Source organism: Heloderma suspectum, chromosome 1 (genome assembly GCF_057233095.1).
Source record: "Heloderma suspectum isolate Gila_16-S chromosome 1, 16-S_ref, whole genome shotgun sequence".
NCBI classification, from domain to species: Eukaryota; Metazoa; Chordata; class Lepidosauria; order Squamata; family Helodermatidae; genus Heloderma; species Heloderma suspectum.
This window is the reverse complement of record NC_139458.1, coordinates 134046722-134118022: the sequence shown is the minus strand read 5'-3', so window position 1 is coordinate 134118022 and position 71301 is coordinate 134046722. Positions and strand designations below refer to the sequence as shown.

Genomic DNA, 71301 nt, shown 5'->3' with positions numbered 1-71301 from the left:
TAGGAAGAGGTCTTAGAGCCTAGCCCTGTAAGGTCACGCCCCACAACCCCAATGACCAATAGGGACATCCTTGCCCCCAGAAAAACAGCCTTTTATCATGCCCAGACACGTTTTCTGCACAGACAACGTGGTGCGGCCAAGCACCCTTCCAGGGCCATCTGCTGTTCCTCCACTGGCTGCAGAATGTGACCCCCGAAAACGGCATATCAGTACCAGTTCTGATGACTCTGCTTTTCCACCACCTAAACTTCTACGCGAGGAGGAGGCCGAGGTTTCCCAAATGTGGCAGAACATGTTGGAGGCCATTTTGCTAGAGAACCTTGTAGCACAGGTAAGATCTCAATGTTTCTATCTATGTGTATGGATGGATGGTTGGAGGGGATATTCTGTGGTGGTTTCCGACATTTGCAAAAGGGTTGCAGGCAGGATACAGCTTCATAATAGAGTGTTCCGTTTTCCAGGACCCCTGTGTGAATAATGTTGGTGCAGGAGGCCTTGGAAAAGCTGTTGAAATTAAAGCAGAGGGGCCATTGCCAGTGGCATTATGGAAGGTGGCCTCAACAGGAAACTTTCAGATACAGGTACGTGTGATTATTTGTAGCATCGCTGTTAAAGACATGCTGTGTGTGTTTAGGAGACACCAAAGTATTTTCTTAATTTCTTTTTAGGGTTGTGCTGATCTGTCATCCTGAAAAGTATTCTAGGCCTGGAAGCAGATGAAACAAGCTTCAGCTCACCCAGGAAGTGCCGCAGAGCAATGCAGTGCATTGTGAGAACCACGGTTTTTGGAATTCTGAAGCACTGCTTAATTGCATATCTACATGATACATGTATTGGATGTATAATCCAAGCACCAGGACAATCCTCACATGAATGCTTATCTTGACCAAAGAGTGTCATCCCTAGAAAGCTGAGAATTGTATGTGGGAAAATATGTTTTAAAAGTATACTGTATTTTATTACTCTAATCGGATACAGTTTTAACTGCCTCGTGCTAACACAAGAGTGTGCCGATAAAGTTTTAATTTTGGTGACTAAAATTGGTCGTTCAAACAAAGCCCTGAAACAACTGGATAAAACCTTGAAAAACACCGATCATGTATTTTTAAATCATGTAATGAAAGTGATTAGAAACAGGTCCTATAAATATTTTCTTACATCTGTAAAGCAAAACTCTGAATAAAATGGCTCATTTGAAAACTGCTGCATTTTTTGTTTTGTCAGAATCGTTTTTGAAAGAATCATTAAACATAGAAATCACAAGGGCTGCAAGTAAAACCTTCAGGAGTTTTTAAAAAGTCAAATATTCCTTAAGCGCCACTTTGATTTTCTAAAAAATACCCTAGCTAGGCCCCCCCCAAAAACTATGATCACCCTTGTAAAGTGACTTTTGAGATGAAGAAGACACAGATCTTCGTCAGGGGCGGGGGCGGCAGCCGATCTTTCGACCGGCTGCCGCCGCCGCCATTCCAATAAAACTAAAAAAAAACGCCCCCGTGATAGGCTACGTGACAATTAACGTAGCCTATCACGGCTAGATTTGCAAAGTCAGCCGTGATAGGATACGTAAATCGTCACGTAGCCTATCACGGGTGACTTAAAAAAAAAAAGAAAAGCGCGTACGGCTAATGGCGGCCCCCATAGGGAGCCGCCATTCGCGTTCCTTATTTGGTCGCTGTAGTCTACGTAAATGTTTACGTAGACTACAGCGACCAAATAAGGAACGCGAATGGCGGCTCCCTATGGGGGCCGCCATTTGCGTACGCGCTTTTTTTTTTAAAGTCACCCGTGATAGGCTACGTGACGATTTATGTATCCTATCACGGCTGACTTTGCAGATCTAGCCGTGATAGGCTACGTTAATCGTCACGTAGCCTATCACGGGGGCGTTTTTTTTTTTTAACTTTTAATTTCGCGGCCGGGCAAGGCGAAGCGCCTCCTCCCTGGCCTGAATTTCGGCCGGGCGAGGCGGGAAGCCTCCCCCCCTGGCCTGAACTTCGCGGGGAGAGCAGCGAAATGCCTCCCCCCCACCGCGAAAAGCTGCGAGACCAGGTAAGTGACTTTCGTGCACCCCTACACCCTAGACACATTTAAAAATGCTGCTAGGTTTCCCAAAAACTATGCTCACCCCTGTAAATGACTTTGTAGCATTAATTCCCATTTTTGAGATGGGTCCTGAAACCGCAATACATGCTTTGGGTAGGGTGTTGCTAAACTAAATTTTAGGACTCAGCTTTTTATCACTAGCTTCCATTACAGGTCAGAGGGCTGGTCCCAAAAAGGCTCATGCCACATGTCTCCAGATGGGGGTAGATTACATGGGCCCTGAAACCACATTACGTGTTTTTTGGGTAGGGTGTTTCTAAATTTCAGTGTTGGGAAAACAACCAGTGTTCTAATCTAATCTTTACACATTTATATGTAGGGGAAATCTATTCCCTCCTTTTCTTTTCTTTTTAAATTATTATTATTATATTTTTGTCAGAATTGTTTTTGAAAGAATCATTAAACATAGAGAACACAAGGGCTGCAAGTAAAACCTTCAAGAGTCTTTAAAAAAAAAAGAAGTAAAACATTCCTTACGTGCCACTTGGATTTTGTAAAAATCCTACATGGCCTGCCCTTTAGAAGAGAGCGGGTGGTGGTGGTGGTAATGGTCTAGTCCTCTCACATTTGATGTTAGCAGCTTGGTAAAAAAGCATTAATGCAAACATCTGATATTGGAGAGAAAAAAAAATCTCAATAACTGTCTTTAAAATGATGGATACATAGGTATCCATTTTTAAAAAATAAACATGATGGGGTGGTAGGGGACACCCCCGACTTTGTGCATTTATATGTAGGGGAAAACTATTCCCATTATTATTATTATTATTATTATTATTATTTTATTTTATTTTTGTCAGAATCGTTTTTGAAAGAATCAACTTCTATCACTAGTTTCCATTACAGGGTAGAGGGGGTGGGCCCCAAAATGTCTCATGCCGCTTGTCTCCAGATGGGGGGGGGTAGATTACAGGGGACCTGAAACCCCATTACGTGTTTTTGAGTAGGGTGGTACTAACTTTTAGTGATGGGTTGGAGGCCAACCTCGGGGGCGGGGGGATCCTTAGCTTTATCCAATCACAGTACCAGAATTCACACAATAGGACTAGCGCTGATAAAAAGAGCCCGCACTTCTCTGTGTCTTTACACCCCCCAAACCTGAAGGGAAGGACCTGGAAGCCTGCCTACATGTGAGTATATGAGTATATTTCCTTCTGCCAGCTAATGTAGATGGGTGCAGATAAACTAAAATAAAATGCAATACAGTTTATGCTTCTTTTCCCAATTTACCCCCGCAGAAAAGCTGAAACACCCTTCAGTATTCTAAAAGAGGCGCAGTATGCCTGCAGGCAAGTTCATTCTATCTATCTATCTATCTATCTATCTATCTATCATCTATCTATCTATCTATCTATCTATCTATCTATCTATCTATCTATCTATCTCCCCCTTTCTGGGGTTGTTATATTGTAAAAAAAAAAAAGGCTCTTTCTCTAAAACTGGTCTGTCTTTTTTTTCTTTCTTATCCATAGAGCAGTCCCCAAAAGCAGTCTTGATGTCACAGGTCTATCAAGAAGGCATGTATTTTCTAGTTAATTTGTATGTTTTAAGGGGGGGGGGCTTGTGTGTGTGTGTGTGTGGGGGGAACCACCTGCTGCTATCCGCCTGCTGCTATTGGTAAAAATGAATCTGCATGACCAGGGAGCGCCAGTAGGTGGCGATGCAGGATCACAAATAGGTCTCTTTAGGGACCTTTGAAAGTCACTGACCTTTTCGAAGGGTGACATTCGCGTTGGGGGAGAGGTGCTCCGTCCCTCCCCCCCAAATTCTCTCCGGCCGGCTCCGCTCTGCCGAGATTCCGCAGAGCTGCTGGCCGGGGCCACCCACAGCCGGACATCTGGCTGCTGCTGGGCAGCCTGCAGGGATGCAAATGGCAGCTGCTATAGCCGCCGCCATTTGCGTTCCCGTTTTTTTGCCATAATAGCCTACGTAAATATTTACGTAGGCTAAAACAGCAAAAAAGAAGGGAATGCAAATGGTGGCTGCCATAGCCGCTGCCATTTGTGTCCGCTGTTTTTTTTTTTGCCGTGATAGGCTACGTAAATACTTACGTAGCCTATCACGACCTCCGCAGGGACGCAAATGGCATCCCTGTGTTAGCCGTGATAAATAATTACATAGCCTATCACGGCTATAATGAGGAAGTGAATGGCGGCTGCAGACACGGCCGCCATTCGCAAGTCAGCACGGACGGCAGCAGGTAAGTGCTCCGTTTTGCGCGCCTTTCGTGGGGTGGGGGGGCGGGGGGCTTCATTCCGCCACGGATTTTGGGGGGCCGAATGCACTGGCATTCAGCCTCACCGAGATCCATGGCAGAATTCTCTGACATCCCTACTTACTACTGATAGGTTAACCATTTTTAATTTTTATTTTTTATACTTTCAAAATTTATATTTTCATTCAGAGCTGTTGCTGCAATTTCTATGCATAGAACAACAGCCATTTTAGGGAAAAATAGTGCATGCAAGCAGCTTTGATTTTTGTCTTCATATTGTAGGAATGTGTAGGAATCCAGGCGTCTCTGTCTTCAAACGTCCTTACAAATCCTTTTTCCTGCAATAAATAGAAAATAGTAGCTTTATCATGCCCTATTTTTTATGGAAGGTAAAGCATTACAGGGGGGTCTTGTTTTTAATACAAGAGCAGTATAGCTTCTTTATCATCTTAGAACCCACACCCAACCGTGATATCCCCCCCGCCCCATAATAAATATTAAGAGAACACACATCGGTAGCAAGGGATATGGATCTCAGTGTGGTGGGGGGTTTCAAACTTACCCATCCATCATGATCCATGATCCAATTTGCTTTGGTGTTTATGACATAGGCAGTGATAAAATTAGCAAGTTCTTCTATATTCTGTCTTGTTAGAGCCCCATCGTGTGTCTGTAGCTTCTGTACAATTATACCTCCAAACAGAAAAATGGTTAAAATCTGCCCCCAGTTGATTTTTCCATCAGCAAACTCAGACTGCATCACCACAGTAAAAGTGTTGAATGCATCAGCCAGACTATGAATTTGGAGATCAAGGATGAGGGGGGTTAACTGCTGTTCAATATCGTCTTGAACTGTAGAAAGTGTTTTTTGCAAAATTAAGAGCGTTTTGCATTTTGCTATTTTATGGGGTATTTGTCCACAAGCTGTGCTTAAATAAGCATGAACTAGCATAGCCGTTTCCCCCTCCATTCTTCTCAAGGGGTCTGCTAGAAATGGTCAAAAGGCTCTCACACCATACGTAGTGCGGGGGGCGGAGCAAAAGCTTGAGGCAAGACTCTACATGCCTTTGAGTGATCAAACGAGCACCTTCTCCTTGTTTACTATCTCATGAAATCACACACCTGACAGAGATGCACCAAAATAAAGTCAAACGATAAAGAACTGGGGTGGGGGTATTTTTAATGTAAAAACAACAACAACATGCTGTTTCTGAAAGTACTGGCTATGTGTATAATGTTTTATTTTATATATATATATTTTTACAGAAGACTTTATGGCCAGCCATCCTTTTAGCAAGAAAAGGCCCAGGACAGCACTCACACCGGCATCTGGTAGCGCAGATAAAACAGAATTGTTCTAATAATTGTCATGTGGTTTTTAAGGTTTCCTGTAAAGCTGAAAGCAGTGTGTGTGTGTTTTCTTTTTTAGAAACCACAACCAGTATTCAGGAGGCTGCTGTGATTAACCCCCCAAAGAAGGCCGCAAGAAAAACCAAGCACATAGACTCACCGCCTTCTGATAATAAAATAGGTAAAAAGTTAATGTTGGTAAGGGATTGGGGGGGGGTCATATCGAAAGTAGGAATCTACTAAAGCGGTTATTGCTTTTTGCAGTGACGCCTGTTAGAGCTCCTTTTAAAAAACTAGGGATGTACGAAACACTTACCTGGTTTCGTCCAGGGACATCCGCGGTGGGGGGGAGGCGCTCCGTCCCTTCCCCCGGAATCCTGCCCGGCTGGCTCCGCTCTGCGGCGGCACTGTGGAGCTGCCGACCAGGGCCATCCGCAGCCAGAGTTCCAGCCACGGACGGGCTGCTGCGGACGCAAATGGTGGCCGCCGTACCGGCCGCCATTTGCATCCAGCGAAGCTGCTGTGATAGGCTATGTAAGTATTTATGTAGCCTATCACGTAGGCTATCACGAGGAAAAAAAGGAGAACGCAAATAGCGTTCCCCTCGCCGTAATAGCTTACGTAAATATTTACATAGGCTAAAACGGGGGGGGGGGGAGGAACGAAAATGGCGGCCACTACGCTCTTTGCGTTCCCCTTTTTTTTGTCCATAATAACTTACATAAATATTTACGTAGGCTAAAACGGCTAAAAATAGGGACTCAAATGGCGGCCGCCGTAGCCGCCGTAGCCGCCGCCATTTGCGTACTCTGTTTTTTGGGGGGCTTGCCGTGATAGGCTACATAAATACTTACTGTCAGGGTGGACACTGAGCCCATAGAATCCCAGAGTAGTTCTGATTCTGAGGAAGAGCAGTTGCTCCTGGGAGAGGAGCGTGCTCCTCTTTCCCAGGGCCCACAGCTGACGGAGATTCCTCCCACCCGCATTCCTAGCTTAGATAGCAGTCCAGGGAGTGACAGAGCGCGGATAGCAGACTTGGTGGACGCGCGACGCCGACGCAGAGAGCGGTGCCAAATGGAGGGTGCAGAAAGGAGGCGTAGTGCCCGGTTGGCGCGCAAACAACGGCTGCGCCCAGAGGATCCAAGGGAAAAGGGGAGGGACTCTCCCTGGTCCTTAAGTTCAGGGGTCTGCCAGTAATTCCCTTTCAAACGGGGACCAACTGTTCCAACTTAGGGCATAGGTACTGTGCTACTCAGATCTAGTTGCAAATAGAGTTGTTAAGTTGTAAAAGAAGAATAAAGCTTTGAAAGGAATCCCTTTGTCTGTGTCTGGACTTAGCTACTGGATTAGACTGAGAGAGGCCTCCAAGGAGCCCTTGACAGCTTGGTCCCCGTTCCTCTTTTTTTTTCTCTCTCTCCTCTCTCTCTCTTCTCCTATTGCCTTATGGAGGGTGCCGGGGACCCAGCGGTGCAAGCTCTGGCGCAAGAGAACCAGATGCTCCATGATCAGATGGCTCAACTGACGGCTGCCGTGCAAAATCTATAGGCTGTGGTTCAACCCCCCCCACCCCCGATTCCCCCATGCCGCAAGTGCCCGGTGGCGTTGCCAGAGAAGTTTTCTGGTGAGAAAGGACTTTTTCAGATTTTCAGGGCCCAATCAGAGCTGTACATCCGTCTTAAGCCTGAGGATTTCCAGACGGAACAGGTTCGTGTGGGTTTCATCATTAACCTACTGTCAGGCATGGCAGCTAAATGGGCTTCGGTGCTCCTGCTCGCTAATGACCCCCTGCTCAGGGACTATCAAGGTTTCATGACAGCCATGGCACGTTTTTTCGGTGACCCCCTGCGCACACAGACGGCTTCTTGGGAGATTCGCCGCCTCTGGCAGGGCAAGGACTCAGTTTCCATCTACTCGACAACCTTTCACTTGCTGATGCAGGATTTACAGTGGAATGATGCCGCGCTAGTGGCTCAGTTTTTGGATGGTTTGAATGACGAGATCTTGGATGAGTTGGCGTGCACGCCCAGCCTGCCTACTTTGGAGGACCTCATCCAGAACTGCCTTCAGATGGATAGTCAGCTGGAGGGGCGCTGGCAGACCTGGCGGGGTGCCAGGGGCCGGGATTTCCCTCCTCCCATTCCCCCATGTTTCCTGCCTCCTCCCCCACCCCCTGCTCCGGCGCTGGGGGTGGAGGAGACCCCGATGCAGCTGGGAGCTACCTGAGCCTCGCTGCCGCCAGAGGAGTTTGAGCGCCAGCGTGCTGAGCGCCGATGTTTTCGATGTGGAAAGTTGGGGCATTTTGCCAAGACCTGCCGAATGAAATCCACAGCTCTGCTGCCTCCTCCTCCTCTCCTTCCCCCTCCTCCTCGTCCCCAGGCCTGACTAGACTGCCCCCAAGCTTGTTGGGGGCCTCCAGTGTGGGGGTCAGTTCCCCACCGGGTGGGTGCCTTCCCCAACCCCCCCACCCTCCCATCTGCTCTTGCATGTTCACCTCCACTCCTCTCAGTGGGGTGGGGTGGAGGCCCTAGCTTTAGTGGACTCGGGGGCTATGACCAGTTTCATGGATGAGACCTTCGCCCTCTTCCACAAGATTTCTACCCTGCCCCTTCCTGCCCCCTTGGCAGTGGAGACCATTGATGGGTGTCCTCTCTCTTCGGGCGCGGTGACCTGTATTACTCACTCTGCGCACCCAGTCCCACGTTGAGCAGATTCAGTTTCACTTAGCCAAGGTTCCCTTATACCCAGTCGTGCTGGGTGTTTCCTGGCTCTCTAAGCACAACTAGGGATATACGAAAGTCACTTACCTTTTTGAAGGGTGACATTCGTGGTGGGGGGGAGGCGCTTCAGTTCTCCCCCCGAAGTTCAGGCGACGGGGGGGAGGCGCCCCTCCCCGCCCGGCTGAAATTCAGGCCGGGGGGGAGGCGCCCCGTCCCTCGCTGCCAAAATTCTGGCCAGGGTGGAGCGCCCTGTCTCCCCGGCTGCGAAAGTTCTTCTTCCGGGAAGAGCGAGGAAGTAAAAAAAAACCAACGTGATAGGCTATGTAAAGATTTACATAGCCTATCACAGCTAGATTTTTCAGTCAGCCGTGATAGGCTACGTAAATCCTTACGTAGCCTATCACGGCTGACTTTGGGGGGGGGAAAAGCGAGTATGCAAATGGCGGCGCCCATGCCATGGGCGCCACCATTTGCGTTTCTTATTTGGGCAGGGGTAGTCTACGTAAATATTTACGTAGACTACGGCGAAAATAAGGGCAACGCTATTTGCGTTACCCTTATTTTCGCCGTAGTCTGCGTAAATACTAACCATCACAACGTGATTGTAAATATTACGTTGTGATTGCTTACATATTTCCTCCGTAGGGGGGAATCCCCCCGTTGCTTCCGCCGTACTCTCGCCATTGTGGATTGCCTTGGCCAGAACTTTCCCACTATTTTCGTAATTATTTATGTTTTTTTTTTCGTTGCTGCCCGAAATATGTTTCCTGCCTTCTGTGCGCTCCCCTGCTGTCTTGTTTTCTCGGACAGGGACAAGGACTGTGATTTTATTAATTTCTGTGTATTTGTGCTTGATGATCCTCGCGTTTACTGGTCTTGTTAACCTAACCGCCTCACAATAAAAAAAAAATGGCGCTGCAGCTCTGCTTCCGCAAAATCTGTCGTCAACTTTCTGCTAACTTCCTGAATGTCGTCTGCATTCGTGCTTGCGTCTGCGTGGGGATTTGTGGGTGGAGTTCTGTTGTGTGGTGGTGCTGGTGTGTTAGTGGTGGTGCTTAGTGGATTTCCTGTTGTTTGTGCATTGTGGTGGTTTTGTCTGGTCTCTGTGTGTGTGTGTGTGTGTGTGTGTAGTTGTGCATTGTGGTGTTTTTGTCCGGTTTGGTCTGTGTGTGTGTAGTTAAGTGGTGGTTGTGCGTGGCTGTCTTGGTGTGTGTGTGTTTGTGTGCAAAATGGCTGCACCAGTGCGTGGCAGGAGGTGGGACCATGAGGAGAACAAGGCCCTCCTCATCAACATTAAGAGCAGCCAGCAAGGCGGTGGCAGTGCTGTTTGGCAGCTCCTCCTGCCGCAATGAACTTTATTGGGCCCAGATAAAGAGGAGGATGAAGCGAGCGGGCCACCATCGCACAGTTGGACAACTGAGGTCCAAATGGAAGGCACTCAGGCAGTCCTTCGTCAGAGAGGGGATTGCTGCTGCCCAGAGGAGGGCACCGCTGTCCAACCGCCCCGCCTACTACTGGCGCACCCACAGAGTGTGGGTCAAGGCAGGCAAGCCCCCATTTTTGCAGAGGTATATGCCTGGTAAGTTATAGTTATCCCATCCCATCATCAAGCTCAACTAAATATGAAGACAAGGATGTGTACCGAAAATGAAGCTATCTCTTTGTGGTCTCTCTCATGGAGAAACAAACAAATCCTGACATTTAGCCTGCAATCCTATGCTTGCTGAACTTGGACAGAAAAAGGTCCCATCATCTTCCGGCCACTTTGGCTGGTTGAAGAAGGGATGCTGGGAACTGTGTTGTTTTTCCCTGTACAACCACATGCACAGGATTATGCGGGCCTGGCTACAACTCATATTACACACTGACACACTGTCCATTTCCAGGGAAATGCTGCTGCTGCCAGTCTCTGCAGTGCACACAGGGGGACTGGCACCAGCCCAGCAGCAACAGGGCCAGCCTCTCGGTGTCGTCTCCCTTCTTCATGTAGTGATTGCTGAATTTTTGCACCCCACCCACACCACCTTTCTACCAAGACATTGGCACTGAAGTCAACTCATGAGCAAGTGTTCATCTGAGAGCTTGGAGATCTGCGTATAGTCCACTCAGCCATGGAAGCTCGCTGGGTGACTTTGGCCCAGTCAGAAAGCCCCAGCCTACCTCAGTGTTGTTGTTGTGAGCATTAAATGGAGAGGAAGAGGCTAATGTGAGCCGCCTTGGGTTCCTTGCGCTAGGAAAGAAGGTGGCACTTATGCAATGCATCAATAGAATAAACAGATACCATGGCATTGGAAATGTAGAAATGGGGTGACTAGAAGTGCAATCCTGTGCATGTTTACAGAAGTCCAACAGTCCCATTCACACCAAAACTGTCAGTACTGTATAATCTGCCTCCCTAATTATCCCGTCATCATTAGACCTTGTGGTGGGAGGACAGAATCAGTGGTTCTTATGGTAGTGGGGATGGTGATAGACAGATCAATCAGAGACTGTGGTTTTGTTCACTCACCATATATATAAATGCATTCATTCTGTTACTGTGACATCCCACAGCTGCGCATCGTGCCTTGCTGACGGAGGAGACACTGAGGGCCGCGAAGAGGGAGAGGACAGAGGAGGAGGAAGAGGAAGAGGAAGAGGAAGAGGAAGAGGAGGAGGAGGAGGAGGAAGAGGAGGAGGAGGAGGAAGAGCCAGCAGCAAGAGGAGCAGCATCTGTGGAAGGCCAGCCTTCTTCCACAGATCAAGCCCCTCCTCTTGTGCTCCTGATGCATCTGATGAGAGACGTCCGGATGCTCAGGAGGACCTGTAAGTAGTGCTACAGAATGGCACCTGACCTGAGCTAACAACTCTGCCTGCAAGATGCATATTACCATTGTGCTTTATTCTTCTCTTTCTACACACAGGTAGGGATGGGCGAAAGTCCCTTACCTGTCCTCGAAGCTTGCTTCGTTGTGGGGGGGAGGCGCTTCGCTTCTCCCCCCGAAGTTCATGCAAGGGGGGGGAGGTGCCCCGCCCCGCCTCGCCCGACTGAAATTCAGGCCAGGGGGGAGGCGCCCCATCCCTCGCCGGCGAAATTCAGGCCGGGGAGAAGCGCCCCGTCTACCCGGCCGCAAAAAAAAAGTAAAAAAACCCCCCAAAACACACCCCCGTGATAGGCTACGTAATGATTTACGTAGCCTATCACGGCTAGATTTGCGAAGTCAGCCGTGATAGGCTACGTAAATCGTCACGTAGCCTATCACGGGTGACTTTGAAAAAAAAAAAGCGCGTACGCAAATGGCGGCCCCCATAGGGCGCCACCATTTGCGTTCCTTATTTGCGTTCCTTATTTTTTTTTTTAAAAAAAAAGATTTACGTAGACTACGCCGAAAATAAGGGCAACGCTATTTGCGTGAGGTCTTTGGAAGATGAGGCAAAGAAGGCGGTACTGTTCTTTTTGGATGGTTGTGGCTTCCCGTTGCTATCTTTGGGCACAAGAAGCGGATGATGCACCTCCATGTGTCGCCTCTGCATGTGAGGTATTATAAAGAGCAGCGACTCTGCATGTGAGGTATTATAAAGCTCTGCCACATATCGCCAGTGCTTTGGGCTCTGCCCAGGCCAGACAGGGACTGCTTGTTTGGACAAAGTTCTGAGGGACACCTCAGTGTGACCACACTCACAAATTATATCATTCTGCCTCATTGTCCCTCAGAACTCTGGCTCACATTAGCAGCAATGTCATCATCCCAGGGGTCCTCCTCGTCACTTGATGACTGCTCCACTCTGCTGACAGCTGGTGGTGGGGGGGGAGGTGCTCCTTGGGAATCCATCCCCTGTTGGAGCGTATGAAGGCGAGGGTGGAGACATGTTGTGGTGTGAGTCTGCTTCGGTAGGTGGTGACAATGTTGCCAGTGGTGGAGAAAAGCCTTTCAGAGGCCACACTCGAGGGAGGACAAGATATATGCCAAATGGTGACTTTGGTCAGCTGTGGCCAAACGCCACGTTTTGTATCCCAGTATAGGAGAGGATCACTCTCTGGGCTGATCTGTGCTCCCAAGAAACTCTCTCTGGAATAAGCTTCCAGTTCCTGGATAGCCACATCATAGGCTGATCCTTTCCTGGCTGCTTTGGCACATTCCCCCTGCCTGCGCCCACTTACACCAAGCTCCACTGCCACTGAGGAGTAAAAGCTGAACTTGAGACAAGATGCCCCTGTGTCTGACTCTGTTTGTTGTGTTGGTGGTGCAGCTGCTGTGGCGTCATCATCGCCCCTCCTGCTGGTGATGGTGCTACTGCTGCAGATATTATCTTCAGGGGAGGTAGTAGTCCTACTAGCCTCACTCTTCCCCAGCTCCTTCTCATCCAGCCCATAGGGATGGGGGAGAATTTCTCCCTGAAACTTCGGGGGGCTGAGTGCCAACGCATTCGGTCCTCTGAAGGTTCGGGGAGAAATTCTCCCCCCCGCCCCCCCCCTGGGATGGGACTTACCTTCTACGAATGTCGCTCCCGGCGGTGGGTCCCGGCGGCGGTTCGGCAGGTCTTCGTCGGGGGCGGGGGCGGCAGCCAGTCATTCGACCGGCTGCTGCCGCCGCCATTACAAGAAAAGTAAAAAAAAACAACCGCCCCTGTGATAGGCTACGTAACGATTAACGTAGCCTATCACAGCTAGATTTGCAAAGTCAGCCGTGATAGGCTACGTTAATCATCAAGTAGCCTATCACGGGTGACTTTGAAAAAAAAAAGCGCGTACGCAAATGGCGGCCCCCATAGGGAGCCGCCATTCGCGTTCCTTATTTGGTCCCTGTAGTCTACGTAAATATTTACGTAGACTACGGCGAAAATAAGGGCAATGCTATTTGCGTTGCCCTTATTTTTGCTGTAGTCTACGTAAATCTTTACGTAGACTACAGGGACCAAATAAGGAACGCGAATGGCGGCTCCCTATGGGGGCCGCCATTTGCGTACGCGCTTTTTTTTTTTCCCCAAAGTCACCCGTGATAGGCTACTTGACGATTAATGTAGCCTATCACGGCTGACTTTGCAGATCTAGCCATGATAGGCTACGTAAATCGTTACGTAGCCTATCACGGGGCTTTTTTTTTTTACTTTTCTTTTGAAGTTCGCGGCTGGGGAGATGGGGTGCTTCTCCCCGGCCTGAATTTCGGCCGAGCGAGGCGGGAAGCCTCCCCCCTGGCCTGAATTTCGGCCGGGCGAGGCTGGGAAGACACCCCCCCCTCGCATGAACTTCAGGGGGAGAAGCGAAGCGCCTCCCCCCCACCGCGAAAAAAGCTGCGGGACAAGGTAAGTCCCTTTTGTACATCCCTACCAGCCCATCTCTCTGGCTGCAGCAGCACTCCATGACTTTCTCTGTCAAATAGGTTTTTACACTTTGGAAGTCAGGGTTCTGGTTTGGCAGAACTGCCCTTGTTGTGCTATCCCGGAATTGTGGTTCAAGGAATGCAGCAGCAACGTATTTCATGTCCCACCTCATCGAAGTGATGTGTTTGTTGGTTTCCAGCTCCTGCAGAAGGAATTCTGCAAGCCTAACTGCAGGATTGGGGACTTGACTGCCTCCAGCACTGCTGCGCTCACAAAGCTCAGCATGGTGTTTTCTCAGCACCCCCTCTATGATCCTCAGCACAGGTAGCACTTGGCCCAGTGTGGCATAGTCTGCACTCAGTACCGCTGTGCATTCATCGAAAATTTTTAAAATGTCCACCAGGTCTTGCATCCAGATGTGGTGTGACAAAAAATTTGGAGTGGTGTTGTTTCTCAGTGATGTAGTCATTTATAGCTGGTCTCTGCTCACAGAGTCTCTGAAGCATATGCAATGTGCTGTTCCAGCGTGTGCACACATCCAAAATGAATTTGTGTTCTGGAAGGCCATGGCTACGTTGGATGGCGCCGATTGCCTCCATTGCTGAGCAGGACTGCCTGAAGTGGGTGCAAATGGATCGGGCCACCTTAAGTAGCTTGCCTATTTTAGGAGATGCGTTGCTCAATCCGGAACGCACCACAAGGTTCAAACAGTGTGCAATGCACTGAACGTGGTTTAGCTGTGCGATGCAGGCTGCTTTTAGGTAGTTTGAGGCATTGTCTGTTGCTACACAGCCCACTGTAAGATTTAAGGGGGCCAACCAGGACTGAACAACACCACTGATGATACTGCTGATGTTTTCCGCTGTGTGTTTCCCTGAGAGCATTGTGAGGGACAATGTCGCTGTTCTACGAGTCAGTCGGCTGCTCGCACTGATGGATACCCAGTGCGCGGTGACACACAGATAAGACTTTGCTTGGTTACTTGTCCATGTGTCACTCGTTGAATGTACACTTCCTCCAACTGCACATTTCAAATCCTGTTGGAGCACCCATCTGATTGCAGAAGCCAGGGCTGGAATGGCTATGCCACTAATGTCGTGACGAGAGGGGACATCCCACCGAGGGCACAATCTCTTCATGAAGTGCACAAAGTCTTCATCTTCCACCAGGGAGAAGGGAAGCATACATTTTGCAATGACCACTGTCAGGTCCTGATTCAACCTTCGTGCCTGGACGCTGTCAGAGGGGAATTTCTGTGTCAGCATGAGGCATTTCTCCAGTGACGCCTGCCTCTTAGCGAAGCTGCCTTCTATGCCCTTCTCACCCAGACTACTTTGCGTGAGGTCTTTGGAAGATGAGGCAAAGAAGGCGGTACTGTTCTTTTTGGATGGTTGTGGCTTCCCGTTGCTATCTTTGGGCACAAGAAGCGGATGATGCACCTCCATGTGTTGCCTCATGGCAGACATGCCCACTCGTGCACAGCCCCCTTCTTTTCCTAGCCACACACGGCTTCTACAAATATCGCAAATCACGACATAGCCGTCGTTCTCTGCATATTTGAAGAAGCGCCACACATAGGAGCTCACCCTGCCACCATCATTTCTTCTTTGGGGAATGGGGGTATCGGTTCCAGATGAGGTGGCATTGGGAGCTGCACGTTTCTGCTCATCTGTGGATGGTGTTGTTGTTGATGTTGTTGATGGCGCTGACCAGTGCTTAGCAGGGGATGTTTGTTCCTGAGGTTTGGGATTGCTCCCAAAGAACCCAGAAGGCTGGAAGTGGAGAACAGAGTCAGACTGGAGTACCATGTAACATTTAAATAATATGAAATCGTTCACAGCAATGAATATGAATGAATGTAAAACAGTCGTGTATGTTTTGTCATGTTGAAGAAGAAGATCCCTTCCCCAAATGGTCCCCTCCAAAGGTTTTGGACTTCAACTCCCATCAGGCCCAGCCGGCATGACCAATGGTCAATAATGCTGGGAGTTGTAGCCCAAAACATCTGGAAGGCTGCAGGTTGCAGAAGGCTAATGTAGGGACTATTCAGATATTCGAAGATATTTATTTGTATCCAGATATTTACAAGCACCTGTGATGACAGAGTCTTACCAGATTCATCCTTTGGAATGAGGTAGATATCTTGACTTTCATTCTGCCGCTGTAGAGTCTCCTTGGGAACATTTTCATCTGCTTTGGGTTTGGAGACACTGCCCTTCCGTTCACCATCCATGAACTTTCTTCCTCTTCCTCTGGAGTTGTGGCCGGCTGTGCCTGTGCCACTTTCTGTAGCGGAAATTGGTGGTGTGTGCTGCTTACGGGTGCGGGGTGGACTGGGGCTGGGGCTGCTGTCGCTGCTGGTCACACCTTGGGCTTCCTCCGCTTCCAGCTCATTCTTAAAATACTGCTGAAATGCAACCTCAGCAGTGTATGTTCTCACGGGGTATCCATGCCTCTTTTGAGTGCTGGATTGACCACGGGTTCCTTTTTTCCCCCATGTTCATGTCTCTGGGCAGAAGGAGACATAAATGCATGTGGCAAAGCTGAAATCATGTGAACAGCCTACAGTCGCAGATATAGTACAGTGTAGAAGTAGTTACCCACCAATCCAGCCATTCAATGCTAACTAAATAGGGGCATATTGTACAGCAGATTAGGCTGAAAAGCCCAGAATGGAGGATGTAGTCCATCCATGCGGCCTGAAAAACACAAGCCTACAGTACACACAGGATGCTGGAGGATGGAGTCCTTCCCAGGCCTGGCAGACTAACAATGGCTGCTGGAGGATGCCTTCCCTCCCACCCAGCTCCCCCCGCCCCAACCCACTCAGAAATACATAGGCACATGGATTAATCCTGGAAAGCCCAGGAGGATGGGGGATGGAGTCCTTGCAGACTAACAATGGCTGCTGGAGGTTACCTTCCCTCCCACCCAGTTCCCCCCGCCCCAACCCACTCAGAAATACATAGGCACATGGATTAATCCTGGAAAGCCCAGGAGGATGGGGGATGGAGCCCTTCCCGGGCCCGGCAGACTAATAAAGGCTGCTGGAGGGAGGATGCCTTCCCACCCAGTTCCCCCTGCTCCTCCAACCCACCCCAAAATCACTAAGCATAGGGGCACATTCAGGTAAAGTAAACATACCTTCACTGTAATAAAGGTTGAACTGCAGTGCCATAGAACAGGGGGATGCAGAAACACACTCCTTGCAGCTGCTGGGACGGACACTCTGTCTGCAGCAGTGGCGCATCTGTTCTAGTCTGGACTCTGGAGTCTGGACTAGAGCAACTGAGGCTGCTGGACATACACTGCCATCCTATGAAGGCGGGAATCCACGGGATAAATGGTCCCTCCCCTCAATGACGTTATCTTCCTGGTGGGGTGGGGGGGTGGCCTGGAGAGATCTCGCTCACCTGACCTCACCTGACCTGAACCTGACCTCACCTTCACACACAGACAATAAAACAAAAGATGAGGCTATGCGCAGTTCGTGACTCAGCCTCAGGCAGGCTACGTGCACTTCGTGACCCCGTCCCTCCCAGTGAAAGAAAGCCGCGTCGTAGCAGGAAACTGCATATTTATTAAATAGTTTCCTAAAATCCCTTTCGCCATCTTTCATCCCAATTTGCAAAGTTTCCTTCGTAAATACCTTCATAAAATTTTCGGCAGAGGAAAAAAAAAAGTACCACGTGAGCTCTGGTTTGAGTAGACCGGGGCGCCCTGTCCTGGGGGGGGGGGGTGTCGGTGGGCCGAATGTGTTTGAATTCGGTCCCATTTGACTTTCGAGTGGATTTCTCTAACATCCCTACAAAAAACTCTCCACTTTTATCCTCTCTCAACTCAAGTAGATAGCCAGCCAGTGCTCTCCAGGTAGGTTGTGGGGGTGGGTATTGACTACTAACCCCACAGGCCTTTGGTGTACCCTCCCACTGGGAAGCATGTCACAAGGAAACATGCCGCAGAAAATCTTTCTGGTGTAGGAGCTTGAAGATAGCACACAAGTTAGCTGCACGCTGTCCATGTTACATATAGTCAAAAAGGACATTTCTCCTGTGATTTATTTCTATCACATTGTCAAAAACACCATAAACAATCATGTTGACCGTGGCGGCCAGGGCTTTAGCAAAACGGGATTCTGCTCTCAGGTTCCCAGTTTTAATCAAAGAATAGTGATCTCCGCATTCTTGGTCTGGCGTCAGGTCGAATGCAAAAAGTGTGTAACTGTTCGCATACTCCTCACGGTTAATTAAAAGGGCCCTATCTTTCATATGTTTGCCGGCTGTTTGTACCAGACTCATGTACTCTCTTACACAATTTCCATCTTCAAAATTGGGTTGGAGTGGCTTCGTGGGGATTTGCTCTCCATCCAGGTAAAGAGCTGCGAAATTAATATCATAATGCTGAAAATTAAATGGATTTTTATTGAAAGCTCCGCTGAAGGAATCATTATCCACTAGGCCTATAATGACCTGTTTAGGCAGTTGCCCCCAAAGCAGGTTTTCCTGATTGGCAATGCGGCTTCCTCTTGGAATGCTAAACACTTTCATACTCACACGATCCATGGGGTATTTGGCGTTGGCTGTCAACAGAGCCTCTACATGGCCTAAGTGAACGCCAGGGGCCACCCTCACTTTTTTCACAAAAAGGGAGGCTGACAAAACTTGCAGTCTGTAACGTCTTGCTGCGCTTTCTGTCATTAAGCAGAAAACATCTTTGCTGCGTGTAAGTTTAATTTTCACATCAACTCCATTTAACAGCAGTTTTTCCTGAAAAAACAGATCAGTGTGAAGATGTCCCAATAGCTCTATTTTTCAGCTTTGAGCTGCTAGGTTTGCTCTTTTAATGAAGCCTTGATTGTTTCCGTCCAGACCCGCAGTTTCGTGTTCCCCAGCTGTATCTTTGCAAAATAGGCCTGCTGAGAATTGTGTTGCTAGAGTATCCTCACTGTAGTTCAGCACAGATTCAATGAAAGCATGATAAGGGTAAGAATTATTACTCTGACTTATAAGTCGATCCCCCACCATTACATCCAGTTGACTAAAGATGGATGCTATGGGGTAATTCACCGGACCTACTGCCGCATCTGCAGCAATGTTGCTTCCATCTTCATTGACAATTTTGCAGCACACATAGAGCAAGGTGTTATTTAGATCCATATAATCTTCATTTCCTGCGATGAAGAAGTCTAGGGGTGCAGGTTCTGTCAGGGCTGACAAGCGGGGTACTTCGATAAACAAACTTCTCTCAATACTGGTCTGCCTAGGACCAATGCTGAATAGATCCAATTCAGATTTAGTGCATTCTTCAGAGCCGCAGTGGATAAAAGCCATGATTGAGTCTAAAATATATCTCTTTTTGATGCAGCTGGATGTCTCTTCTTTCTTATGACATGTCGCTTCTGACATCTCTTTCCTCTCACAACTTTCCTTTTAAGGGGGTGGGGTGGTCCAATCAATCTCACCTGTGATGCTTTTCTTTTTCAGCTCCTTTTCCTTTTAATATACATTACACCTGACCCCTCTGGAGAAAGTGGATTGTTCACTCTATTCAGAACTGCTTGAGTAACGTGACCAGCCACATCTTTAGCAATATTATGTGCAACAGTCTTCGCGTGGGGTTTGATGATGTCCAAGCCTCTTCTCAAAAGGGGAAGTGCTTTTCGGAAAAGGCTCCTGAAAATCCCACCGATCCCCACCCCGTACATAACAGGGGCACCATGGAATCCTGGCAGCGCATTTCCGGCCTGTGCCCTATAATATCCCCTATACAGGGTAGGTTCCCCGTATGTTTTTAGGATGACCATTTTAAGTTTCAAATACCTGGGATCTCCGGGGGCAAAAGTGCAGCTTCTCAACCACCTTACCAAAACGAAATGGTACACTTTTGTTCTGATCCGTCTTTCTTTCAACAGTGATGGTGTCAATGTGATGCTTTCTCACAGGTATGTACTGAGGCTTGTCATACCCAATGTTGACACATTCCTTGTTCTGTCCACGCACTGGCACACAGCACAGTAAAGGTACATAAAAGTCCCCAACGATCTGGTGCTCCACAATGTCTGTGTAGATGTGTAAGGTGTTAAAGCCACCGGTAATGTCAGAATTTCCAGTTAACGGCCCCAATATGTGGATCAGCTCTGTACTGGCTACTATGCTATACGGTGGTGTGGCTTTAACAACAATTTTTCCAGACACCGCATTGTAGTGCATAATCGCTTCCGGGCCACCTGGTTTATCTAGTATAAGCTTGTTTATGTTTTTAACCAGATCAGGAATGCTCGCATAATAGCCACTGTGCAGAAAAAAGGTCCACTTGCTTTTCCCTTGATGAATTTCAATGTGTGCATCGCTAGTTAGAATGTACCAGCTGTGCGGGTATTGTATCTCAACCAGACCCACTTCCCATGACCCTGGAAGGTCCAGAGATCTTGCTAGGCACATAGTAAATGCAGAGACGGTGTTCTGTGGGAAAACCTCTGCATAGGAGTTACTAGGCAGGGTAATGTAAAACCCACTGTCACCCATCCGGTTCTGCCCTTCTATACAGGTTCACAAAGATCAGAAGCGAGCACCCAACTGTTGAACTTGCTAGGCCAGCCTAACCATTTCACTAGGTGATACTTTCTCCTACCCCTACCTTTTGTAGCCAGGACTTCTTCGATCCTGTACACCCTATCCTCCGTGGCATTAACCTTCTGTAATTCTTCAGGATAGAGGGTCCCCACTACTGTGTCTCCTTCATAATCATTTAACTGGTAGACAGGTCTCTTTGCTCTTTGGATGACTTGATCCACTATAAATAACTGTGTGGTGAAATTCTGTTCGTAACTCTTTGCAAAGACACCCTTGCTTTTAGAAATCCACACATGGTCCCCTTTTCTGAGCAGGGGTGCTTCATATTTCCTATTTACAGAGCTCCCATAGACTACTTACCAAATGGCCAGGGAGTTAGACTGATTAACATCCACAGGTCTAGCTTTGATGGTTCTGTGAAAGCTATGGTTATAACTTTTTAGGAATTGCGGTAGCACGTCCATATAAGTGAAGGTATTGTTGGCTGTGAAATACCGCCACATTTTTGTTTTTAAAATCCTGTTGAACCTCTCAACAACCCCAGCTTTGACCTCACTATTGGAAACAAAATGGTGTACCTAAGGATGGACGAAAGTCCCTTACCTGGTCCCACAGCTGTTTTTGGTGTGAGGGGGGGAGGGGCTCTGTTTCTCCCCCTGAAATTCTTGGTGGGGGGGAGGCACCCTGCCCCTCCCCGCTGAAATTCTGGCTAGGGGGGAGGCCCCCCAACCCTCTCTGCCGAAATTCTGGCCGGGGGGGAGCACCCCGGCACTCCGGCTGTGAAAGAAAAAAGTTATGTAAAAAAACCAAAAAACAATGTGATAGGCTACGTAACGATTTACGTAGCCTATCACGGCTAGATTTTCAAAGTCAGCTGTGAAAAGGCTACGTAAATCTTTAAGTAGCCTATCACGGCCGACTTTGGGGAAAAAAAACGCGTATGCAAATGGCGGCGTCCATGGGCGCCATTTGCGTTCCTTATTTGGGCACGGGTAGTCTACGAAAAGATTTACGTAGACTACGCCGAAAATAAGGGCAACGCAAATAGCATTGCCCTTATTTTCGCTGTAGTCTACGTAAATCTTTATGTAGACTACCCGTGCCCAAATAAGGAACACAAATGGCGGCGCCCATGGGCGCCTCCATTTGCGTACGTGCTTTTTTTTTTCTTTTCAAAGTCAGCCGTGATAGGCTACGTAAAGATTTATGTAGCCTATCACAGCTGACTTTGAAAATCTAGCCGTGATAGGCTACGTAAATCGTTACGTAGCCTATCACGTTGTTGTTGTTTTTTTTAACTTTACTGGGAAATGGCGGCGGTGGCAGCCGGTCGGAAGACTTGCCGCGGCTGCCGCAACGCCGCCGGGACCCGCTGCCGAGAGGGACATTCGCACGAGGTCCCATCCCGGGGGGTGTCGGAGAATTTCCCCACCAATTTCGGGGGGCCGAATGCATTGGCATTCGGCCTCCTGGAGATTCATGGAGAAATTCTCCAACATCCCTAGGTGTACCCCATGTTTTTTGAATAGACGACCCACATCCTTGTTTAGGAACTCCGTTCCTTTGTTCATCTGTATTTTGATAGGCTGCCTTCTGTCTTGTGTGAAAACCGCTTTAAAAGCTCCAGACACCTCCCTGCCCATTTTGCCTTTTAGAGCGCAAGCCCAGGCATATTTAGACAGAATGTCTATCACTGTTAAAATATACTTGTAACCGTTGTTGTATTGAGAAAATTGCTTCATGTCGACTAAATCGGCTTGCCATTGTGCATCCACTTCAGACACTATGGTCCTATTTCATTTAAAATGGATCCTGGCTGGTTTATGCAGTGTGTAAGCCTCCTGATCTGAGAGCCACTTGGTAACCTCTCTTCTGACCAGTGTTTTGCTCTGTTTCTTTGCCTCCTGAAATAAGGGATTCCCTCCACCCAAACTCCCAACGTCACCGGGGGTATAATAAATCTTCTTTAGGATTTCTTCATGCTCTGACATTTTGTAGGTTAACACAAGAATGGATGCATAGGGTTACTACAAAGCATTTTTATTGGTGCAAAAGAAACCACCACCACAGAAAGCATTATTTTTCTATGCCCATAACTGGGGAAATACATGACAGGCAGGAAATGCTGACTGTCGGTGAACTCTCAATTTTCAGGTTCTTTATATCACCACACATTCCATGTTCCTGTGTAACACAATGAAAAGCTTAAGAGGCAGCAGCATGTACCCCCTCCCCCACCCCCGGAATTGCTCTCTAAATACTATTAAGAACAAATCTCAGAAATAAACACTTACCGGTGTGCCTCCTTTCTCTGCCACAACTTCCATCTCCTCTTCCAGATCCTCAAGGGGTGTGCAATAAGTAGAACAGGTTGTGTCAGGATCCCCCAGCTCCATTTTCTCTAAAGGCGAGGTGGCTATTTTTATAAGCACCCCGCCATCCATGTCTTCAACAGGCTTCACCTCAGTGCTATCCATACTCCAAGTGGCATGTAACTCGGTTTCAGGAAAAGTTCTTTGCCCCATGGGAAATACAGCTAAAGGTAAGCTCTCTGTTACAGTCGCTGTGACAGCAGCACCCTTCCCTGGTTTAATGTTTATGACTCCAGTTGTCATAGGTGCAGTTTCCATCTTTCTGGGCTGAATGCACAAGGGTACCGGGGGATGAGTAAAACCCATCAGTTTTACTCAGTCACTCTTGGCCGCGCCACATTCTCTGTGCAGAAAATGTGTCTGGACATGATGAAAGGCTGTTTTTCTGGGGGCAAGGCTGTCCCTATTGGTCAATGGGGTTGTGGGGCGTGACCTTACAGGGCTAGGCTCTAAGACCTCTTCCTATTGGGCTGCAGTGGCGTGGCGAGTTCATAGAGGGGTCACATGACCCCCGTCAGGTGACCCTGAAGGTTGTATGACAGGGTCAGCTGATCGCATATGTGGGGCTTCCGGCTAGGGCGGGACTTCCCATCTCAACAGGGGACGGCGCAACTGTCACCGTCGAAAATGGGGCGTGGTTTAGAGTTTGATGCGAACCCCCCTCCTTTACTACTGCTGTTCTTGCCCCCCTCGGCCAGCCACCCTACCACCCTGCTCGGCCTAGCCTCTTCCACTCGTTGTGCAGTTGTCTGCCACTGCCCCCTGACCCGTGAGAAAGCCACGGCTGGTGATGAGGAAGGGTGACCCTCTCCATTCTTAGAACCGCATGGAACCACCATGTTGGGCCATCACTCTCCCCCCTACCCCAGGACTCCAGAGGGCTACTGGTTCCCTTCTGGCTCACCACTGCTGCCATCCCCACCCAAGAGAAAGCGGGAACCTTCTGAAGAGAGAGCAGCCACCCCGCCCAGTGTCGGGGGTTTAACTGGGGTTTTTGAAGCGTGCTGCGTTTTCATTCCAAGAAAAAAGAATTCCATTTGCTGTCCGGTTTGGAAACTCTTGGCTGGCTAGCTGCTTTATCTCAGGGTGTTTCTACGGTAAGCAAACCCCCTGCAAAACCCCACATCCTTTCTGGAGGTTCCTGCTTTCATTTTTTTTGCGGGATTAGCAAGGGCTTCTTTACACGGCAGCCACGCGGTTTGAACTGAGGGAATGCCTTCCCCCTCCCTGGCATGTGTGCAAAGGGGGTGGGGAGTCTTGTTTTCATAGCTCAACTTCCGCTGTACTGCTTTCTCGCAGCCCCCAGGAAACCTCTGACTTACTTCTGAGTAAAGATAATGCCACAGTATGAGTCTGCAACCCTCAGCACACTTACTTGGGAATAAGCCCCATTGAACTTAAGTTAATAGGGTGCTCTGAAACAACACAGGACATTGCTTCTGAGCTTGGGGGCGGTGCTGGGGGATCAGATGTGTCTCCCTTCATTGCAGGGAGGCACTTTACCCTCTTCTCCCTCCGACTGAGGCAGGAGACGCAATTGGCAGGCGATTCTTGCCCTGGCGCCTGTCAAAGGCTGTCGGCCGTTGCCACCCCCAGCTCCCCCAAGGTCGACTCAAGCAATCTTAGAGAATTAAAAAAAGAAACACTTGGCAAGGATGAAACAAGCAAGTTGCATAACCATAAACAATACAATTATTATGATTAAAAACATTAGAAATATATTCTTAATAAAATTAAATAAATTGGTAATTTGCAAAGATGTATGTGTTCATCTGGCAGATCTATCAAGTATAACAAGAGCAGAAATAAGCCATATGCTCAGCACACAAGAGAAGAACACGTAGGCAAAAAATCAAAGTCAAGACATCCATTTTGGCAAATGAATCAAATGTACACAAGAGGAAGATCAAGAAGGCTGTGTAGATTGAGAAATTGAAGCCTAGCGTGAATGCAAGAGAAGAAATGGTCCAGGCACTTAGATTTGTGAATTAACTGCTTTCGGAGCATGAGCTAAAGTGAGCTTTGTGTATGCCTGTAAGTGGTTAAGCGGTGGTGGTGGTGTGTCAACTCTGAGCAGGCCTCGCTAACTCTGTAATTGGAGGCTTCTTAGGAGCTCTTTTCAATTTGTTCTAGTGAAGCAACCCAGCAGGCTGGTATTGAGAATGGTGCGTCTACATCCAAAATGTTTACCACGCACCAAGGGTAAGAACAATAAAACAACTTTTGACCTAGCATGGAAGTGTGGATTGGGGAAGAGCTTGTTTTCATTACACATTTGAATGGTCAGAGATAGGGATGGTGGAGAATTTCTCTACGAATCTATGGAAGGCCGAGTGCCGACGCATTCGGCCCCCCGAAAGTGTTAGGGAAATTCTCCGCCGGCCCCCCCCCCCGGGATGGGACTTACCTTCAGCGAATGTCCCTCTTGGCGGTGGGTCCCGGTGGCGTTTCGGCGGGGGCGGGGGCAGCGGCCGGTCTCCTGACCGGCTGCCACCGCCGCCATTACAAAACAAAGTTAAAAAAACAAACAAACACGTGATAGGCTACGTAACGATTTACGTAGCATATCACGGCTAGATTTCCAAAGTCAGCCGTGATAGGCTACGTAAATCGTCACATAGCCTATCACGGGTGACTTTGGAAAAAAAAAGCGCGTACTTCTCGGTGTCCTCCACATTCTCAACACTTCCCAGAGTCTCCAGCTACTCCACAAAGGGGGGATATTAACTCCCCCAGCCTTCTCACTGCTCCTTTTCAGAGCAGTTACTGCTGTGGTTACTGCATTCAGCGGATGGGCGCAAATCCCCGACAGTGGAGAAATGTGCGCACCTGCAGCAATGGAGCAGTTACCGCAGGTGTGGACATTCCCCCTCATTTACATCCTAGCCCTTAAATTTGCGCAAATGCTCCCAGTGGTTTTTAAAAAAGCTTTAGAGGGTGGCTGGATGGGATGGAGCAAATGGGGTGTCTGCACCAGCAGTATTTACACTACCCCCCACCCCATGGGGCTCCATTCAGTCCATCCCAAGCAGCTGCTTCTCAGGGGTTTCTTTAAGTTACTGCTGGAACGCAGTAACTGCTCTGAAAGGGAGTGGGAGCAAGCGGGTTGGGGGGGAATTAATGCTTCTCCTTTCTGGAGTAGCTGGAGATGAGAAGCAGTGAAAACTTACACGAGCCTTTTCCAGGTGTTCTTCCTCCTGTGCTGAAAGAACGCGCGAGGAGCGCTCCAGCCCTGTTCCCCTCCATAGCCACTTCCGTCACTGGGTATGCATGGAAGGCAGCAGCCTGAAATGGAATTTCCAGCGTTCTTAATCACATGGAGAGCCTCCATGGATACAGGAGGCTCTCCTGTTCATACGTTTATGATACTTATATCCCACCCTGTTCCACAGGTATGAGAGAGCTGACGGCACTATCTCCAACTCAACCCTGATCAGACAAGAGACTGGGCGTGACAGGGCTGGGGTGGAAATGACCAGCACACCTGCTAAATTATCATACAGTCCTGGGCACAAGAATCTCAGCACAGAAGACTCTTAATGGGTGGTTGGCCTGGGGTTTGTAGAGAACCAGGAACTTGGAATGATGTAGGGGTCAGAGATGGATCGTCCTGCCTCCTTCGCAATCAATACCACAAGGAGACAAAGCTTCAGGCGAATACTACTTCATTTTGCTAGAAACTAGCCTCTTTGCAAATGCAGATTCCAGGAAACTCTCAGACTGCCTTAAGCCCCTGAACAACTAATTTGTGATCCCTGATTAGAGGAGACCAACTGGAGGGTAGTGAAGTTGCGGACAGTTTGGGCGTGAACCTCATGGCCAGACTTGCTTTGCAGTGATGCCCCTCCCTTAGGGTGGCTTCATGCTACGTTGGCTTCCAAGAGTGGCTTCCTGGCTGGGCATCTGAGCCCTGCCCCTAGCTCTTCCCGTTTTGCTTTGTGATGCGCCCTAGCGTCTCTCAAGTCATGCCCCTCTTCCTCCTCCTCCTCGGAAACTTGAGTTCCGACAGTGGAGGGAGGGGCAAGGACTCAGCCTGGGCATCTGTTTGGCAAGGTCTTCAGAGGAATCTCTCTCAGCATCTTGGCTCACTAGGGAGGGTCCCTCCCCCAGCCCCCGATCTAGCAGTTCCAACTCTGATTCAGAATCTGAGCTGCCAGACACCTCACATTGCTTGGACTCATCCCTGACAGTAGGAACGAAATTCAAACCATTTGGGAAACGGTGGACTAATGTAAAAACAACAGAGTCTGCTGGCACCTCAGTGACTAACACGGTTGTATTAAAAACCAACAAGCTCCGAAGTAGCCATGCTGGTCCATGAGACACCCCCCCCAATCCACCGTCGGGCAATAGCTTTATTAGGACCAAACAAAATGCCACAAAAGTGTTTGTTGGTCACCAAGATGCCACAAATCTCTTTGATGTTTTGCTGCAAACCAACACAGTTATCTCTCTGGAAAATGTCAAGATCTGTCTGTCTGTCATCCAATAAGGTAAGATATAGATTTATAAACTTAAAAGAAAATATGCAGAGTATATATCAGCCTTCCTCAACCTGGTGCCCTCCAGACATGTTGTATAACAACTCTTACGATCCCCCGGCCAGTGGGTGTATGAGGAGACACAAAATGAATACACAGCAATCATGGGGTTCTTTGCCGCCCTCGTGTGTCCAATGTAGGGAACCGACTTTGTTTAAAAAAGAATTAAACCACTAGTGCAATGCTGGATTACGGTTCCTGTCCGTCAATCCAAGGATAAACCTCACTTCAGACGTTCCTTAAAAGAAGTAGTTCCATGTAAAAGTTCTTTAAAAAAACAGATTTCAGAAATGCGCTATTCGTGCTTTGGGACCAGAGCCATTTCTTAAATGTATCCACTTTTGCTAGAATTGGATACATGGCTGAAATTCCATTTCCACATTTCCATTTCCATTAAAGGTTCAGAAGCCCTGTCCTCTTTTGCACCTGGCCACCAGCTGAGATACGCACATGGGACATCGCACATTGGAATCCATTCCAACACCTCCTTGAACGTGGTGCTGTTTTAAAGGTGAAACCCTCATGTCTACAAACTCTTTTATTATATAGTGGCGAACCTGGCGTTGCATGGGGTGGAATAGCTCTTAGTTTTATTGCTTCGACAAAAAAACAGAGGAGAAAAAACGGAATGTCCCATACTTTGAAACAGCAAAGCCTTATTTATTTTATTTATTTTGAGCATTTTTAGCCCACTCTTAAAAGGCTCCCAGAGTGGCTTACAAAGGCTAATCTTTAAAGGCAGTCCCTGCTCTCAGGCTCACAATCTAAAAGACACGACACAAAAGGAAAAGGGGGAGGGAGGGAGGAGGGGAAAGAAAGCACATGCACCGCTGGCCGATGTACCGGGCCAGCTTGGCCTCCCGCTGGTCAAGGTGTTCTTCCCGGGAGGCGGGGGGTGCAGCCTCCCAGCGGCCCTTGGTTCTCTGGCTGAGGGACGAGGCCAGTCTGCAGGCCCAGGCAGCTGCCAGGTGGAGCTGCGTGTTCTTCCCAGCAGGGGGGTGGAGCGAGCTCCCTGCAGCTCTTCCCTCTCCAGCTGGGGTATGGACCAAGCCTATGCAGCTGCTGGAGGTGGACACATTGTGCCCACCCTGTCTGAGGGAACCCCTGCCTGCTAGCACCCCTAGGCAAAGCCCCTGCCGTGGTGCATCCCTATAGCCCCAGCAGAGGGCTCTGGCCACCGCATTGCCCTGAGCAGGGGGGACGGGGCAGGAGTGTCGCTCAGCTCCTTGGATGCCCCTGGCCTCGACCTGCGTTGCCTGCAAAGCTAGGTGAAGGTGAGGGACATCTGCCACCTAGTGACCAACAGGGGCACTGCAGGCTTCAAACCCAAGGGGGCCACCTTAACAATTCGTGCGTTTTAACAGCAAAATGACCAGAGGAGCACACCCCGAGGATCCCCTTCGTCTGGGTGCCAAGCCTGCAGTGTCTAGGTTCCACGGTCTTGGTGCCATGGCACTGACCGACAGACAGACAGGCAGACTCAAGTGCTCTCTCATTATTATAGGGTTTATTCAGGTTAGTACAATTTAAGCCTAGTACATACATGCCCTACTCTCTCACTCTCTCTCTCTCTCACACACACACACACACACAAACACTCATCCCTACCAAAATGAATCAGATCCTTTCCCCAAAAGTTCTGATATCTTGGTACTATGAGGAACCAGGCAGAGCTTAGTAACACCTTAACAGCAAAATTACTAACAGTTTAGAAAGGTTTGAAGAAGGAGGAAACAGTGGCAATGACAATACTACATGTGCAGCACAATCCCAAGCCTGTTTACTCACAAAAGCCCCCTGGTTCAATGGGACTTACCCCCTAGTAAGTGTGCTTCGAAAGGAAACCGAAGGTTCCACCCTGATACACACTTACCTGGGAGGAAGCCCGCTGAATATAGTGGGACGTTTTGAGTAAACACACCTAGATTGCAGCGATGGTCTATTTGTGAAACATGTTTATTCAAACTTAGCTGATTTCCCCAGCCTCCTTTCAGAACTGCGTATCATGTCAGTAGGCGTTCCCCACCCCTATTTTTCTTGGTTCACATTGTCCAGCTAGTCACAGGTATTACCTGTATCAAGCTGCCTGTTCTCAGAGCGAGCTCCACAACATGGTACTTACAACCTCTCTGCTCCTGCTTGTATCTCAGTGGTTTGCTCCCTGCGGTCTATGCTCCATACTCTTCTTCTGCTTTATCTTTAGTCTTGTCCTCAAACCGTAACCGGGTTTCTTTAATTCAGCTACTCCTTTGGAGCTTGTCTTGATTCTTCCCCTTTCTCCTAGTATTCTTCGTTATTTTCCATACACTACTTCTAGCTACCACGTTACGAAGAAATGGTGTAGCATCCTGCCCCCGCCCGCCCAGTCAGAGAGTAAGAGAGAGAAAGTTCATTTCCATAACCACAGTAAGAGAGTTATCAACGGGGGGGGGGGGGGAGGCTATGGCTAAAAGCCCCCTTATCATTTTAAAGAGCAATTCTGAGAAATCTTGCCATACCCATATTAATGCTGCACCCAAGCCCCAGAAAGGCAAAACAGAGTATATGACTGTATTATCCTCATATTCATAGACATTCATAAGGACATCGTAAGAGTCCCCCTGGATCAGAGCAAAGGCGTATCTATTCCCGCATCCTCTTCCCCGCTGTGAATGACCTTAGCTTTCATATCCCAGAAGGCTAGCTCAGTCCCATCTCCGTCTGCCCTCTAGCTTTATATGCTTTCTGCGGTGATGCACTTGGGGAGGGTATGCTTCTTATCCATGATTGTATGCTTCGAGCCAGATCTTGCCTGACTCCTTCAAGGAACTGCAAAGAAGAGGGGAAAAAAGAGCCTGGTTGAAGGCTATGGGACAGAAGACACGGAAAGCACATGCGTTTGATTCAAGAAAAGGAGAGGTATCAAGCAGTGAATTTAGAGGAGAGGGGGCAGCAGGCCGCTTTCGGTGTCAACTGTCTCTACACGCTGCTTCTCCTCCCAGATCTTCCACACCTTGATGTTTTCTGACCAACAGGGCCACGGTTCAATGGCACTATGTTGTCAGAACAACCAAAACCTGGTGCGGAGGGCAGGCGCTCTTTTGAGAGAGAGAAGCCCTGGCCCAGCGGTGGAGCACACGGTAGGCACGTAGAAGGTCTCCAGGGCAGTCACTGGCATTTCCAGTTAAAAAAGGATCTCAGAGGTCTTGGGGGGCTGCTACGAGTTGGAATCCCAGTCTGTACTGGTCTAGAACAGGGGTGGGCAACCTGTGGCCCTCCAGATGTTTTGGCCTACGATTCCCATCCACCCTGCCAGCATAGCCACCGGTGAGGGATGCTGCCCACCCCTGGTCTATGGTCTGACTCGGTATAGGTATCGGAAGCTTTGCATGTTAAGCATGCATTTTGTGGTCAGAGCCTTCAGCTGAAACAGCCAATGGCACTGAGGCGACGATGCAAATATCTGAATGAATGTCCCCTTGTAGCAGGTTGTGGCAAGTTCAGGAGCAGTGGTGTCTAGCCCCACGCCTTTCATATTTTCTTTTCAACAGAAGAAGAGCTTGGGATAACTCAATTGCTTCGGTGCAGGGAACTTGACTTTCTGATTCACGCGTCCATGTTGTCCTTGGACAAAACGTAAGAGCAGTTCAGCAATGGAGCCAATTGCCTGGAAGGGTGGTGGGCTCTCCCTCGTTGGAGGCCTTCAAGCAGAAGCTGGACAGGGTGGATGGACAGGCTGCCCTACAGCTCTATGATTTATTTATGTGGCACTCATTCTTTTTCTGCAGTTACGTTCCAGACAGGTCTGAGTGGCCACAATCCACACCCTGCCTCCTCTGAAGCACTCCCATTGACTTGAATTGGATTGCTCTGGAGTCAATCTGTTGTGAACGAGCCTAAATAAATTCTAAATACTGGGCATCTTCCTGTTATTCCAAGAGTTTTTGCCAGCATTAACAAGTTGTTCAAAATTGCCTGCAAATGCTAGTTTTTATCGCAATCATTGTGTGTAACTGCACAAATGTGAAGAATCTGCCAGCCAGCAATTAATACTATATTTCCCAATATAACTGGGATGGTGCTCTTTATACTGTGTCCGTGTTCATTGGGCAGATTGCAAAAGACATATGTAAACACAGCTATAATAGCGATTGTTTTAGCGTTCTTGACTCTTTCTCGGTGCTTTCTATTAATGCAGCAGGCTAAACCCTATGTCCCAAATAGGTTCAGCACAATGGATAGCTCTTTTAGAATTCTGGCTGGTTCTGACTGAAACCCAGAGATGCAAGAGCAGGTATACTCTTGCCATGCAATCCTACTCAGTAAGTCCCACTGTGGTCAATGGGTCTTAACAAAAATTATTCTGGCAAGGTAGCAACTCCCAGTGTATCTTTCACAAATTTGTGAAATTCTTGTTCACTGGATAGATGACCTGATTGCAGCCAATTTTAGTAGCAGTGGGTTGTATCCACTGTGTTGTATTCAATGTTAGTCTAATGCAAGTCTCATTCATTTCAGTCCGTCTACCCTAAGTAGGACCAGTGGAGGCCGGGCCCCCCAATTTTGGTGGGGCTGTGCATCCATTGTGGGGTTCAGTCAGAACCAGCCAGAACTCTAAGCTATCCATGGGGCTAAACCCTATGCCCCAAATAGGTTCAGCACACTGGATAGCTCCTTTGGCATTCTGGCTGGTTCTGACTGAAACCCAGAGTGGATTCACAGCCCCAACGAAATCGGAGCCACCAGTCTCCTCTGAGTAGGACTAACCCCATGTCAACACTGGACCACACAAAGTGCGGATGCAGGGCCATCCTCCATCACATTTCCTGCTTTAGACAGAGCCATGCTTTTGCAGAACAAGTCATGGCAATGATGACACAGATGCAAGAGCAGATAGACTCTTGCCATGCAATCCTAGGCATGCTCACTCAGAAGTCAGCCCCACTGTGGTCAATGAGTCTTATTCTCAGGTAAATGTACATAGGGTTGCAGCCTAAATCTTCTACATTCCTCAGGGCTTCAGATAATAACTGGCCAGATCTGAACACTCCCCATTATTACAACAGCTAACAAGATTTTATTACTATTGCTGGATCACTGCCCTCCCATCCTCAGTCTCATATATAAAGAGGTTAGTTTGGCCCAGGAGATTTATGAGCACAACCGGATTCCAAAACTCTCTGGCAGAATATATCCACTGACATGCATGGGCTTCTCTGTTGATATCATGACCCAATGGAGTTAGCAGGCACTGGGCATGAATTTTGTTCCTGGTGCTTTTTTCATCTCTAGTTATGATGCTGTGCTTCTGTTGTGACTGTATGTACATTCCTTGCTAACAGGCAGGGCACAGTTATTGTGCCAGAAATTATGACTTCTTGAAAGCGTCCCAAATCTGGTTGGAAGTGGAATGCGGGCCACGGTAGATCCTTAATCTGATCCGACAAGTCTGTGGCTTCTGCCTCCTCTCCTTCTCCCATCATCAGCATCACCATCATCATGCTAGAGACAGCATATGAAAAAAAGTCCTGGGGAAATGGGTGACGTGTTCTGTGACTTGTGATTTCATAGGGACTGTTTAGCAGCCTGGGGGGCGTCTCCATGACAATGGAAGGAGAAGCCCATGGTGGCTTGCCCAGATTTTTCAAGCAGCCGGCTTTGGTCTACGCAGAGCTCCACAAACTAGTGCACTGCACCATTCTAAGTCCCTTCACAGGACCATACTTCCAGGTGGGGTAGGGGGGATGGACTGAATGTCATCAGACTGGCAGGGGCTGGTCCACCAATGTGAGAGGCTTACCCTGTCCTTCCTTACAGCTGACAACGCTGTGAAGGATCGAAGCTTTGCATTAATTACCCCCTTACAGTTGAGAAAGCAGCTTCGACATAGGGCTTCACAGCCTTTAAGAGAGCTAGCCCTCTGAATACTGAAAGCACCGTGGCTCCAACCAGCCCCCTTTTTAATCCCCTTTCTCCTTTCCACTGAAGCTCCAGATGCTGCAAAGGATTGAAGCTGCGAATTAATTACTTCCAAAAAGCAAGGAAGTAAACATCAAAGACACACAGCTTTGACACTGAGGCTCCTAAATGTGTTATTTCAATGCATGGGAATCTCAGTAACTTCTGGAGCGTGCATTTCGGGAACAAGCCTCATTGACCACAATGGGAGTTACTTCTAAGTAGACACACATATGTTTGTGCCAGGAAAGACAGGGATGGGAAAGACAGGGATGGGAAACCAGCCCCCTTTCCAACCCGATGCAGCGCAGGGTCGAAGGTGCGAATTAGTTACCTCCAAACGACAATAAACCAAACAATGGAGAACCACAGCTTTGAGATAGAGCTTTACAGCCTTTAGGGAATTAGTGCTTTAAAATGTGCTATTTCGATTGAGGGGGCTCTCTGTAAATTCTGAAGTGTGCATTCAGGGGACAAGCCTCATTGACCACAATGGGAGTTACTTCTAAGCAGACACACATATGTTTGTGCTGGGAAAGACAGGGACAGGAAACAGAGGGAGGGGAAACCAGCCCCCTTTCTAACCCGATGCAGCGCAGGGTTGAAGGTGTGAATTAGTTACCTCGAAACGACAATAAACCAAACAACGGAGAACCACAGCTTTGGAATTAGTGCTTTAAAATGTGCTATCAATTGAGGGGGCTCTCTGTAAATTCTGGTGTGTGCATTCAGGGGACAAGCCTCATTGACCACAATAGGAGTTACTTCTGAGTAGACTGAGTAGTAAAAAGATTGGCTCACATGGCTCTAATTGGTTTGTGCTGGAAAACATGGGGAAAAATGTCCTAAAATAACCTGCATTTAACACCCTTTTCCTTATTGACATGAATCATCATGTTTCCTTATACACTTGCACAAGGCTTCTTTTGAGGTCTCTGCCTAGAGTTGCCTAGATCTGATCAGATGCAATTTGCATGCCCACAAATGTATGTCCAAGAGAAAGTGTCATCTCACTGATTCTCCCTCCCCTTTACCCTTCATGACATAAATGGGCAAATGGTGTATTCTATTCAGTATTCTGTTGACTTTCATATCCGTGTGCATCCCCAAGTCCCAGATGCTTTCTCCATCTCCATTCCTCAGCACATCTCCCTACCTCGATACAGCTCGTCACGGGATACTTACCGCAAGATGTCGGCAAAGCCAGTGAGCAGGGGCTTGCTTTGGTACTCAATGCCATGCTTGGCACACAGAGACTTAACCAAAGGGGCCACCTTCCAGAAATTGTGTCGCGGCATTGTAGGGAAAAGGCTGAGACAGCGAGAGAGAGAAAGGTGAGGAGGTGATATTAGGCCCCCTTTCTTCTCACAGGGCCTGTGACTCTGCTGGAGCACCTGCCCACCACAGACAGGGCAATTTCCCATGGTGTTTTTAGGGATCTTTCCCACTGCCCTACATCTGTACTCACTGGTGCTCGATTTGGAAATTCAGGTGCCCTGTCACCCAGTCGTTGAAAAAAGATTGGCTCACATTGCACGTTGCCTGCACCTGGTGAAAAACGAAGAGAGAAACAGGAGTGCGGTGGGTCCACGGACGCTCCATCAGGCCAAGACAGCTGGGATGCATTATGGGAGCAAATTCTTAAGCAAGTATTTCGAATTCAGAATTCTAACACAGATTCTCCTCTTTTATTTTTCCCTCTCCAGCACTACCAATTGTGTGCGTGTGTGTGCGTGCGTGTGCGTGCGTGTGTGGCTAATGGTTCCAACAAGGAGCCTGATCTTGAAATGACTGGTCTGCCAGGAGGCGGAAAGCCTTCTTTGTGGATTTCAGGGAGAATATGGAACATGGGTGTTCTGGGAGACCCTTTCACGAGAAATGTATGGATACTTGCATCTACGTAGCCTAAAGGTGATCCTCCGGCGCTGCAACCTTGATAATGAATTGGTATTAGCAGGGGGATCTACACTTAAAGGTAGATGATTACTGGAATCATCGTAATGACATTGTACTTCCCGGCAATCATCTTTTTTGTCCAGAAGTACTATGAGCCCGCCCTTGTCTGCTGTTTAATAATGACGCTGGAGTTACTGGCCAGAGAATCCAGGATGTCCTTTTCTCTTTGAGGTAGATTGTGCCATGGACAGCATGAGTTGCATTCCAGTTTTGGAAGGTTTTAAGAGTTTTGCCTAACCAGGGAAACCTGTGGCCTTCCATGGGCAGTATCCAATGCTGCCTGTCCACCAGCAGGGCTCACTGCCGCTTCCATTCCATGTGTGGCCAGCCCCATCAATTACCTTCTGCAAGCAGCACTCACCACTTGAGTAATGGAGATTTATTGCTTCTGGGGGCAAGCCCCGAAATCAGTGGCAATGCCCGTTTCTGGAATGGGGCAGGTTGGCAGAAGTGCCTTCTGTGAGTTCTGCTGGCCTGCCCTGTTCTAGAATTCCCCAGAATTAGTTGTCCCCAGAAGCACTAACTCTCCGTTCCGCAAGTAGTGGGCACTGCTTGCAGAAGGGGATTGGTGGGACTGGCTGCTCGCGGGCAGTCTCTATTGGATACTGCCCCATATGTTGTTGGATTGCAACTCTTATCATCCCTGACCATGGCCCATCCTGTTTGTGGCTGATGGGAGTTGGAGTCCAACAACATTTGGCACATCCCAGTTTCCCACCCCTGTCCTAAAGGTTCATCACAAAACCCTTCTGGACAATCTTTCTCTCAAAGTCAAATTTGAAACGCATGATTTTAGTGATTCCAAAATTCAGGAACCCCAAACTGAATTCTGAAAAGATGCTTAAATTTTCAATTTGTGCAGTATTTCTTTTCAGTTCTGATTCAGTTTGGCCTTCTTTCAGACTGCACCAGGACACCGGGGAATGTTGGGAATGATAGGCCTCTCTTCCTAAAAAGGGATGGTTTTTCCAAAAAATCCTTGGGTGGAAAAGGAATGCTGGGAAATGAGATACTTAAGTTCTGCCTCGGCCAGGTTCTTGTTTGTTTAACGCTCCTGTCCTGAAGTGAGATCAAAATATTACTGCTCTGCTCATCTGATGTGGTTTGGTGTGTGTGTTTTTTAAAGTACCATATAACGGCTAGAGAAGAACTAGGATAATAAAGGCATATCAAACCATGTGTGTTCAGGCAAGGTTCTCCCTGGAAGCTCTTTGTCACTGACATTTACTTACTTACGTGGGGCGGTTTATAAAATATAGAGAAACAATCATTACCCAATGAAATACAAATAAAAACAACATACAAAAACTAACACAACTTTCACACAGGCAAATTGTAGCTTGATGCTATGGTAATTCGACAATTGTGTATGTGTGAACCAGCTCACACATACAAGGACACACAAAACACACACAGCCTCCAGTAAGGAGTCTAATCCCACATGCCCCCGCTTTTTCTGGGGAGAGGGGGAAAATGAAAAAACAAGGGGTTATTTCTTACCTGGGTAGAGACCCAGTCCATGTTTCTATCATAATCAATGTGCATAGGAATATGGTTCAGCTGTGTTATCCATGTAAATAAGATACTCTCTGTAACGCTGAGAGATAGAAATGACAAAAAGTCAGGGTGTAAAGGAAGCCCCACCCACAAGCTGAAGAGTGGGTCACTTCCCTGACCCGGTCTTTATTTGCTAGCTTTGGAAGGGCAGCCAAGTCCACCGGATCAATGCCTTCTTGTCTAAACCGGTATCCGTCCAGCTGAACAAACACACACATTAGGTTGGACCCAGACTAAGTTAGTCATGCTTTAGTCCCATTCAAATAAATGGGGCAAGTTACTTGTGATTGACATAATCCCCCATTGATTTCAATGGGACTAAACTGTGACTAACCTAAGAACAACCCTACTGATCAGGTTGGGAGCACTGATGCTGGAGGCCGTGACAAATCCAAAGCCCCGCTACATTTCCACAGGGTTAAAGGGAGAGATGAGCCATATTTTTCTTCCCCTCCCCTTTTTCTTTCTTGAACAGTTTCTTTCCCATTGATGCCCATGAAGTACACAGGAGTTTGAACATCAGTGTAGTACAGGCTGCAGACCTTTCCGCAGCCTCATGGAGGAGGCTTGCTAGGACAGGTGCCCCTCTGCAAGGGTAGACCTCTTTCTCCACCCTCATTGAGAGACAAATCTAACACATTCTATGGCCCCTGGGATTGTCTTCTAGGGACCATATAATTGTTCCCTTAAATTTGTCTGTATCCAACCCATTGCTTTCATTTTCAATATTATGAAGAGCCTACTCAGGTTAGATACAAAGATGCAGACAAGAAAGAGAAAGCAAAAATGTATGATTTCAAAGACGAAATAGTGACTGAGGGCAGGGTCACACATGCATGTACACGTATCCTGTGATTTCTCTGTCCCTCTGACCACGAGTATCTGTGGTGCTGGATCGATGATGGCTCATTCACACATGGAAATTGTCGCTGGATGCCACAATCACCAAGAGGTGGATGTGTGTGTACCAGCCCTCAGCAGAGGAGATGATAAGGGGTGTGTGGGCCCCCAAACTAATCCTGAGAAAGGGTAATTTGGGGACCAGGCACGTGATGAGACCAGACAAAGAGAGCAAGGAAATCCAATGCGCAGTACTTGAACAGGAGAAATAATCCGAGGGCGCCTCTCACTCCCAGAATTGGCACAAAGGCAAGAAAGAATCGGACAAAGTATGCCACGGTCCATGCGGCTTCCTAGAAAAGAGAATGAAAGGAATGGATCCGTTACAGTATCACCTCCCCTTGACCCAGGTAAACATATATTTCCAAGGAAGGTGAACACAATGCCCACATATCTTGTCACGTACAGAGTAGGTGGGGGTGCTCTTTACTCTGGAAAACCAACCAGCCTCTGCACTGGCCCATCTGCAGCGAAGGGCACGTTGTCTGTATTCCCAGCAAGTCCAACCTTGGCACAGCATTGTGGCCCATAACAGCGGAGGCTGGTTGCTCCGATGTCGCGGAGCAGCGAATCTGCTCTGGGCTCCAGTCAGAACTCTAACGGAGCTATCCGAGGTGCTGAACCTAGTTTGGGGACAGGGTTCACACCTTGCATAGCTCCTTCAGAGTTCTGACTGAAACCCAGAGCGGAGTCGTTGCCCCCTGACATTGGGGTGACCAGCCTCCACTGGTCTATGACTCCTACCTACCCACTTCCAAGGGGGAGATTTCTTCCCATGAGCCCAGCTCAGAGTTAAAGAACCAACCCTGAAGCACAAGAGGTTCCACGCAGCCCCTTGTCTGTCCGGAGGCCCTGTTCATGCTACCTGAGCAGACCCATTTTGTTTTCAGCGGGTCACAGAAACCATCGAGCCACTTTGTGCATGATGACCATTCCTCAGAGCAGTTCTCAACCTAGAGCACTCTTTCCCTATCTGGCACCCTTCAGATGTGTTGGACTTCAACTCCCACCATGCCCAGCCAACTTGGACAGGGGCAATGCTGGCTGAGGATTATGGGAGTTGTAGTCCAACACATCCGGAGGGCGCCAAGATGGGGAAGGCTGCTCTAGGGGTTCCTATAGTTCGTCATCCTGTGAGGACCTGTGTGCAAAACCGCCACCTTGAGCATCATAAAATTGCCAGTGATATGTGCTTGTGGAGAAGGGCTGTTTGGCCACGTGCAAATTAGGAATAAGGAACTGGGATGCTCTTTGCAGTTTAATCAATGGAAAGTTGCCTTAGCTTCCATACGTGCTATTTCTGTAGATTTCAAATTGAGATTGATTCAACCAAAACCAACGTTTCATGTATACTGGACACCAGAGAGGCTTGTAAAGAAGACGCTGGCCAGCTCTGCTCGATGCTGGCGATGTAATGCAGACAATGCCTCACTGAAGCGTATGATGTGGGCATGTCCTGTAGTGGCTTCTTTTTGGCTGGAAGTCATTAGTTGTATAATTTTTGTTCTGGAAAAATCTGTCATAATAGAGGATGTACACACACTTTTAAACGACATCCCTGCGAAGTGGGGATTAACAGATGGACAGCAAAAGTGGATACTGGGAGCCGTTACAGTTGCACAGAGACTTCTACTTCAAGCTCGGAAGGAACAATACCCACCACCTACCACTCAACGCACTGAAGATCTTACTGCTCTTGCTATGCTTGAGCACATTTCCTACAACCATCAAAGTCGTATGGATGCTTATTTAGATATACGGACTACTTATATTAACGTCTATATTTGAAATGGAAATGTTAATCTTTTTCTCCCCCTCCTTGTGTTTTCTTTTTTCTTTTTCTCCCCTCCCCCTCTTCCCTATAGTCAATGATGACTGTATATTGATATGTTTTTTGATATGAAGGTGTTCGGCGTGGGGCGGTGGGGGGGCTTTTTAAAAAAAGTTTGTTGTTGTTATCATTGTGTTGCAAATACAAATGTTTTGTAAAAATGCACATTCGTCTGCCAGCGTGGACCTGAAAATGCACCTAGAAAACTGCATCATCTAAACTGCCTTTCAGGGCTTTTCCAGCTCATCACTTTAAAACACAAATGCACATTGCCCCAGTCTTTGAGGGGGATCTGTTCCAGACATCTTTCCTCAGAGGAGCACTTACATTGCTGAGAAATTGTATACTTCTCCCAGCAACAAGCCAAAATATTTCATTGTGTGGGAAAGTGTAACTCCCTGCCTGCCCCCTTCCCTTCAGCTTGCACTTCCACTGAGATCAGTGCTGCATGGACTAGGGATGTACGGACGGTGCAGAATCCACTCTGTGTTTCGCGGATTGTCAGGTGCCCTTCATTGCATCGTCTGCTCACAGGCAGATGCGGACATTTTTTTTCGTTACGCTGAAAGTTACATAAATAATTACGTAAGTATTTACATAATTATTTACATAATTTACCTTAGTACATCACATTTAGCGTATTGTCCCCCATTCCATTCAACGTTTCCTCAGCAGAAACTTACGTATTTTCTTACAAATTTATATGCATACATTTTGGGAAAGTAAAAAAATCATCCGGCAGTCCATGGACTCCAAGTGGCCTGAGGGGGGCGCTCCGCAGTCGATTCCGCAGGTCGGATTCTTAGAAATCCTCATTTCTAAGCAGCTCATTTTAGTCCGTCTCGAATTTCTTCAGCATCCCTGGCATGGCCTATGGCTGAGTGCCAGAGGACTGGGTAGAGGTCATGTGATTTCCGGTGACGTCAGCAAAGACATTACTAGCAACAGCTCCACTCCCATGGCAAGTATTTTTGTTGTTCTGTTAAAGAGCTTTGGTTTTTCCCTTAAGATTTTAATATCTTTTGAGGCTGAGCACTTCCCTGCAGAATCTGGAAAGTGGCAGAAGTGCTGACCTAGCACTGTTTTCCCCCCATGGTGCCCTCCAGATGTGTTGGACTACAACTCCCAGCATGCCCCTGCCAGTCATGCTGGTTGGGAAGGATGGCCAGTGTAATTCAACACATTTGGAGGTTGCGGAAGGCTGATCTAGCACTTTAGACAAATGCAAATTCATTAATAAATAGCAAGCACCAGCAAAGCTACCCCTTTGCTCTGCATCACCGTACCCTCCATTTACAGACCTTTTCCCCTTTTCTTTAAAATATACGTCAGAGAACGTGTGCTTCCCCTTTCCGACATGCCACAGCACACATCCCCTCCTAACATTAAAGCCACAGACCACTGTCAATTTCACCTGCCCAGCTGGTGGCACGGACAAAACTCTACTGCAAGGGCATCGCCTACTGGTTTGTTTCTTACATTTATATCTCACCTTTCCCGCTCTTTGTAAGGAACCCAAGGTGGAGTACATGATCCTGTTCTTCTCCATGTGACCCTCACAACAACCTTGTGAGGCAGGTTAGGCTGAGAGTCAATGACTGACGGAAAGTTACCCAGTGAGCTTCCTGGTCAAGTGGGCACTAGAGCCAGGGGCTCCAGAGTCCCAATCCAGCACTCCACACTGGCTCTCACCTGGATTAGACTTCAGAACGTTTGACCCACCAAACTGAATGCAACCCCCCAGCCATAGCTGCTAGCCAGCCAGTGGCTTGATCCAGCTCCTGTTTGTGCCTGAACTGCAAAAACACAGTGGTTGTCAAGCAGCTGGCAGACTGCAAAGCAAGGCGGACAGGCTGTGTTCAGCTTGGAAGGTCACAGATTGTGCGGGCATCATCTGTATGTGTACCCTGTAGTATGAGGACTGGATGTAGAAATCATGATAGCCTTGAAAGAGGACCCTACAAAGGAAAAAAATGCAGTTGTAGCATAACACTTTCCAGGGATAAGCCCTTAGTCTGCATATGCTGTTTCCTCTATTTCCTCTTGCATCGCTTGTTTGCACAGACGGCGGCATAAATCACTCTGCTCTCGCCATTCCCACCCTCGCTGCACCGAGCTGGCCTGTGCCACTGTGACAGAAAACGCATGCTCCCGAACGTGGGCCGTCATTTGTCCTATCACCTTGGATGGGCGAAATTCTAACACTAGAAAACCCCTCATTGGAAAATAGCAACAACTCAGCTTCTTAAAGCTGGAAAGTGTTATGGTAATTCTAGGCACACTCACCCTCCATAGTTTGTGTTTGAACATGAAATACAATGAGTAGGCCTTGAAGGTGGGCGTTGTAATTGGGGGCAACACTGTAGGAGACAAGAAGAGCACATCCATTCATTTAAACACAACGGTGATCACAAGTGACAAGCAACAGGGAATTTTCTGTTACCTGCTTTTCTCCTCAAACCATTTGACCTCTTACACTGCTGTCCTAACATACTTGTGCCAATACAGTTGTAACTGCACAATCTAGCTGATTCCTGTCTCATTCTACTGCAAGTGTCGATCCAAACTAAGTATGCACAGGACTGCAGCCTTGGACAGGTAGAGCAGAGGCTTTGGCATCTTTGAAATCTCCAAGCTGTAGTCCAAAACCAGACCTTTTGGGCTACAGCTTCCATATCCCCTGACGTTTGGCTATGCCGGCTTGGGCTGATGGGAGTTGTAGCCCAAAACACCTGGAGTGCCTTGCAGTCTAACACATACAACGCTTTGTCATGGCCAGACATGGAGTTTGTGCAGTGAGGCAGAAGGAGACATGATGGCAGCAGAACCGATCTTGAAACGCGGGGTCATCTCTGCACAGCTGCTAAGCAAGATGGATGCGGCGATTTCAAGTGGTAGAAGCAGCGGCTAGTGGTGGAGACGCTCCTCTCCCACTGCTCCCCCACTGCCACAATCCCACCCCCAGCCTATTATCTCCTGGTCAGGCTTCTTTAGGGCCTTGGGCTTCAGCTATAGAAAAGAAATGGTGGAGGAGCTGGAGAGGGAAAGCCCAGCCCCTTACTTCGCTTGCCCCGCCTCTGCGTGAAATGGACCCTCACCTCTGTTCTGCCATGTTTCGGCCTACCCAGCTCTGAAGATACAGGTCTGGCACCGGCACAGCTCTTTCTGCCTTTAAGCACTGGCTGAACTGGTTGTTGGAATTGTCCTGAGAAAGGATTTTCTTCATGCTCTGAAATCATCTGATCATTTGTCACCGCCGCCGCCTGCTTTTCTACCATTAATACCACAGGTGTTTCATAAATCAGCTGCTCATCACTGTGTGCCAGGCGTCATATAGGACACAATTCTCCAAAAGGGCCACAGTTTAAGTTAGACGGATAAGACAAAGGCCAAGAATGACACAGGGCTTTTTGATGAAGGTGAGCGCGGGGGGACATGAGAAGGTTATTTGGCAAATAAACAGTGGGTAGCATTCAACAGTGCCATTCTGTTAGCACAAACGATGTTGCACGAGCAGAAACCAGGTTTTAAACTATGTGCAAGAGGGGGATCCAGCTGAAGTGACATTTGCACAAGCGCACTTGTGCAAGTGGTTACGTGTTATGTGTAGCTGCTTGCGCAACCCGTTGTACAACCATAACGGGCAATCGCTTGCACAGTGGAAATATTCGGAGCAGCTTCGCTGACGCTATGTGGGTTTGCAGAATCACACTATTGGATACTGCCCAATATGTCACTGGTCAAAGGGATGTGTGAGAAAATCAGATATACTCACAGATGGAAAAGTATATGTGCTGATAATTGTACGGCATGTGCTTCTTCTTTTGCATCCCTAACTGTAAAAGAAAGAGGAAGGTCATGGAAGGTCGTGGAAATCAATTAACTAATCCATTACTGAGTAATTATGCATTGTCAGAAACATATTTCCATGAGTACCCTGCAGCTGGTCTCCCCATGAAATAAATACGTTGGATGATGGGGGAAAAGCAGGAAAACCTGTGCACTTAAAAGGTATCACTGTGCTGGACTGCAGGCACTGATGCTGCACTTCTTTTTAAAATATATATATATGTACACACACACACAAGACACATGGGAAGCATCCATCTTTTGAACATTATGTTAAAATATAAAGATGTGAGAAAGACAGGGCAGTTCTGTACTGTCAGTTCTACCGACTGGAGTAGTCTGGCTAAATCCAGAGCAGCTGGCTGCAGGGGTTAGGACCGGGTAGGTGCTTCTCTGCTGGACAAGAGGAGCTTCGCCACCTTGCAGGGCCGGCATCAAAGGTGGGCATGGCTGGGAACCTGCCAAGGGGCCCAGCAGGGGCCCACCGACAAGAGCCCCCGAGACCTGCGCTTCCTCTTCGCCATGACAACCTGCTTGTTTGCCTGCCCCTCGCTCTGGCCTAGACAGCAGGGTTAGTGAGACGGAGGAGCAACGGATGCCGCTGCCAACTGGCCTACTGGCAAGCGAGTGGAAGCAATGATGTGAGGGAGGAGAAAGAGCAAGAGCAGCTGGTGGCAACGGTGGACTCCAGAGGAAAAAAGAAAGAAAGCTGTAGCTGCGGCCAACATCTCTCAAGCGGCGTGTGTTGAGTTGCACAGGTCCCAGGCTGCTGCCCTATACACACTTATGTAGGAGTAATTCCCACTGGACTCAACAGGGCTTACTTCCGAGCACACATCCACAGGATTATGCTGCAAAGGTCATGTACAGCACTTTGAACTGGGTCCAGAAGCTAAGAGGGAGCCCGTACAGCTGTGCCAGGGCTGGAGTGATATGTTTCCTCCGTGACCTATCTTCTTTGTCCGGACTACAGCAACTTCCCTTATTTATTTGAATCAAGCTGATTTATAGTCTACCATTATGCCATAGCTAAGGTGCTCAGGGTGATGCACAAAGCGTTTAAAACTACAAAATAAATCACACCATTTCAGCAATAGAATGAAAACACTAACAGTACATTGGAGACAGGTACAGCAGAGAAAAGCAACTTAAAAGCAAGGGGTCAGCACAAAACCTTCTTGGCCTGGCTGGTGAAAAACGCTTTCAGGCTGGCAATCATTGATTTACTGCTGGTACTTTGCAATGTGCATATTTCTCGATAGATATGTACATATTTCTCAAGAGAGAGAATAATAGTCTGTGGCTATTAAGCAATCCTTGGAATGCCACGTGAATAAGTCAGTTCCTACCTCCTGGTAGCCCCTTTGGGAACCGGACAGAATCATAGAATAGTAGGGTTGGAAGGGGCCTATAAGACCATTGAGTCCAACCCCCTGCTCAGTGCAGGAATCCAATTCAAAGCATCCCTGACAGGTGGCTGTCCAACCCCATCATGAATGCCTCCAGTGTGGGAGAGTCCACTACCTCCCTAGGTAATTGGTTCCATTGTCGTATTGCTCTAACAGTCAGGAGGTTTTTCCTGATGTTCAGACGGAATCTGGCTTCCTGTAACTTGAGCCCATTATTCTGTGTCCATTATTCTCTGGGATGACTGAGAAGAGATCCTGGCCTTCCTCTCTGTGGCAACCTCTCAAGTACTTGAAGAGCGCTATCATACCTCCCCTCAGTCTTCTCTTCTCAAGGCTAAACATGCCCAGTTCTTTCAGTCTCTCCTCATAGGGCTTTGTTTCCAGTCCCCTGATCTTCTTCGTTGCCCTCCTTTGAACCCTCTCAGTTTGTCTGCAGGTATGTAGGTTTAATGGCTCCGGTTGTTGACATGACTTGTATTTTAAACAAGTGAAACACACTTCTACCATAGCTGCTATATCTTGATTAATTCTAGGCCAATAAATCACCTCCTGTGCTTGCTTTTTTTATATTTCTCAACACCTAGATGATCCTCGTGGATTTTCTGCAGCATTTCCTTAAGGAGGCTCCTAGGTATCACCACTTTGCTCTGCTTGAAGATCAGGCCACCCATCACCATGAGCTCATGTCTAAGGCTGCCTTTACATTAAAGAAAACCCCCGCAGTCCTCCTGTTGTGGAGCCTGTGATACCAGTGAAGGGTTGGTATCAGTTTCCTCTTTGATTTGTTGCAGTTCTCTATTTGACATGGGGATGGAAGTGATAAGCATGTCCGCATAAGCTTGCATTTCTGTCTCCAAAGTCTTTTCTGCTACAGTAGTGGGGGGAACAGCTCTTGAAAGTGCATCCACAGTGAACAAAAGTTTGTCTGGTATGTAGGTCACAGCCAAATCATATCTCTGTAGTTTACTGACCATTCATAGGACCCATAGTGTACAGTCATTCAATGGTTTGCTGAACAAAGCTATGAGGGGCTTACGATCTGTTTCCACAGTCACTGTCCATCCATAACTATATTGGGTAAATCTTTCAAAAGCAAACAATATATTCAGTAACTCTTTCTCAATCTGTGCATATCTGGTTTCAGCATCAGTGAGGGACTTGGACACATATGCTACTGGTTGCCAACAGTCATCACATTTTTGTAAGAGCCCAGCACCCAAGACAGATTGTGAGGCATCCACCAAAATCTTGATAGGTTTTGATCTTGAGAGCCAGTATGGTGTAGTGGCAAAAGCGTTGGACTGGGAGCTGGGAGGTCCGGGTTCTAGTCCCCACTCGGCCATGGAAGCTCACTGGGTGACTTTGGGCCAGTCACACACTCTCAGCCCAACCTACCTCACAGGGTTGTTGTTGTGAGGATAAAATGGAGAGGAGGATGATAATGTAAGCTGCCTTGGGTTCCTTGCAAGAGGAATAAAGGCAGGATATAAATGCAATAATAAATAAATAATAAATAAATAATAGGTCAGGTTGAGGAGCAGAACTTTAACACTGTCTGGTTTTTTTTAAGTGTTGCTTTAAAACTTCCCAGGAAGCATCCCAGCACCATTCATTTTTCTGTTCAAGAAGCTTCTGAAGAGGGGCTGCTGCTGCGGACAAATTAGGGATAATTTTCCCAAGATAATTCACTACCCCCCAAAATCGCTGAACATCCTTCTCTGCGTGTGGACATAGAATCATGTTTATAGCCATTACTTTCTTCGTGTCTGGTTTCACACCTTCAGCACAAAGAATGTCTCCCACAGATGTCAGTTCTGTAACAGCAAAAACACATTTCTGCCTGTTCAGTTTCAGGTTTGCAGCTCTAGTAGCATTCAGGACTTGCCACAGTCATTGATCATGCTATTCTTTCATTGAATGTCTATCTCCATAAGGTTACGCCCTTAATGATAGACTTTGGGGGTTGATGCAATACTGAACAGTAGGCACAAAAATCAATAACGTCCAAATGGAGTATTGAATGTACACAATTTCCTTGCTTAACCTCAATTGCCAGAATCCCGAAGCAGCATCTAGTTTGCTAAAAAAAAAGAAAAAAGTGTGCATTTGCAAATTGAGCCATTATTTCCTCTCTAGTTGGTTATTTGAAGTGCTCTCTTTTGATTGCCTTCTTGTGGTCCCTTGGATCCAAACATATGCGCAACTGGCCATTGTGTTTTTCCACCAGGACCATGAGCGTACCCAGTCAAATGGTTCATCTATTTTCTTAATTACTTGTAAGTCCACCATCCTGCCTAGCTCAGTGCTCTCCTGGCAAACAGCCCAGCCCTACAAACTAATCCTCTATTCCTCTATGAGTGGTGCATGCCTTTGGTCAGTATGGTCCTGTAATGCAGATACATGTTTTACCAGATTTAATTTTTCACAGGGTGCTAGACCCAGAATGGGTGTCACATTCTTGGGTACAAGAAGGAACAGAAGCTGGTATGTGGCGTTTTTGTACCTGATGCTAGCAATACGTCTCCCCAGTACTGAGATATTTGTTCCATAATAACCAGTAACTTTGACATTTGTGGGTCCTAGTTTTTGCCTTATTAGCAGACTTTCATAATCCTTTTCAGATGAAATATTAACACGAGTACCACTATCCAATTTAAATGTGATAAATATCTCATTCACCTGACATTTGGAGCAAAGAGAACACCTTCTGCTGAATTCAGATCTTTGGCTTGTGCTTTCACAGTTTCTGAGGCCCTGAAAATCTGAAGAGCTTTGTCCAGGGACAAATCTCCCTCATGTCGCAGCCGCGCCCTAATTCTGTCCCTGATCAGAGTCTCTTCCAAGTCACCACAACCACAATTCTTACTCAGCCTTCTTAATTCTGTTACATATTGATCCAGGGTTTGATCTGTTTTGTGCATGCATGTGAAGCACTCATCTCTTTCAAAAGTTTCATGCTTTTTAGGCATGAAGTATTCTTCAAACTTATGAAGCATTATTTCCTGTTTCACATTTTCTCCTTCAGCAAGCGCAACATTATTATAAATATCCAAAGCCTCCTCTCCCACCACATGAAGAAGAAGGGGGGGGGGGGTTGATCTTATCAATATTTACTTCTGGTTCTACTGCTGCCAGGTAGAGTTCAAATCTTTGTCGAAACCTTTTCCAGTTATCTGCTGTATCCCTGATAACTGCAGTCTTGATGGGGGTGGTAACACATCCGTATTTATAAAGATCCCTCCGGTTTAATAAGCACTTACACACAGGCCTTATTTCCTTCCCTGGGTGTGGCTCCCAAAGCCACTTCTCTTCTCTTTGTAGCAGTACAGTCAGAAACTGCTGCCGGTTAATTCAGTGTACTCCTCATTCTCCTCTTTTGACACCAGGTAATGTTTCTGGGTCCAAAACAGACTAAAGGATGAGGAATAACTTAACACATAACTTTATTTTAAGGAGGATCTGAGAATGTCTTGTACTACAACCAACAGGCCTCTGGAACTGCCTAGGCCATTTGTGACTTTAGGGCGAGTCCTCAAATGACCAACTCTTTCACGCTAAGGGAGCGTAAATAAAGTATAAACTCTCTCATTACACCCACTAACGTCCTTTCCACCGCAGTCTGTACCAGAAACCACGGAGGTTTCTGGAGGCAGCTGCACGGAGAGCTCATTGCAGTAATCCAATCTAGATTTAATTGGAGAAATTATCCCTATGGCCCGGTTAGCTGAAGTTTCCAAACTTTATTCTCAGGCAGTCGCACACAGAGCACGTTGCAATGGTCAGTATAAGAGTTTACCACTTTGAATGACCAAGGGCAATATGATGTCTGAGGCAAGCAATCACAGATGCAGAACCTCAAGATTGGGGTCCCAATCTGTCCCTCCTGGGGTCCCAATCTGTCTGCTGGGGTTTGCCAGATAGCCACACCCACTTCCCCTGGCCCCACCCCCTTTCCCCCAACCACTGAATGTGAACAATGAAAGCATGGAGAATGTACACAAATTAATAGCTTTACAGGGAATGTTGGACATTGCCTGGTCAGTATGCATAGTTGTGCAAATTGACCAGACAATGGGTAAGACCAAAACATAAACCCTACTTAGAGTAGGCCTACTGAAATGAATGGGACTTGCTAGTTATGTCTAATTTAAGTTCCCTTCATTTCAGTGGGTCTACTCTAAATAGGATGTGTGTTGGATTCTTCCCTATTTATCAACTCTTTTAGATCAGGGGTACAGAACCACAGGCTAAGGGGCCAAATCCAGCCCTGTCCACCCCTGGAATGCCACCCCTGAATGCTTCTCCAAGATGGGATTCGGCCCTTGGCTGAAAAAGGCCGGCTGTCCCTGCCCTGGGACAACCCACCGACTCTAAGCTGGTCCATAAACTCTGTCTTGTTTTTGTTTGCTGTTATCCATAAACTCTGTCTTGTCTGAAGCTTTGACTTGCTAGCCCCCATCCAGCCCATAACCATGTTCAGGTATTCATTCAGACTGCTACTCCAGGATCTGATGGAGACAAAAAACAGAGCTGGGTGTCTGTGTTGATGATATCACACTCCAAATTGCCCCATGAGTTCCTCCCTCTGGTTGCATGTTTATCTGAAAAGCGCTCTGTGGGCCAGATGGAACCTTGCAGTACCCTACGGGATAGCTCCTGTGGTGCAGAGCAGCAGTCACCTGGTGCTATCCTCTGACACTGACCCATTAGATATAGCAACAGAACCAGTGCCAAGCAGTACCACCAACTGTCTCAGGCCATCCAGAAGGACTTGGTGATCTATTGTATCAAACACTGCTGAGCGGTCCAGAAGAATCATACTCCTTCTGTCCAGCCAAAGCAGTTTCTGTTCTGAACCTTGATTGGTACGTGTCACAAAACCCATCTCGTCCAAGCAGTCTTGAAGTTGCCATTGCTTCTTACCTCTAAAGAGAGAGGTTTCCCTAAAGAAAACATGATGGGATGAATTGAAAGATCTGGGTCCTTCAGGAAACAGTTGGGTTTGGCATGATGTTGGGAATGGTGAAAAGTCCACCAGTTGGCTGAAGCCCCCTGGAGAGAAAGAGAAGAGCAGAGAAGTTAGGCTACAACACTCTTCAACATGGCGAGGGACCAGAGCCTAGTGGTGGAGCACATGCTTTGCATGATGAATGCCCTGGGTTCAATCCTGGCATCTAGTTAATACTGGGCTAGATGGACAAATAGTTTGACCTGGTATAAAGTAGCTTCCCATGTTCTTAGGGAAACACAGACCCAATATCATATTTGCCATTTGCTGCTAAAAATAAACTTGCATATTTGAAATTTACTGAACCCTTTTCAAGCATACTACCATATTTCAAACTCTGTTCTGGCCAGTTGTATAGAACAAGGGTGGTCAGAAGGTAGATCTCCAGATGTTTGGGACTTCAACTCCCAAACATTGCTACCAGCATTGCCAATGATCAGGAATGCTGGGAGCTGAAGTCCCAAACATTTGGACATCTACTTTCTCCATCTGTTCACCCCGTTCCACAGAACATACCCAGAATAATACACTTACCTTGAGATGGCACATCACAAACTCATGAAGAATGTGGTTCCATTTCGGATTGCTGAAGACTGAAAGATGCCCCAAGTCATGCTGGAGAAAACCTGCCTGGGACTAAAAAAGGAGAAGAAATGAGAACTCAGAATAGAAGGGCCTCGTCTTACTGTTAGCTGCATCAGAATGAAGCCAGGATCATGCCCACCCTTCTTTGTTACTCCTTAGGACTACAGGTCTCTTAAGTCTGGGTATAGTTAATACACCCAATGGTATTTGTTGGACGAGTATAAGAATTGCCAGGGTGGATTGTTTTCCCTCAGCATCTCAGGTAATCAAAAGCATACTGTCACCGAAGATAGCTATTCTGGCACATAATCAAGGATAGATCTGTTCTCCGTGAATTTATCTGACTTCCTGTGAGATACAGTATTACAGGCGAAATTACATGGGTGTTCCTTAATGCTCTACTTCAGTTCCATTGCCTAGCAGTGTTTTGTTTTTGTTTTTTTGTATGGGACATAACTGAGACTTAAGAGGACACCTTTCATTTCTACTTTTTCTGGGGACCAATCAGCCAGATGAAACAGGGACTTCTGGTCCCTTGATCTAATGTTCCTACTGCAGGGTTCGTCGGTTTGCTGTCAGATTGCCCCTAGCTACTTGTGGCCCTCCAGCAATCCATGGTTTCTTCAGGCAGCACAGAGGCTTCGTCATGAAGGCCCATGGCAGCGGAACCTGTGGGCCAAATTCTTATGTCCCTGGTGCAGAAAGTCTGTTTTCTTAGTCTGGCCAAAAGATAGTTTGCTACAGGAGGACAATGCAACAGGGATATGTAATGGTGCCTACAGGAATCTGTGCATAGACAGAGGATTAATGAAAATTACCTGAGAAATGGTAAGCAGTGTTGTGGCAATAAGGAAAGTCATTACAGATGTCCCGAAGTACCACAACACAAACCAGCCAGCAGCCTCCAGCAGTAGGATGTGCAGAAGTATCAGAAAGAAGAAGAGTTGGTTTGGCATGAAGAGTCCCAGTTTCTTCACAGTGGACCGCAGCTCCTGGAAATCTTCTACTAGCACTTTCTGTGAAAAGATCCAACACTGCAGCCCTGTTTGCTCTAAGGATGCCACGAACTTGTCTTACAGCATCCATAACAACAGTAAGAGCACATGATGAACTGGGAGAGAGGTCTTCAAAATAGCGTTTCCCCTCCACCCGCAGTATCCCCCTTTGCTGCTGCCACCTTTCAAAGGAACACAGCCAGAAACCACACAATACCATCAGCAGCACTAGATACATCTGATTGTCAACCACTTCGAGAATCATGATAGTTGAATACAAGGAAAGGGAAAAATAAGTCCACTTGTGCAATGGCACTTTCCTCTCTTCCTCTCCCCTTCAGCCCCCTGAATCTGTTCTGAAGGTTCCCCGATCCTCCAGAGAAGATTTCAAGGGTGTGTGTGGGGGGGGGGGCGCAGGGGGAGGGGGGAATTGCTGCTTCCTCATTTCACTAATTGAAGCCATTCTGTAGGGAGTTAACTGAATGCCACCCACAATAAAGTAAATACATACAAATAGAAATCAGAGAAATTATGTTGACATATACCACCTTCTGGGCTAGTCTTCATGGCTGTAGGCAGGGCCTTTTTTGGCATGATTTTTTAAATTCTGAAATAAAGAATTTCAGAACCAGTTTGGCCTTTTACCAAACTGTAACATCTTCCCATCCCTCCTGTGTAGTGCTGCCGGAACTTGATGTAGGTCATTGTGATATTACTGAAAGCCCATGGGTGAGAGATCCTGCAATGCTATAATTTTAAGACAAACTTACGTTTTTGTTGGGTTCTAAGCTGGGTTGATCGGGTGCCAGTTCCCCAATCAGAAGTGATTTCATGTGCTTCCTTACCAGAGTTTTGTCAACGTGAAATGCTGTGAAAGGATCCTAAAGCAAAAAATACCACAACACTAGTAGTAGTAGCGGAGATGATGATGATTCAGAGAAAGAGAAACTGAAGAGATTATTACATTTATATCTTGCCTTTCTTCAATGTAACTCAAGGCAGCACAGACAGACGTCCCCAGAGATCTTCCACCCGGTACCAAAGCTGCTTAGCTTCAGCTATTGAAATCAATAGAACTAAATTCCAAGTAAAGAAATCTAGGATCAGAGATGAAAACTACACTTTCTGGAGTTTTGCAAGCTGAAGTGGAGAATGGAACTGGAGAAATTGTATCTGTTTTCTCCAGGCCAAAACCAAATGCTGGCTTGGAGGGAAAGAATATGAGTAACACTAAGGGCTGATCTTTTCCACATACCCTGCCCCACCCGCTGGTCCTAGGAACTTTAATTGAGACTCAGCTGACTGGACGGAACTAACTGGTGCACTTTCAAAGAGGGAAGAGTACTGTTTCTCAGCGCTTTACATTATACCGGCATTCCCCAACCTGGTGCCCTCCAGATGTATTGGACTACAACTCCCATACTTCCCAGCCAGCATGGCTGATGTGGCCCTTGGGGCCATAAAAGCCCCTCAAAAGGTTGTGCTCCCCTGATTTAACGTAATACAGTGGATAGAGCAGGTGGGAAATCTTTTGATATCACTCACAGTCTCTCACCCCCAGCCAAATTAAAATGCACTAGCATCAAAGGAAGAAGACCGGCAGTGGTTTAAATTAGATAAAGAGACTTGAAAGTGAATAGAAAGAATATTTTTCAAATGTATTAGAAGACTGCAGAGACTCCTCTAACACATGAGTCACACCCAAGAATGCCAGACACATTTCAGAGGAAGGTAACTGAGTATGTTACAGCTGTTGAGATGTGGGTTCATGACTGTGCATCTGTTGAGATGTGGGCTCATGACTGCATCTACAACACTGTCCAGTGGAATGCAGAGGTCCCACTGGGCATCTACCCTTCTAAAAATCCTCATACAAGGAAATTCAAATCACCCTGGTGCCGGAGCTCACAGCACACTGGAACCCCCTGGCATGGCACACGCAACAGCTGATGGGTGCATGAGAATATCTGAACTGCTGGGCTTCCTGGGTTAGTAACCTATGCTTAGATGGCCAAAGAGCCGAGATCAAGAGGGCGGGAGACAGGAATGGGAGAAGGGAATAGAAGTTGGGGGGGGGGTTCCCTGGCTTGGTATGAATGTCAGTCAGGGAGACTGGAGATAAGCCCAGCAGTACCTCCTCCCCAAGGCCTTTTCTAAGAGGGTGAAACTGTCTCCCAACTAGTGAGAACTGCTTCTGGCTCTCTTTTCCCCGGACTACTCAGCAGATGCATGCCTAGCTTAGGGAAGCGACATCTTCCCGGACAACTAGCCCTGAACTCTCCAGGTTGCCAGCCAGTATCCTTGCCCCTTGGCCCCACCAGTACCCAGCAAATCAGCTTGCCAACACCAGGCCTCACCCCATGGCAGCTCCAACAAATCCCCCATGACACCTGTCTCCAGTAAAGACCTGAGTATAAGCTATGTTTCTTCAGGCAACAGGTTATCCCATGTTGAGTTGAAGTGTCTGTAGTAGCAGTTTCTTAAGAAGATTAAAGGCTTAACGGGAGGCTGAGATGAGAGAGGGAGCAGGGCCATTCCACCAGCCCCACTGAAGGCCTCCCTCATGAAGGCTCCTCCACCCTCAGCTGCCACCTCCAGCAGCCATTGCAGCAGCTGAGATGAGGAGAGCAGGGCTATTGCCCTGCTCTTCCCTGCCCATTCCGCTTTCCTTCTGTGTCGTGTCTTTTCCGATTGTACGCCTGGGGGACTATCTTGTTTAATTGATTATACGTACGCTGCTCTGGGAGTCCTTTTGACTGAGCAGTGGCATAAACAGAGTTCAAACAAATGAAGAGCTGAATAAATAATGAATAAATAATGCGAGAGTTCTAAAGAGGTAAACTGCAGACATATCAATGCTTACTAACCAGGGTCCGGATGCAATTTATTCAATTTCTGTTCCATTTCTGGTTTAGCCAGGAGGCTTTACCGATCCATTTTTACACACACACCCCTCCCCAAATTCCGAAATGCACACAGTGCAGCAGTGGGTATAGTCCGGAAAGCGAACACATCCATATTGAAGTAAATGTGTGTGAGAGGCCGTGTGGGGGTGACAGTCCGGCTAGCCTCTCTACCCCACGCGAAAGTAATTGCGGCATTCCCAAAGGAGGTGGGCGCTGGCTGCCATGCGCAGCTAATGAGCCCAAGCAACAAACGGAGCAAAGACAGAAGAAAGGGGTGGGGGAAGGAAAGGAGTCCTGTGTGTGAAGCCGTACAACCGACAGGCAGCTTTTGTTTTGAGAGACTAACTGAGACGAGGACTATCCATGAAAACAACCATCCACCTCTGTGATGAGCCAGCTATCTCTTGTTTAAGGCCCTGCTGGAAAAAATATTTAACTTGCCTTTCTCAAGGACTGAGAGAGACTAAACTATCTGAGAGAGAGGCCGTATCTTTAATAGCTTATCACAATGTGTAAATGCGAACCATAAGACGGATGTACCATTCAGAGCTGTCAGACCTTTCTTGAGTGGGGCTGGCTTGCAGTTTTCCAGCCCGAGATGCTGGCTGCGGTGGGGTGGGGAGGGGTCTCAAGCCCCCCTTTAGCTCAGCCCCTTCAGCTTTCCTCGCCTCCTGGGGAGATGACTCTGAGGTGCTCCTGAGTTTACCAACCGACCCCTGCCCCACTGAAGCCCACCTCAGGTGGCTGCTACGCAGCTGAGCTTCTTAAGCAATAGCCACAGCTGCCAGTAAGACCCAGGTGGGGGGGAACAGCCCAATGCCCCATCCAGGGGAGACAAAGGGGATATGAAAGGGATGAAAGAGAGCAAAGTGGTGTCAGCAGCATGGAGTGGCAGGGGGAGAGGGAAGAGACCAAGCCCGCATGTGCTGAGCTGAGGCCTTCCCAGTCTAGCTGGTGGATACAGCATCAGGATTCAGAGGTGACCGCAGCCCTGATGCTTCCTTTCTGGGGGAAACCGGCCTAGCCCTCTCCCGGCCTCTGTTCCAAGGAATCCAAACCCTTTTGGTTAAAAGGACGCAGGGAAGAGAACGCTGCCTCCAGTGTTTTGTGGTTTCAGGGAACTTTGAGTCAGCCCAATTTTCTTCCGTTCTGGTGCTAAAGTCTTTGTTATTGTTTTCCTGGCTGCCTCTGAGGCAAGGTGCTGTTGAGCGCTGCCTCTGTAATTTGGGTTAACTCTTCACTCCTCACTTGCCACAGTGCCCAGCATTGAAGCCCAATTTTGTCTGAGCTAGCTTAGAGGAAAGCTGGCTGTGGCCATGGGTCCCCACCAGGCGCCGGGAAATAAAGTAAGCAAGCAAGCAAGCAAGCCAGCCGTTTACGTGCAGCCCAGTTCTCTCTGGACAACCCTTTGCGGTATTCGCCTAGACTCCCAGACTGCAGAATATGGACGCAGCTGGGAACGACACTGTGCAGCTCCCATCTGCAGGCACAGTGCTCAGCCCAAAGGGGGTGCGTAAAAGGAAAGATATACTACGTTGTTTTAGCACGTGTGGATTACCGTTTAGAACATGTTCACCTTCAAAATGACATTTCAAGCCCATGCCTCGCTTAGTAAACGCCAGATGCCAAGTGCTCCCCACCTAACAGGTTGCCATTTTGAACTGTCATCTTTTATCGGGGTGGCGGGGGCTCTGATGTCAGTGGGGCGGGGATCCATTCCAGGTTTGTCAGAACTCTAAAAGAGCTATCCAAGGTGTGCCACACTTTGGATAGCTCCTTTAGAGTCCTGACTAGCTCTGACTGAAACCCAGAGCGCATTCACTGCCTCACCGACATTGCAGCCACCAGCCTCCGCTGTCCTTTGTTTCCCACAATTGCTTCCCGGCTGTCTTTCATTGAGACCCCACTAGTCAATGTCGTCTAAGCCTCAGGGGTTTCTGCCTTTCTCATATATTGAGGATCAACACCGTGGGGCTTGAATATATTCTCCTGCAATTACTTACTGGACAGGAATCAGATGACAACTTAACTCGATCAGCCAGAATGACTTCCCTCCCCGGACTGAGAGTTATCTCTGCTGTGTGAGACAGACTGAATCTGAGCTACTTGTTCTTTCTTCTTACATAAAAGATAAAGGGTAGGCAATTGTCCTGAAGGTCTCATTCAGGATGAAAAGTGTGGGATTTAAGTAACTGCATAAGTAAATATAAAATAAATAATTCGACGCTCATATGGTGACCGTAGCATGAATATTGTAAGCAAAATCTGATATAACCGGACAAATCCGAAAAACTAGCAACAAAGATTGCTGGAGTATGCCACTGTGACTAAACAGAGCTGCTGTGTACAAATTAAAGCAGGTGAACAGAAAACCAACCTTCTTGTAGAATCGTGGTTTGCTTTTACTAAATCCTGGGATAGTTACCACCCACAAAAGATGCAGCCATACATTTAAACTTATTTGCATATGTGTGTGCAGCGGATCCAGTCTCCGTTTTTGTTTAACAAAAGAAATGCGACCAGTTTAAATACAAAGTGTCTATTTCTTCCAAAATGGTAATGCAAATATGTATTAACAACACGCAAAAATGATGGAACCTTACGAAGAAAGCATTGTTTTGAGCTGTGTACACACGGCGATGCGGAGAACCGCCGGATTCACCGATGCGTGAGAAGGGCGGTACTGGTGAGTGCCTGACTGGAGAAAGGGAAGGGAAGGAAGCGCGCCTTCTCCGCTGACCGGCCGAAAGAGAGCTGCAGCAAGCGCCCCTGGCCCAATCCACCCTCGTGCACGGCGCGCCCCGCTCCCGGAGATTTCACGCCCTCCGGGAGGCGGGCCGGGCCGGGCCGCTTTCGGCGCGCAGCGGACGAGCGAGCCCGCCCGCCCCCGCGACCGCCCCTCGCCTCACCGTGGCGTCCTGGCCCGCATAGGCGCAGATCACGCGGGAGCCCCCCGGGTGCCGCCTGTGGAACTGGCTGATGTCGTAGACCCGCCTGTCGATCACCAGCCAGCGCTCCCGCGGCGGGCGCCCCTGGCCCGCGCGCAGCCCGATCTCTTCCCAGCGGAGCGGCCGCGGCGGGCGGCTGCGGCGGGCGGCGGCGGGGTCAGGGCCGGGGCCGGGGCCGGGGCCGGGGTCAGGGCCGGGGCCGGGGCCGGGGCCGGGGCCTCGCCCGGCCTCCTCGGCTGCGCGCGGCGAGGCCATCTCCCGCCGCCTGAGCAAGCGGCCGCGCCGCCCGCCCTTTTCAGCCTCGCGCCGAGGGCGGGGCGAAGGCGCCGGGCGGGCGGGACGCGCCCTCGGGCTGCGCTGGCCGGGGCGGTGGAAGGGCGCCCTGCGCTCCCGCCGGGCGGCGGAGCCCCGCGCGGCGCGCCCCGGAAGGGAGGAGGGTCGGCGCGGCCCGCCGGCTGCTGTCGCTCCCCAGAAGTCCCGGCCTCGGGAAAGGCCGGGCGGCGTGACGCGGCCCCGCGTTCCTCGCCAGCAGGAGGAGGTCGGCGCGGTTCTCTGAATTCCGCCTCGAAACCCGTTTTGACTCACGCCCCTATCGGACTGCAAGCTTGTGGTTGTTGTTGTTCACACAAAACTGCATGTGTATTTCCGTGTACGTTCCCCAAATGTATGCCCCAGTTGTGCACATTTCTGAAAGGCATGCATTTTCTCCCATTGATTAAAGTGTGTTTGTGCGCACTTTGCAAAAGCACGCGCAGTTTCAGGTGCATTTTTCAAAAGTGCACACTTTCTCATTTTTGTATTTATTACATTTCTATGCTGCCCAGCAGCCTGGGCAGTTCATGCTCATTTTTCAAAAGGACACATGTTCAAACTCGTTTTGCTTTGGTCTGTGAATCGCATCACAAGCTCAGAAATAGATGACCTTTGACTGCAGTTTGTGTTCCTGTCCAAGCTCAAGCCTTGGAGGTTTGAACTGGGTAAATTCTGACCTGAAGCAAAGGGAAGCAAATTCGCCATTCGCCCCTACTCTGGAATGCCGGCACGCTGCTCGTGCATGCCCCTGGATGTGCAGGGATGAAGAGGGGAGGTGTAAAGTCAGGGCCCTGTGGCTCATGGGCGTCCGCACATGAGGGCGAGGGTGTGTGACTGCGCCCCCCTCGTTGGATTCCAACGCTGACGTCATTCTGAGAGCGACAGTGGCGGCTGCTTGTGCTGCACCTGTGCCGCCTGTCTCTCCTTTCCGTTTCCAGCTGCATGGGCAAGGCTCAGGACAGTGCAGAAGATCAGTGGACTGAACGTGGCGGCAGGGCGGGTGCCCTCGAGTTGCGCAAGTGCCGCGGGAGCACTTCCTCATCAGGCAAAGAGGTGGTAGTGTCATAGAAATTTCAGCTTTAATATGTTTAGTTTAGCTTAAGCTGTTCTCTGTAGCTAGATTTTTGTGTGTGTTCTACTGTATAAACACTGCCATGTTGGCAAAGATATAGTGCGTGAGCAGAGACTCGAGAATGTCAAGAATGTAGTACGCAAGAGGCCATGACTATCTCTCTGCTGTCTCTCTACACATTCTTGAGTGTTGAGGGCCATTGTTTGTGCCAGCTAGATAAAGAACTTAGTAGAGAGTAGGGATGTTGGAGAATTCCACCATGGACTCCAGTGAGGCCGGATTCTCCAGAATCCAGTCCCCCCCCTCCAGTCCATGGCAGAACGGGGCAATCCTGCCCGCCACCCCGCGGAATCCCCCCGGGACGGAGCCTACCTGGCTCCAGCGGTGGCTCCAGTGGTGGTGGCGGCTCCGGGTGGTTTTCTGGCCACTGCCGGGCTGTGGCCACAAATGGCGGCAGCCACAACTGCCAAGTTGTGATAGGCTACGTAAGTATCTACGTAGCCTATCATGGCTAATGCAGGGACGCAAATGGCATAGTGGCCGCCATTTGCATCCCTGCGGTAGCCATGATAGGCTACGTATATATTTACTTAGCCCATCACAGCGAAAGGCAGGGACGCAAATGGCGTACCGGCTGCCATTTGCATCGCTGCCTTTTGCCGTGATAGGTTACGTAAATATATACATAGCCTATCATGGCTATGGCAGGGACGCAAATGGCAGCTGCTATGGCAGCTGCCATTTGCGGCAATAGCCCAGCAGCGGTCGGAGGTCTGGCTGCGGGCGGCCCCGGCCGCTGGCTCCGTGGAGTTGCCGCCGAGTGGAGCCGGCCGGGGAGGATTCCAATGTGTGTGGGGGGACGGAGCGCCCCCCCCACCGCGGATGGCCCAGCGGAACCAGGTAAGTGTTTCGTACACCTGAGCAGGCGTCAGACAATCCCCAAAGACTTTGTGCATATAAGCTTCTGGATTACATTAGTTGGTTGCCGTCTTTGTTGGTGCACAAGCCCCAAAGATTGCCTTATTCTGCAGAATAAAATCGTGTTGTTGCTGCCTCCTCTCGTTCTTGGTAAACAAACTGAATGAGTCTACCAGGGATACAACACAATTTTTGTAACAGTAGCAGACAGCAGCACAACCAGGCTCCTCCATGACAAAGCTGCTCCATTCTGAGCGCGGCAACAGCGCCTCGTGCTGCGCACGCCTGCCCCAGCCATCTCTTCTCTCTAGTTCCCCGCAGCACGGGAGGGCGAGGCCCAGCCAGGAGGGGTCAGTCAATTAAACCTGGGGGAGAGGGGGTGAGATTCCACTGCGCTCAGCTGAGAGTGGCTGCAGTGCAAGTGGTAGAATGTGGGCCGGGGAGGGGTGGTGAGGCTGACTTTCAGGCAGGCCCCACCAGGCAGTACCATGGCTTGTTGGCCTTCAGTCCGCTAGCCTGTGGGAGCGCCTGCCTCGTAAAGTCTCCCTCACTGACTCTGACTGTGCAAATCACTGACTTCCCATCCTGTTCTACCTGGCACGGGCCCCTGGCTGCATTCGCTTTAATTTAAGTGGGGAATAGCTTGTGTCCAGCTCACAGATGAGGTGAGGTGCCAATCTGAAAAGGTGGGGGCGGTGGGCATGGGTGTTGCTTGTAAGGACAATCCCAGAGTCGCAAGGGAAGCTACACTCCTTATGTACACTGGCTTTTTGTGACTTACCTGCCTCGCCCTAAAAATGCATAGGATCGGGCTGTTAATGTTTGCATGTGAAAGCAGCTTACAACGCTATCCTTTCTCCTACAAAGGCTGGGAAGGTGCTGAAAGGGAGCATGAGGGAAAGGGAGAGATGGCTGTCACATTATGAGGATAGCCATTCCAAATGTCATCTGCACTCATGGGCATCCACAGGAAGGGGCAAGGAGGGGCAATTGACCCCTGGGGATGAGCCATAATTTCCAGATTGCAAGGTTTCATTCTTTCTTAAGCAAATCTCTAGCCCCTGTGGAATGCGAGATATACAAAACGTGCAGCCACTTTTCTGCTTTTTCATTTTGTGAGAAACTAACCTGCTTCCACCTTTAAGTGCTTTTAGCCAATGAATGAAATCAACAGCAATAGTTCACACATCCACTATCTGGGTGTGTTGACACTTCTGGGTGTGTTAATCCTTTTGGGTGTCTTCCCTGTTAGGAAGTAATTGCTGCCTCATTAAAAAAAACAACAACAACAATTTAGAAATCCAGGAGTTTCCTGTGGGTGGATTTGGGCAGTAGTGTGTCTACCAAAAACATAAGGTAGCAGCAAAAATATAAGTTCACCATCTTTATAATTCAGGTCTTACTAATATTTTTCCTGGGCTTATACACATTTTAAACATTACCTTGACAATGTGTGCAGTTAAAGTTCATCATCACTATACCCATATTGCAGGAGGCAGGGCAGTGGCTGAAAACGTGTGGGTTACACTCGTCCTGCAAAGTAGGCCAGTGTTGTTGTTCCCATTTTGCCAAGGGGTGTGTGTTAGAGTAGTGTATGACAACTCTGCAGCATAGTCCAGTGTTGTTGGTCTTCTGGGAAATGCTGATGGGCCTGTGAAATTGATTGTACCAGCAGTGCAATTTATTAAGGGTGAGCTCTTTCTCTCTGTCTCTCTCTCTGTGAGAGAGCGCGCGAGAGAGAGCTTTAAGAGAATTTGCCATTTCTAGCTCTTGCAGGAGGCCCGAGTGGAACCTCTCCCCATCTCTCTCTTAGTGTTGGCCTTGGAGCTGAGACAGTGTGCCACACAGCTCCATGGTGTTTTCTCATGTATTGTAGAAATTAAGAAACCTCTTGTGAAGGTAGCTGCATCTATAGCGCACTGCATGTAGAGCGGAGCCTAGCACTGGGCTGCAAGCTGATCCGGTCACCTCCCACCCCCCTCCTGTCTTCAACACCCTTCAACCATGTAATGGTCTTTGGCCCAAAGGGCCACTATGGGGATGAAAGGAGCAGCAGAAAGAACGGAGGGTTTCAGCTGCGGGTAGAAAGATATTGTTTGGATACCTGGTCTACCTACTGAGAAATCAGAGAGGGCCAGAGGGGTAGACCTGGTATACAAATTTCTTAGAGCTAAGGGCGCAATCCAATGGCCACTAGTCAGCTGCTAGACGGTGATAGGATAGGTTGGTGCCCTGAGAACCGACCTCTACCCCCTCCCGTGCTGCCTCGTAGGCAGCATGGAATGGCCCCATGCTCTGCGCTGGTAAGAGGAGTGCGGAGCAGCAAAAACGGAGCGTTCCTGGGGGCGTGCCGGGGCGGGGAGGGGGGAAGTGCCATTCCGATGCTTCCTGTGCGTCGTCTGGCGTCCCCCCTCTCCGACTTCCCGCAGCTAGACAGCCAAATGGTGCCCTTTCCCGTTCCATGCACAAAAGCTGACTAAGATGGTGATGGCCACCAACTTAGATAGCTGTAAAAGGCAATTAGACAGATTCATGCTGTGTATGACTTTCACTGACTATTTTACAGCTATATGCTCTCTCCAGGATCAGAGCCAGCATGCCTCTGAAGACCAGTCACTGGAGAACAATAGGGAGAGAGGGCCACGGCGCATGGGAATCCAGACTTATGCCTTGCACCTATGGAGAGTTAAAGTGACTGAGGGCTTCCCAGAGGCACCTGGTTGGCGATGGTGGGAAACAGAATACCAAATTAGGTAGGTCTCTCTTCTTATCCAGCAGGACTGTACTCATGACCTTTCAACCCGTTTATCTTACTTGCAGCAGCCTGTAAAAACGAGAGGAGACGGAGCTGAGGACAAACTGGAAAATGTTTTAAAGCCCTTTCAGCAGGATTGGCTTGGCCTCCTTCATGTTTAGTAGGTTAGCCCTGGACAAGCTAGGGCTTCTCCTGCCTATAAGAAAATCCTCCAGGTATTTGAGGTGTGTTTTAGGCTTTAGGGTTTGGCCACATTGCCACACAGCTGCTAATCTGCTGCAGTGGAGTTGCGTATTTGTTTTGTATATTTTATTGTTCATTTTTTCAACACTTTCCTTTCACTACCATATTATGAACAGGGCTCAGTAGAATCACCCGATTGTGGCTGTCTAGCTGCGGGAGGACGGAGCGCGGGAGGAGGCTGCTGTACAACACATAGGATGTGTTGTACCGGCATTTCCGCCCTCCCTGCCCCAGAACTCCCCCAGCCACGCCCCCTTTCAGCCGCTCTGCACTCCTCTTGCGAGTACGGCAGATGGGGCTGTTCTGCACTGCCTCTAAGCACGGGCTCCGAGGTCGGTTCCCAGATAACACCATATCCTATGGCCGTCTAGCCGCTGTCTAGCGGCCATAGGATTGCTCCCTTAGTTATGATTTACTGATTTATTTATTTCTAAACCACCCAGTAGCCAAGACTCCCTGTGTGGTTCACAACAATTCACAAAAAATACAAAACTACAACATTATAAACATTATAAACCAACATTATAATAAAACGTGGTCTAAAAATGTTTTAAGGTACAACATTTAAAACACATAAATAGCTGAAACCAATTTCAGTACACAGTTTCAATAACAGACCTGTTCAAGACAACTGACATCAGTGCCCCACCATATGTCTCACACCTGTTTAGGGTCTGAACAGAACCGACATCCTTGGAGAAAGTGATGATGGCCACACACTTCCCATGCAAACACTTCCAACTGCAACTGTTTCTATGGTCCTTCTTTGTGTGCCCCACCAGCAGCATCCAGCTATGCCAAAATTAAGCAACTGATGCCAAACCTGGAAATAAAGCCGGCATGCTCCTGAAGTTCCCAACTGAATTTCTTCTGGGTTTGGAGTTCCGAATTTCTGACCTTGTTTCTGAAGTTGAATTGTGGCATTAGGAATCCTCCATCGTGGAGCCAAGAAGAGGAGCAAGATCAATGACAGATAATGGAAGACTCAGATACAGGGAGAAGGACGGGGAAGAGGAGAAAGGAAGTGTGTGTAAGGGGAGTCTGTCGTGATCCTGCATTTAAAACAGACGCAGAAAGCCCCATTTTAAATGCAGGATTTTAGGCTGGCATAGAAATGCTCTTCAACTGTTCCCTGAGGTTTTTCTGGTACTGTCTGTGTCTTTTTTCATAGGGCAGAACCCACGGTTGCTTTCAGTCTAGTTCCTCTTGTACTGTTCTTAATGTGATTTTGTACACTAGCCCTTCTAAGACATAAACAACTTTTGACTTGAGGCAGCTTTTCTACTTCAAGGCCCCCAAACAGACTTGTTTCATCAATACAATGGGAACAAGTGTGAAACTATGGAATTTGCTACCACAGGACTTAGTGATGGCTACCGATTTGGATGGCGTTAAAAGGGGGTTAGAAAATTCCTGGAGGAGAAGGCTGTCAGTGGCTACTAGTCCTGATGGCTAAGTGCTACCAGAGGCAGTGAGCCTATGTACACCAGTTGCTGGGGAACATGGGTGGGAGGGTGCTGTTGCACTCATGTCCTGCTGTGGGTTTCCCATGGGCAGCTGGTTGGCCACTGTGTGAACAGAATGCTGGATTAGATGGGCCCTTGGTCTGATCCAGCATGGCTGCTCTGATGTTCTTAACCTTACCTAAGCCACTATGGTGGGCCTTCATGACCTTTGCCTTGATAAGCAATTACACATCTATAGCCCCCTTCGATGGGGGCGGGGGGATGGTTTTGTTTCTTTTGTATTGTACTGTATTGGAAAATGGAAAAAAAACCCTAAATCTGTGAACAACAAGAACAATACATTTACTGAACCACTGAGCACTGATTCGCACTCTCCCCAGAGTCCACGTCCTCCTCCCAGGGCTTGTGCAAGACATTTTGCCAGCTGAGACGAAGAACAAGATCTCATTCCATGCCCAAAAGCTGACTGGTCCGGCAGCTGGATCTTTCTTCAGCACCGGCAATGGGACAACTTCTTCCAGCACCAATAAAGTAGCTCTGCAGGACACAGACCAAGCTGTGTGGCACACAGATGTCTCCTCCAGCACCTTGATGCCACCACAGCTGCCCGAGGCGACTGCCTAACTCTGCCTGATGGTAGGGCTGGCCCTGCCTCCTCTTTTGTTGGCTTCAAAGGAACCCGGCTGCTGGGTCTACTTCAATTACGCCATCCCAGCCTTACAGGCTTCAGGCAGGGATATAATTGTGGATGGGCCAGAGAGAGGTGAGGCAAGCATGGTGCTGGCATGAGCGCACACACTTTACCTCCCTGCTTAGAAGGCCGGGGGCGGATACAGAATCCGGACTCACTCTTGGCACAGGCCTCATCCCATTTTCGGCACCTAGCCACTCCCCCCCCCCCATGCAAATTGAGCTGATTTCCTTCAGGGCTAAGGAGTATTTTTTAGCTTGTGACAACCTGGCCTGACCACCAAGTTCTGCCCCCACCCTGATAACAGGAGGCACAAGTGATGGTGAGGGGCTGGCCAACTAGGGTAACAGCTCACGTTCAACAGGCACGGGAGGGGAATTTATCAGGGAGGAATGATATTGGTGAGCAGCACCCCAAGGCACCTTTACGGTGAATGGCAATTCCTGGGTCTTGGTGCTGGGGGCTGTGGGACCAGGGGGCAAGATAAAGATTGGGGCTAACCGGTCTCACTCATAGTAGGGCCCTGGGAGGGTGATGTACGAAGACCTCCCTACTCACCTGCAACGCGGAAGAGGGTGGAGATGATTTACAGCCTTCTTCCTGGGCAGGCACAGCCAAATAACTAGCAGGCTAGTCACCTGCAAGAGCCTTGTAAGTTCCCTTCTGGCTCACCACTATTGCCATCCCCACCCAAGAGAAAGCAGATACCTTCTGAAGAGAAAGCAGCCACCCCGCCCAGTGTCTGAGGTTTAACTGGGGTTTTTTGAAGTGCGCTGCATTTTCATTCCAAGAAAGAAGATGCCCATTCGCTGTCCAGTTTGGAAGCTCTTGGCTGGCTGGCTGCTTTTGTAGCAGCCATATCGGGGGTCAGACTAAGTAGCCTCATGCAGTCTCATGCTTCATGTTCTTGCTGAGCTCTTTCTCCCTCAAATATATTGTTGTAAGCTGATGAGACACAGGAATTCCTTATCTTGTCAAAGGTCATACAATTGTATATCTTGTTCTCTGCTGTTCTCTTCTGTTCTCTCCTTATCATGGCTACCCTATAACCCAGTTCTTGTATTATAAACAATAGTGCTAAGAGAAGAAATGTTGAGGATTGCAACCCCATGCGGGAGGGAGAGGAGGAGCCGTTTCAAATATGTCACAATGTCTATAAAACCAATGTGCTAATGTAAATCGGGGCTTCTGGCTCTTTGGAAATGATTCCAGCCTTAAGCCCGCGCGTTAAATAAAGAATCTCTTTTTCCTTCACTCCGTGGTCTCTCTGACTCTGGGTTCTGCAACACTTTATCTCAGGGTGTTTCTACAGTAAGCAAAACCCCCGCAAAACCCCACATCCTTTCCGGAGCTTCCTGCTTTCGGTTTCCTTGTGGGATTAGCAAGGGCTTCTTTACATGGCAGCCATGCGGTTTGAGCTGAGGGAGTGCCTTCTCCCTCCCTGGCATGTGTGCAAGGGGGTGGGGAGTCTTGTTTTCATAGCTCATCTTCCGCTGTACTGCTTTCTCGAAGCCCCCCGGACACCTCTGACTTACTTCTGAGTAGAGATAATGCCACGGTATAAGTCTGCAATCCGGGGCACACTTACTTGGGAGTAAGCTGCATTGAACTCAGTGGGACTTACTTCTGAGTAGACATAGGATTACCCTGGGGCGATCTACATTGCACCTGCCATCACAATGAATTCGGTGTCCCGTCAGGTTAAACGCTCTCGCATTAAAATGTGATTATTCACACTCATCCATTTTCCCCATTGCAGTGCTTCATTGAATGCATGAGCTCGGTTCACACCCGAGCGCTGTGCTGTTTTCCTGCTGTTTTCCTGCATGCACTTGTCTGATCTCAAATGCTAAGTGGGGTCGGCCCCGGTCAGTAGTTGGATGGGCAACCACCTGGGAATCAGGCTTCCTGTGTTGAGCTATTGTTGGTTGTTCTATCCCTTCAAATGAGACTAAGTTTTACCCCCTCCTATCCCCCGCTCCGGATGTTTTTTTAAAAAAGTTAAGGCATTATCCTCGCAGAATCGGGGCTTCTCCGGGATGTTTTTTTTCCTAATTCAGGCATGATCTTCAAAGCTTCGAAGTTGTGAAGCTTCACAACTTCAAAGCTTCGAACATCATGCCTCAATTAGAAAAAAAAACATCCCGGAGAAGCCCCAATTTGGCAAGGATAATGTCTTAATTAAAAACACACACATCCAGAGTGGGGGATAGGAGGGGGTAAAACTTAATCTCATTTGAATGGATAGAACAACCCTCTGCTCAATGCAGGAAGCCTGATTCCCAGGCGGTCTCACTGACTGGGACTGACCCCGCTTAGCTTCTGAGATCAGACGAGTGCGCACACATCCAGCCCTTTGCTTGTTGCTGAGGAAATGCGGGCTGCTGAGGAAGCTACGCGATTGGTAGCTGGAAGAAGACATGGGGCCATCGAGAGCTGTGACTGGACAGGAGGGAAATACAAACACCGCCGCATGTGGACAGGCGGGGGAGGGGACTATGACTGGATATGGTAGCGAAGGCGGAAAATCAGAGCACATTAAGGGGAAATGCCGGGATATTAGGGTATTGAAAGTGGGAGCACGGACGTGGGAAATTCCAGTTCCAATTCGAGGCGGCTGCTGCGTAGTGTGAAAGGCGGGCGGTGAAACCTCATTGGAAGCGAAAAAAGGCAGTAAGTGTAGATCCAGCCCCTGTAAGTCTGCAACCGTCGGCACACTTACTTGGGAGTAAGCCCCATTGAACTTAATAGGGTGCTCTGAAACAACAGAGGACATTGCTTCTGAGCTTGTGGGGCTGTGGGATCAGATGTGTCTCCCTTCATTGCAGGGAGGCATTTTACCCTCTTCTCCCTCTGACTGAGAAATGCAGAGGCAGGAGACACAATCGGCAGGCAATTCTTGCCCTCACGCCTGTCAAATCTCCTTCCCTGCAGGCTGCATCCTTTCTCCCATCCTTAATGCAATTGTCATCGTGACCGCGCCCCCAACAACCAAAACCAAACGCCCACAGCAGGCAGACACAGCAGTTTCTTCCGCTATGGGAGAATTTCTTGGTGACGTCATGGCGCTCCTGTTCCTTGGGCTGGGAAAAATACCTCATTTTTTGCATTCGGGGAAAACACAGGATAGGCTGGGGGAAGTGGCGGGAGGAACCCTGGAGGGCAACGGCATCATCTAAAGAGCCTGCAAACGTCCGTGAGAGAGCCTTCTCAACAGCAGGATAAAAGCTCTGTGTGATTAACCCCTAAGTTGGACTGCCGCACATCTGGGGGCTTCTCCATCCCCCCTTTTCTAATCAGCATCTTTTGTGTGGAAACCAAAAGAACAGTGTTTCCCTTTACAGTTGGTCTGGGGGCTGCTCAGAATGATAAAAGCTGCTGCCCACCAAGGTTTAGAACAGGTTCATTCTCACTCCAGTTGGAGACAAAAGCACTCTTTGCTTGGAGGGTGCTTGCAGGCTCAACTAATCTGTATTAGGACCTGAATGAGGGACATCTACTACACAACTAGGGCAAGCAGCAAGATACAGCAGGACTAGTGTGGTTGGAGCTCCCAAAGTAGTATTGGATATCAACACTGTCAACTTCTTTGGTGAGTCTTGTGCACCTCAAAGACTAACAAATTTAGGGCGCAATCCTATGGCTGCTAGTCAGCGGCTAGACAGCCATAGGATAGGTTGGTTTCTGGGAACCAACCTCGGAGCCCACGCTCTGAGGTCGGTTCCCTGAGAGCTGACCTCCACCCCCTGCCTCATAGGCAGCGCGGATAGCCCTGTACTCTGCACTTGTAAGAGGAGCGCTGAGCAGCAAAAACAGGGCGTTCGGGGGGTGGGGTGGGGAGTGGAGGGCAGACGTGCCGTTCCGATGCTTCCCATGTGTCGTCTGGTGTCGACCACCACCCCGACTTCCCAGCTGCCTCGGCTGTCTAGCCACAAATGCAGGGCGCCTGAAGCGTGGAGGGCAAGATCCCCTCTGCGCTGCTCTGCCCGTCATTGGATAGGTGGTTGCCTCCAAGTTCGGAGGCGGGCGCGTATCCCCATAGGATTGCGCCCTTATTCTGGCAAAAGCTTTCATTTGATGAAGTGGACAATGCCCACAAAAGCTTATGCCAGAATATATATATATATTTAAGGTGTCCCAAAACTTTGTTTTTGCTGCAACAGACTAACATAGCTGGAAGTTCTCTGGAACTTCTTAGATGATTCTGTGGGCTATTCAGTGGGAGAGAGCTTAACTGATGAGCTGCCTGAAGTATTTTGATATGTTTGATAGATTTGCCTGTTTTACTGCTGATTTGTTGCTCATGTTTATAATTTTAAACTAATACTATTGGAGGCGTGTTTTTAAATACTGCTTTTATAATCATTTTTAATAAGTTGTTAGTCACCCTGAAGGCTCCATGGAATCATATTTTGGTAGGATACAAATTCTCTCTCACACATACAGTAGGACACACATCTACCCTCACTAGAACCAAAATTCACAAGGTGCCAGTAATTATAATCAACGGAGAGTATTTTTGAACTTGCTTGAGGAGTCCCCTCTGTGTCACTGATTGCATGTACAGAACTGGAATAATGTCTCCTGGTTGTTTTGGGCTTTGAGAAGTACAGAGTTCATGTTTCCGGAGGGACCCCACAAGCCAGACAACACATAATGGTACCATAAAATATGTACTTCTTGCTCAAGCAATCTTCAATATTTATTCGTTCAGTCGCTCCTGACTCTTCGTGACTTCATGGACCAGCCCACGCCAGAGCTTCCTGTCGGCCGTCGCCACCCCCAGCTCCCCCAAGGTCGAGTCAAGCAATGTTAGAGAATTAAAAAAAGAAACACTTGGCAAGGATGAAACAAGCAAGATGCATAACCATAAACAATACAATTATTATGATTAAAAACATTAGAAATATATTCTTAATAAAATTAAATAAATTGGTAATTTGCAAAGATGTATGTGTTCATCTGGCAGATCTATCAAGTATAACAAGAGCAGAAATAAGCCATATGCTCAGCACACAAGAGAAGAACACGTAGGCAAAAAATCAAAGTCAAGACATCCATTTTGGCAAATGAATCAAATGTACACAAGAGGAAGATCAAGAAGGCTGTGTAGATTGAGAAATTGAAGCCTAGCGTGAATGCAAGAGAAGAAATGGTCCAGGCACTTAGATTTGTGAATTAACTGCTTTCGGAGCATGAGCTAAAGTGAGCTTTGTGTATGCCTGTAAGTGGTTAAGCGGTGGTGGTGGTGTGTCAACTCTGAGCAGGCCTCGCTAACTCTGTAATTGGAGGCTTCTTAGGAGCTCTTTTCAATTTGTTCTAGTGAAGCAACCCAGCAGGCCGGTATTGAGAATGGTACGTCTTGTGGAAAATAACAAAGGCAAGACCATGTTGATCGGCTTCTTTGTGCCAATGTGGCAGATTCCTCAAAAGCCCATAACTGTTGTCTTTGTTTCTTCTGTACTGAAGAAGAAATTGCTAGGACAGTAGAGGTAAGTTATCTTGTTTCCAGAGCAACTCACTGCAGACCTATGAATCATCGTCCTTGCAAAAAGTTACAGGGTGCTGAGAGAAGGGGCTGGGAGTGATGGTCCAGTAAAAGTTTAATTGATAATGAGCAGACATGCACGCTAGGCTTGGCTGATGTCACTTATTTAGCCACATTATGATTATAAATGTAATTGGTGAGTGTTGATCTGAGCTGCCTTCATTGTACACGAATAAACTCGAGCTGAATCTTACCTGCGTGTCCAGAGCTTAATTGGAGGGCAGCTGGGCACGGACCTCCAAGTCCAGTATGGGCTTTTACCACGATCTGGTGAGTCAGGCAGGAGGGCCCAGCTTTGCAGCACAATCACGCCCAGCCTGGATGTCTGAACAACCCAGCCAGCACTAGGTGAGTTCACCTTGGGGTCTTCTTGGACAGGCGGGACGGGTGTGCTTCAAAACCAAGGCCAATTCCAAGTAGGGTAAGACTCATTGGGGAAAAAAGGTAAGACCCCCTGGTTGGTTTCCTTTGTTTAAGGTGATGTCCATTAAGTATTGAAAGGTATATACAGGCCAGCCTTTACTGTTGAAGGAGACAATATGGGTGGGGGTCGGAGTGTCCCGACGGGGTCATCTCTAGATGTTATGCTTCAGCAATGGAATACTCTGCCAAGCATGGCTGGTTTGAGTAAAAAGCACTTGGTTCTGTTGTGCACAGAAAAACGGCCAGTTCTTAGTCATTCATGGCCACCAGAAGGATCCTTCAGCCCAAACATCTTAAGAGATCTCCACCTTGTTCTAGAGGACAGGGTGTCTGAAAACATGGATTATTGGTTTATCTGGGCTAACGTGGCTGAGAAAAGGCAGGCAAGAAGTAAAGCAGTGTCCTTCGCAAGCGTACCATCAGTGCCGCCTCCGCTGCCTTGTCCACCGCCCCTCTACCCAGAGAACCAAGATTTGGCACCATCCCAAAGGATATATCCGGCTATAAACCAAATTCAAAGTGTCTGCACACAAATGGGTCAGATAGGGGTTTTAAACGCCTACCCCGACCCCTGTCCCCTGTTAAGTCTGAATGATGCAGCTGATTGGACAGTCATAAGTTAACTCAATACCAAGAATGGATGCACACCGTTCTACGACAAACGGGTCAGAAAACTATAAACTGGTCTAAGGTGCGGGCTGTGTACGAAAGTCACTTACCTGAACCCGAAAGTTGATTGCGGGGGGGGGGGAGGCGCTCTGTCCCTCCTCCCGAAATTCTGGCCGGGGGGGAGGTGCCCCGTCCCTCCCCCGAAATTC

The 71301-nt window shown here is 48.3% G+C and overlaps 1 protein-coding gene and 1 long non-coding RNA gene across 2 annotated transcripts; one reads left to right on the top strand and one right to left on the bottom strand.

Annotated features, from left to right (window-relative positions):
• Window positions 1-28664: 28664 nt before the first annotated feature.
• On the bottom strand, window positions 28665-57635 carry LOC146357924 (acyl-CoA (8-3)-desaturase-like). The gene is made up of 12 exons (XM_084858370.1): window positions 57017-57635; window positions 51972-52082; window positions 51025-51222; window positions 50156-50257; window positions 49537-49665; window positions 43131-43191; window positions 41642-41715; window positions 37720-37817; window positions 36568-36664; window positions 34580-34659; window positions 34297-34422; window positions 28665-29982 (listed from the first exon to the last, which is right to left on the bottom strand). Exons 1-12 carry the CDS (start codon window positions 57308-57310, stop codon window positions 29931-29933), a joined length of 1422 nt encoding a protein of 473 aa, XP_084714496.1. The 5' UTR covers window positions 57311-57635; the 3' UTR covers window positions 28665-29930.
• Window positions 57636-58241: 606 nt separating this feature from the next.
• On the top strand, window positions 58242-65765 carry LOC146357923 (uncharacterized). Its single transcript, XR_014786718.1, has 3 exons — window positions 58242-58420; window positions 61924-62110; window positions 64202-65765. It is a non-coding gene; the product is annotated as an uncharacterized LOC146357923 (long non-coding RNA).
• Window positions 65766-71301: the final 5536 nt, after the last annotated feature.

What these genes read in the sequence shown, in the direction of transcription:
- LOC146357924 (XM_084858370.1), bottom strand. Translation starts at nt 57,310, where the DNA reads ATGGCCTCGCCGCGCGCAGCCGAGGAGGCCGGGCGAGGCCCCGGCCCC. An exon ending in GCTTAGAACCCAACAAAAAC is followed by an intron (nt 51,223 to 51,971) that starts GTAAGTTTGTCT and finishes ATCTTTTCACAG; the next exon opens with AAAGTGCTAGTAGAAGATTT. An exon ending in GCACATATACTTTTCCATCT is followed by an intron (nt 41,716 to 43,130) that starts GTGAGTATATCT and finishes TGTCTCCTACAG; the next exon opens with TGTTGCCCCCAATTACAACG.